This window comes from Seriola lalandi, unplaced genomic scaffold (genome assembly GCF_002814215.2).
Source record: "Seriola lalandi dorsalis isolate HSWRI2012SDOR001 ecotype SW California unplaced genomic scaffold, Sedor1 jcf7180002054560, whole genome shotgun sequence".
Lineage (NCBI taxonomy): Eukaryota > Metazoa > Chordata > Actinopteri > Carangiformes > Carangidae > Seriola > Seriola lalandi.
The window spans coordinates 1,054,556-1,121,054 of NW_019525113.1; the positions used below are offsets into that span (position 1 = coordinate 1,054,556).

The 66,499-nt window shown below is 41.3% G+C and overlaps 5 protein-coding genes across 13 annotated transcripts in view; 2 read left to right on the plus strand and 3 right to left on the minus strand.

Annotated features, from left to right (window-relative positions):
- The window catches only part of ryr1b (ryanodine receptor 1b (skeletal)), a 71,041-nt gene extending 62,209 nt beyond the window's left edge, over window positions 1–8,832 (minus strand). For all 7 annotated transcript variants that reach the window (XM_087176542.1, XM_087176541.1, XM_087176540.1 and 4 more), the window contains exon 1: window positions 8,461–8,832. In XM_087176542.1, coding sequence (XP_087032668.1) covers window positions 8,461–8,508 — 48 coding nt within the window. In that variant the 5' untranslated portion in view covers window positions 8,509–8,832. The remainder of the gene's footprint in view (window positions 1–8,460) is intronic.
- Window positions 8,833–13,207: 4,375 nt separating this feature from the next.
- On the plus strand, window positions 13,208–28,647 carry rasgrp4 (RAS guanyl releasing protein 4). 2 transcript variants are annotated; one of them, XM_087176543.1, is made up of 17 exons: window positions 13,208–13,724; window positions 19,143–19,354; window positions 20,542–20,653; window positions 20,867–20,929; window positions 21,045–21,176; window positions 21,319–21,460; window positions 22,105–22,278; window positions 22,444–22,560; window positions 23,330–23,605; window positions 23,697–23,777; window positions 24,070–24,174; window positions 24,300–24,409; window positions 24,562–24,712; window positions 24,812–24,848; window positions 25,207–25,338; window positions 25,447–25,646; window positions 27,532–28,647. In XM_087176543.1, the coding sequence occupies exons 1-17, from the start codon at window positions 13,708–13,710 to the stop codon at window positions 27,640–27,642; spliced, it is 2,172 nt and encodes a 723-aa protein (XP_087032669.1). In that variant the 5' UTR covers window positions 13,208–13,707; the 3' UTR covers window positions 27,643–28,647. The 2 variants fall into 2 exon arrangements, with proteins under 2 accessions (XP_087032669.1, XP_023271846.1); XM_023416078.2 differs by having other exon boundaries at window positions 13,210–13,724; window positions 19,143–19,315.
- Window positions 28,648–28,692: 45 nt separating this feature from the next.
- Window positions 28,693–41,456, minus strand: hnrnpul1 (heterogeneous nuclear ribonucleoprotein U-like 1). The gene is made up of 16 exons (XM_023416080.2): window positions 41,361–41,456; window positions 40,582–40,862; window positions 39,751–40,098; window positions 38,231–38,444; window positions 37,991–38,064; window positions 37,026–37,165; window positions 36,365–36,464; window positions 36,137–36,249; window positions 35,663–35,929; window positions 34,851–34,973; window positions 34,631–34,759; window positions 31,942–32,110; window positions 30,918–31,181; window positions 30,549–30,694; window positions 30,204–30,440; window positions 28,693–29,625 (listed from the first exon to the last, which is right to left on the minus strand). The coding sequence occupies exons 2-16, from the start codon at window positions 40,826–40,828 to the stop codon at window positions 29,509–29,511; spliced, it is 2,688 nt and encodes an 895-aa protein (XP_023271848.2). The 5' UTR covers window positions 40,829–40,862; window positions 41,361–41,456; the 3' UTR covers window positions 28,693–29,508.
- Window positions 41,457–41,633: 177 nt separating this feature from the next.
- opa3 (outer mitochondrial membrane lipid metabolism regulator OPA3) lies at window positions 41,634–43,590 on the minus strand. The gene is made up of 2 exons (XM_023416019.2): window positions 43,411–43,590; window positions 41,634–42,574 (listed from the first exon to the last, which is right to left on the minus strand). Exons 1-2 carry the CDS (start codon window positions 43,550–43,552, stop codon window positions 42,246–42,248), a joined length of 471 nt encoding a protein of 156 aa, XP_023271787.1. The 5' UTR covers window positions 43,553–43,590; the 3' UTR covers window positions 41,634–42,245.
- A 678-nt stretch (window positions 43,591–44,268) lies between these two features.
- On the plus strand, window positions 44,269–58,218 carry ppp1r13l (protein phosphatase 1, regulatory subunit 13 like). 2 transcript variants are annotated; one of them, XM_023416067.2, is made up of 13 exons: window positions 44,269–44,448; window positions 50,158–50,220; window positions 50,332–50,453; window positions 51,001–51,562; window positions 52,504–52,596; window positions 52,740–52,828; window positions 53,522–53,894; window positions 53,980–54,440; window positions 54,808–54,945; window positions 55,628–55,761; window positions 55,984–56,150; window positions 56,702–56,895; window positions 57,018–58,218. In XM_023416067.2, the coding sequence occupies exons 2-13, from the start codon at window positions 50,184–50,186 to the stop codon at window positions 57,051–57,053; spliced, it is 2,406 nt and encodes an 801-aa protein (XP_023271835.1). In that variant the 5' UTR covers window positions 44,269–44,448; window positions 50,158–50,183; the 3' UTR covers window positions 57,054–58,218. The 2 variants fall into 2 exon arrangements, with proteins under 2 accessions (XP_023271835.1, XP_023271836.1); XM_023416068.2 differs by lacking the exon at window positions 44,269–44,448 and adding an exon at window positions 44,605–44,882.
- Window positions 58,219–66,499: the final 8,281 nt, after the last annotated feature.

A 66,499-nucleotide genomic window follows, 5' to 3' on the forward strand; every position in this document is an offset into this window, starting at 1 on the left:
ACTCAGAAATGTCTTAAAGCTCAGTGGGTTATACTGCAGTTATAAAGCAACACTGATAACACAGTTAGGGTTCAAATCATTCATGACTACTTTGCAAAAAATCCATAAAGAAAGATGAGATCAAGTTGCTAAAATGTAGGTTAATGAGAAAAAAAACAACTAAATAGCATGAACATCGTATCTTATCTCATTGTTTTCATTCATGACTACACTCCTGGCTACTCTAGACTTTAGCAGTGATAATTCACCACAAGATTCTGAGAAACATTATAGGTGAATTTCATTGACATGCAGTGTTTTGACATCCTGCACACATTGGCTTCAATCCCTTCTGGCTCAGTTAAACTGCTACAAACTATCAGACATCAAACATTAAACAGCCTCTGCCCTTTGAAAGACGATAAGTCTGGCAGACAGCAGCAATTCAAAGGAAAACACTGTTATAAATAAATTATTTTAGCTGGCCTAAATCCAAAATTCATCCCAAAAAAAAGTCCATTTGCCTTAAGAGTAAAGTAAAGTACTTTCCTGATCAGCGGGCCTGCATAAAACCATGTGTAATCCAAAAATTGAATATAGGAGTGAGTTAAGGCACAGAGAGATTTATAGTGGAGGACAAGCACCATCCCATAGTCCCCAGATGAAACTAGCCTCAGAAAATATAATTGAAAAAAAAAAAACTGAAATGTGAAATATCGCAGCGTATATAGAGCCAAATAGAAGAGAAAACCTCAAGTCAAGACACTATTCAACTTGTGGGCAGTTAAAAGAAAGAGTTAAACATTAAATTTCAAATATCCTTCACCAACCTCCCTTCATGTTCACAAAGCACATGAAGTTAATCTTCATAGTTTTGTCTCTGATTTAGTTAATAAGACTACAGGCTCTGAAAAAAATATTGTCAGATTTCTCTAGACAGCTTTTGCAACATAATCCAAGTGCCTCAAGCCAAACGACTGCACAGTGGGTCCAAAACAGTCCCATATTTACCTCATCATCTCCAATATTTTCCTCAATGACAAAACTCAGACTGCACACACATTCTGAAAGATTTTGGCATCTTGAAACGAAGCATTGTCAGGGAGCAATGTGGAAGTAAACATAGGGGCATCTGGACTTGTTTAGTTACAAATCACTTTATGCTGTACTCGCTTCTAAAGGGCTATAAGGGACCAGATCATTTGTTTTGCATATTTTAGACGGTTTAAAACAAATCACATTGAATTTCAAGACTGTGCTGCTATGTTTCAGAAAGCTGATCTCCATTCATTTCTGTAAGAATGATGAATGATCAGAAAATGTATCCGATGTATTATTGTATTATTAGTATACTTTATCATTACTGATTACTAGAAACTTGCCTTACTGTAGTATATCACAATGACCAAACCCATATTATGTTTGCCAAAGTTACATTATGGTGAGAAGTAAAGCAATGCAGACTTTTACCAAGTACGAAGCTATGATGTGATAGTGACACAAACTAATGTGATTCTGTTGTTCAGTGTGATGGATTATGCAACATCATGAAGTATCAACGTGGACAGGACCATAGGGAACCTGCATGCAGAAAAGTTTCCTAGATCCTTTAAGCTATAAAGTGACAGAGCTAATCAACGCCTCTGCGCAAATGCACGCAATCGCACAAGCACATGCACATGCGCACACAAACACACATATAAACACACACACACACACACACACACACACACACACACAGCAGCAGCAGTTTACATAACAGTTGTGTCACTTTGCTTCTGCAGGATCCCTCTCTCTCTCTCTGTTTCTATCGTGCCTAACAGAGTAGACCAGACCACCTGTTTATTGTGTAAACTGCTGTGACCGAAGCAGGCAGACTAACAGGTGCTGTATATGTATGTATGTGTGTGTGTGTGTGTGTGTGTGTGTGTGTGTGTGTCTGTGTCTGTGTCTGTGGCTGTGTGTGTTTTGCTGTCCCGCTGTGGACGTGTTCATCTCCTGGGCTCAGCACTTCTAAAGCCCTGCTTTGCTCGCACCCTCCCCACCTCCCTCACCCTCACCCATCATCTGCTGCCATCCCAAAATCTGCTGCTACTGTAGCTCACTGATGTACACAGTCTGTGTGTGTGTGTGTGTGTGTGTGTGTGTGTGTGTGTGTAAACTATAGCAACAGAGAGAGAGGGAGGACAAAGACAATTGGGATGAAAAATGGGGAGAGACTCTGCGTCTCTGTACAAATAAGCAGCAGTGCAACAATAAAATATGTATCATAGCTTCGGGTTTCCACAGTCTATGGAGACCAGTGATAGACAAACAGCAATAAGACTACAAGGTCAAACAAAGAAAGAGTGAGGGAGCAAAGCAATGAGGAAAAGTGGGGATAATGTTTTTGCAAAGTTAGTTAGTTAGGGTTAGTGATATAAAGGGCAATGTTTGTTCAAACTGCATTTTGATCGTGTCATCCCTGTTTTTCATTCAATTGCCTTTTGATAAAGGCAGGTCAGGGTTGTGTTTAACTTTAACACCGAATTTAAGTAATGAAACTGATGAATTAACAAGGGCAAATCTGACACTTGTTTTTACAAAAATGCTCTGTTAATTGAATAAACTGATACAAGATAAAGATTTGTCGCAATAGAATTTATTATGTGTAACTTTTCCACACTAAAATGTCTAAAAATGACTAGACCTATGTTATATATGTTAGAGTTGTGTACTTAAATTATCCCAAATGTTTCCAGCAATTGTCAAACCAAAAGAAATACATAATTTTAATGGTGTTAAGGGTCTGTGTCTATGCGCATGGGTCAGCATAGTGGTTGCCTGCCAGAAGCTCAAAATTGACTTTTATCTAGTTTATGCCATATACACTTTTTACACCTTGCTTGTTTAACTATATATTTTAACCAGATGGATTTTAGTCATCAGAGAAAAAACTCAGGCAGCTCAGCTCCCAACCGCTGGAGACATCCTGTCCTGTGTCCGTCGAAGAGCTTTGGCGAATTTTTAATTCCTCGCTCAGTTTGTTATGGAGAGGAGGACACATCTGCGGATAATTTGGTTCCTGTACGTCTGGTTCATAAGTTATTAAAGAAACAAAGGTAAGCAGTCTCAGTTTCAAGCTAGTCCGGGTCCGCCAAAGAGCAAATCAGTCATTTTTAAAGTGAAACTAATTTATGGGTGTTTCTACCGGTTGTAACCCTCCTCCATTTGTTAGGAAGAAGAGGACACCTCTGTGGATAATTTCGCTGCTGGTAAATACCTCCTGAATGTCTGGTTCATAACTTATCAGAGAAAACGATGAAAACAAAGGTTAGCAGTAATCTCAGCTCCCAGCCCTTCCCTGGCACCCCGTGTCCTCCGTACAGCATCAGCGAAACACTGACTTTAAACGTGAAACTGCTTCACTCTGTGTTTTTAACAGTTATAATTAGAGGCTTATGGCAATGGTGGTGAGGACAACAACCCCCATGATCCCACGCTGTTTCATGACATCACCCAACGCGGTCTTTTGTTATTGTTTTGATTGAGAGACTCCGAGCAAGAGAAGTTACATACAGTGTGATTAGGAAATGAGTGTATTACAGCAACTTGGACCTGAATCCAAACCAGACCTGGCTTTCACAGCCCAACCCCTGAAAGCACCATCAAAGAAGTCAAATGCAGGGTGTCCAATAACTGAGTGTGATTGAGACGCATAACATATAACCACGACATCAGCTATCCAGCCAGGAACCGTTGCTGCATGTCACGTCTCTCTCTTTCTCCCTCACTGCAACTCTCGTCTGTATCTCTACAAAGGCAACAAGGCAAAACACAGTCACTGGCAGCATCAGAAATGTAAAGTCCTTCAGCTCCTGCACAGGGCACCTAAAAGCCAGTATCCACCCAGTAAGCAATGAATTGTTCATTTGCAGGTCAAAAGATGTCAAGATGTCTGCATCACCCCTGAGGTCAACTTTGTTGAAAACTAAAAGACATCTAGTTTGCAAATAACCATTGTTTCCACTGCATTTCAAAGACTTCATTTCAATGTGTGGTTGAACCTCTTTGACATTGAAATACAGTGTAGTTGTTTCACAGTTGTATTTAGCCTGGTTCTAACAGGGGCATCAGTCGCCATTTAACCTCCAAATCTCCAAATCAGTGCTTCTGCATGATTGAGATCCCTGTCAAAGGTTACTATGGAGTCCAGGCCACAAATGTCACAATTGACTGTGACAACAATGAACAAGATCTCAAGTTCACTTGACGCACACGCAAACACACTTTCACATCTACGCATACACACACACACCATGTCTCCCAAAGGATGCTGGCAAATAGGACACTGAATCCTCTGGTTTCTCCCTCCAGAGTGTGTGCACTTATAGTGGCACACTATAAAAAGAAACTGCTGTTATAGACTGGAACTCAAATACCCCTTCAAACTCACTCGCCTGTGCGATTCACACCACAAAGGTGGCATCGTGAAACAGTGACACAGCTTTTACCTTCACCAGCAGAGAAACAGGACCATTGTATGAACTCTTTGTTACCTAATGTAGACTCTGGTGTGTTTGTAGCTCAGGAGACATTTCAGCCGGCTGTGGCTGTTGTTCGAGGCTTTCTCTAAAGAAAAAAGGAGAGACTGCTGGCTATTGCAAGCTAAGCCAATCTCTTGACAGCAAATGTGGGGGCTGAATGCTTGCAGGGTGTTTTTTTTTTTTTTAGGTAGGAGGTTGAATACTAGACACCGGTAGTTCAACAGAGGGCATCCACTCTGTTTGAGTGGAGAGAGAATTTAAGCGACCTGCTACTGTACAGCAGGTGGCACGACTAAGCCCCACTAGCGAGTGTAGACTGTACAACTATTCAAGCCATACTGTGATCACTCAGCGCTATGAGTCACAGGCCTGGACCGTATTACAATAACACAATAAAACCTAGAATAGAATAGAGCAGCACTGCTGAGTAATCTGTGTGTGGCCTTTTGTGATGTGAAAATGATCACTGGAGATATGTTGAAGATGCCCAGAACGCATAACATTTTCTTGTGTTCCCATCTGTCACACTGAGCAGCTTTCAGCATTTAAAGGATTTAATCTCCTCTTATTTCCTCCTATTATTAAACAAAACCCCCATCTGAAAAAACACTATAAGCAGCACTGCATTACCTTATTCCCAAACTCACACCCCCACAGCTTTTCTTCGTATTTGGATGAGTCTCAGCAGGGGTGAAACACAAGTAAAACAACTGAGAAAATCATAAAAGTGAAGGGATGATGTTTTTTTTTTCAGCCCCTTCCTCAAATAGACAACAATAGGCTTCTCAGTTTGCAGGAGCACCTACATACTCTCAGTTACTCTCACAAGGGAGGAGGGCGGCCAGAATAACATATACAGTGTTGTGTTGTCTGTTACATGTATGCACCATCATCACACTAAAGATCCTCGTGATGGACATGAGGAGATATTGATCATTTTTAAAATTGTGGGAATCTTCAGTTAAATTAAAAACATTAGCATTATGTTTATTGTTGATTCCATACCTTGTAAGCATGACAGGTTAATCCATGTACAATCACATAGACAGCAAAATATATAGAGCAGCTGGCATGATGAATCATGGCGTACAGTACAACAAAATGTACAAGTTGATACTAAGTTAAACTAAACCTTAAAGGACACAAGATGGCGTTTCTGATGTGCCATTTGAGTCCCCAAGATATCACTAGTAAAATCCTATAAAGCAAATTTATCTCGACAGCAGTTTCCGCGTCAGCCCTGTCATGGCCGACACTCACACTTCCTCCTTCGTCTTGTATCATACAAGGGTCTTCATTAAAGTTTTGAAAAGCTTTCCTAAACCAAATTTAGGTAGCTTAGGGCTAAACCATCTGGTGTCAACTTATTGTGCACACAGGCAAGATGCCTGTCAGACCACCAGTTAAAAAGCAAGTTTTGGATGATGTTCTTCCCAGGAATTTTACAATCTTTGTGCATTCAAAGGAGCAAAACTAGTGCATTGTAGGAGAGAAATCTAGATTTACTTGGCACCAGTTATTAATGCAAGTTAGAACTAACATAAACTAAACATAAATGTTAGTCATACTCGACACTGACGTGATGAAAACTGCATATCTTTTATCTTCAAAATCTAATTTTGCTCAAATGACTCCGATGATTTCATTAAATAGTTGTGAGATAACGTGATGGGCTGCAGAAACAGAAAGCCTTCCAAGGGCTGAGCTAAACCTCCTGCTGAAAAGTGAGCCTTGGCACACAGGCTGTGAACCTGCATGACAGGTTATGTAACTGCAAAAAGATTATATCAGGTAAAAATATGACTCCTGTCTGCTGCCCCAGTCGGTCCAGGTAAGAACTCCTCTGTGCACACACTCGTATCACACCTCCCACCTCCAATATAACCCAGGGAAAAACCCCAGCTGAGAGAAACAGCTGACTCACACGATGCCTCCCATCACTAGCCACTAATTAAAAGAGAAAAGACCATTTGGTGGATGCTTTAATCCAAAGAGCCTTACAGCTCCATGAGCACTTACATTTTTAGCCCTGTATTGCGCGTGGGGATTGAACCCCTGACCCCGACAGTGTTAGTGTCAAAGACAAACCCATTGAAGTACACGAGACATTAATAATTCACATAGAGCTGCATTGTTTTTTCCTTTTGAAGTGTTGGTGTCTAATAGTTTCCTCCTAACTGAACCTCTTGAACCAAAGGACAAACCCACTGAAGGCATCCAAAGTGTTTCGCATTTGTCTTTCACAAATCATTTGCCAGTTTCTGAAGATAATTTTTAAAAAAAAAACACTGTTTATAGTTGTGTAATATAAGCAACAGCTGTGTTGCTCTGTAATGCTGGCTCATGGTTATTATGAGCTGACACCACAAGCTTGATAGGAACCCTGTCCATCATTGTACATTGCTTGAAGTCTGTCTCTATGCCGCTGTCTGGGCTCTTTTGTACTTTAACTGTTATTTCACAGTTAAATAAACACTGCAGAAATGGTAGTGGTAGAGCTCCGCTTTAACAGAAACAAATTTCACTGTCCGTTGTGTGAGGATTTGGCTTTTGGATTATGCTCTTCTCAAAGACAAAGTAAGTGTGGAGGGATGAGTCTCTTATTTGAGAACATTCCAGCATCTCACTTAATCGTGGATGGAAACAAAGCCAGGCAAAAATGATTATTATTGTTTACTGACTTTCATTGGAATTGTATCATGTTATTTCTTAACAACAGTTTTTTTGTCTACATTTATGAATTGTTATTAAAAACCAACACAATTAGTGTTTCATGAACAAAATGTTTCACGAACACTTGAATCTGCTATTCAGGAAAAGAAAAATCAAATTAATGTACTTACACTGATTTCATATTAATATCTACAAAATATTCTTTTGATATTGATTTCAACCAAATTATGTTGCTCTAGATGGAAACACTAACTGAACCTGTGATTTTCCAGTTGAATACTGGTGGCAATAAATGAGTTTCTCAAGGCTTTTCCTGATGAACTTTTTAGGTGCAGAAGTTGGTTGATTTTAGGTTCAAGCGCATGGAAACAGCATGGATTAAATAAAAAAGATAGTAATTTCAGACAAATTTGATTTAGTGTTATTCTCATATACTGCGTGCTACTCTCTCTCTCTCTCTCGCTGTCTTAGGTTAATTTCAGGGTCTTCAGGTTCCACTGTGTTTGAGACTGTGAAGTGCATATCTCTATACTGTAACTGTGTGTTAGCTTCTCCGAGGAAGACATGCAGCCTTTGGCCAGCTGTCCCCTGCAGGCTCTGGGTTGCTTGTTGCTCTGCCTCCTCACCCGACACTGACAGGCTCTACTTTCCTCAGATATAAATAGATAACGATGCTAACAGATGCACCAGCCCCTGTCTATCTATCTGTGCTCTCTCTCACACCCACGCACGCACACACACACACACACACACATACATACATACACTGATACCCACCTATTCTTAAGCCAAGAACACTCTGGAAGTAATATAAAAGAGAGGACAACGCATTCTAAAAAGATCAAAATATGATCATGTAATGTAGGTTAACGACCCGAGATTTGTGCGCTCGCAAGAGATTGAAGAAATCAATTACCAAGTTTAAAGAGAGCAACTAATAAGCAGGTCATGGCACATTCAGGACGCTGCAAAAATAGTCAACTATATACAGAAGCGGGCCTTGGCTCTGACAACTGCAACTTCAGATTTGATTTAAATATCCAATGCCAGGAAAGCAAAAGTGATCGGAGGACACTGAGGGAGCAATAAAGTTGATGCTGGAAGATCATGAGGCAGTTGTAGGTCAAGAGTAAAGAGTATTAATTAGTTGCCGCTCTAATCATCTCATTTCCTTTCTCAGTGTTTTAATAACAACTCCCCATCTCCTTCTACACCTCCCAAACACCTCCCCAGCAGCCAGTGCAGGTTAGCCCTCCTGAAAAGGAAAGTAAGCAGGACTCACCGTTCGCAGGAACTGAATCTCCTCCTCTCCCTCTCCCCCTTCTGCCATCCTTCACCGAGGGTTATTCGCAGCTCCTCGGGAGAAAAGAGAAAATCCTTCTGTTTTCTCTCCTCAGGATTTGGATTTTTTTTTTATCTCCTTGGCTATGTCCCTCCCTCTCTCCCGGTCCTTTCTTGTTTCTGTAACCCTCTCTCTCTCTCTCTCTCTCTCACACTCTCTCTCAGTGTCTCTCGTTCTCAGTGCTAGTGTGTGTGGGTGTGCTGGAGGACAGCGTGAGTCCTGTGGCTCTCACGCTGTTGTGAGAGAGAGTGACGGGAGGCGAAGCTCTCCCTGGCTCCTCTCTCCTCTCGCCTTGCATCCCCCAACCGCTGATGAGGGAGGGAGGGAGGGAGGGAGGGAGGGATGGTGGACGGGTGAGGGAGGGGCAGACACCTTGTTACACATTTACATCGCTCCCATCCCACTGTGCCACCATGTTTGTAGAAGTGGGCCACTCCTTCACACAGGCTGCCCCCCTCCAACACACACACACACACACACACACACACACACACACACACACACACACACACCTCCCTACCCTCCTTCCACATGTCTGAGGCTATAAAAGGAAAGGGGGGTGAGGACTAGCCTTTAGGGAGTGTGCAGTAGGAACAGATGCACATACACACACCTTAACTCCTCAAAGTGAATAAGTCCGCCGCACTGTACCTTAAACCTTCAGAATCAGGGCATTGACACTGTATTAGGTCCTCTGCGCTCTGCAAGAGCTATGTGGACAAATTAGATGTCTGTATCACCTGACAGTCAGCTGATGAGGATGTACCATTACACAGTATTTGAGTAAGAACAGCAACTACTAACTTTACTTAGGGCTGATTATATTGTTTTATAATTGTTAAATCAATTGATTAAACTTGATTGGCAGTAAAATTGACAGAATGGTCAATGCATGTAAGTGCTTCCAACATTGATACATCCATAACAACTATTAACCTTACTTTAATCCAGTGAGACATAACATTAATATAGGGATCTCTAACTCTGTAATGTAACAATGTGTTCACGACTGCACCACTTTTACTGAGTAGCTAATTAAGAAAATAAGTTAGCAGGGCCTTTAATTGATTAAATGCCTCATTTTGCATGTTTTCAGAGCCCTACTTTATGTCCTCAAATTACTGATGTCTGAATTACAGTTTAAAAACCAAGGGGTTTCATTTCAGTATTTAGCTTGATAGAGGGCTTAAAAGGTAAACTGAATAACTTAATTGTTGATTAATTTGCTGATGGGTATGAGCAATTTCCAATTACCTAAAACAGGCAGTTGTAAATGTTATTCAATTACATAATTCATGATCTTCCTGAATTGATCAAGTAATCCTAACTTAAAAATTGCCTGTATCCTGAAGTAATTTAAAATCTGTTTGATCAAAGCAAAGCTCAATCTACATCTTTGCAAGTTCAGTCAAGTGGATGCTACTGACGCTTTCTTACAGTCCAGCAACCAGAGTCCAATCAATAACAGGGGGAGAAGCTTTGCACAGACATTATGTCAGGCTTTAATTAGCTCTGTGCACTTTCACACTTCCCCATAATTTTGTTTAACAGATTTTATGCTTCAGTATTAGCAAAGGTTTTAGTTGCACTAAGAACAGTAATTAATTACTAGCCTTTTATTTTTTAACATCTGAGTCGCTTAATTATAATAATATTGCTGTCCACAGCCCCCAGAGATTTCTGTGTACCCTCTATGCACACATGTGAAAAATCTTTGTAGTGATTTAACAGGGACGAACTGTCACGTGTCTTAATGAATGGACATGAATCCAAAAAGGTCATTAAATTGAGACATTTCACCAAAAAGAATTGTATTTAAATCTATTTATCTATCTACTGGTAATAATGTCAGATGTGAGATTTGTCGTTCCTTTAAGGGTGGTAGTGACTAATCAACAGAAAATTGATTTTCTCTCAATAATTGATTGTGTAAATGATTCTCAAACATTTTCACGACCCTAAACTGATGCAAATTACACCACAGACCCCCATCCAATAAGATTTTTGCTTTTAGATGTAATATTACAGGAAGTGTTTGATACCCATGAACAAATTAGTCACACATTATGTCATTGTGTTACATATGGATGGAATTATAGTGAAAATAAGTAAAAAATAAATTATTCCCCTTTTTGCTGGGGACCCCTGGGAATCACCTGAAGGAACCTTGGGGGTTCCCAGAACCCACTTTGAGAAGCACTTGAGTACATCACTTATCAAAAAGACAATTGTTGGTTCAATATTCTTAAATGTATGTATGTTTACTGACTTAATCTGTTTTATATCATTGTAAATTGAATATCTTTGTCTTGTTGTGTGGACACCTTGGACATGGGTATTTCCTCTTATTTACAATTAGTAAATTTTTTAAGATAAACACAAAGCTTGTGCTACAGAAAATGGACCCAGTAAATAATAATAATCCTGCAGCCTTAGTTAATAACGTCCAATTTAATCGAACTAAATATTATTATAATATTATTATTAGGTTTCTATCCAGCTTCCCTGTCAGAGTCCTTGCAGCCAGTCCTTCCTTTAGCTCTGAAGACATATTACACCTTGACACAAAACTGCTAGTTGATAATGAATAAACAATGTACCAGAAAATTATTTTTGCAGGCCAATCAATATCGCGCCTAATGACAGACGTAAAATGCTATCTTGTAACAGTATCAACAGCTGTGTGGACAGCCTGATGCATTCGTGAAGGAAAGCTGTGGATCTGCATGAGTATCAGGGGCACACCCCTCCTGGTCATATCAGGCAGCGGGGATGCACCAGACAGAAAAGCTGGAAGTCTGAGCGGAAAAAAGGGCATCACACACAATCACACAGAAACGGTGGCCAGCCTTCAGATGGTGTGCACATACACAAATCCTTACCTCCCCAGTCTCCATCTGGCATCCTTCGGCATGCTCTCCTTCTCGCCCATTTCCCACTGCAACGGCAGCTGGCAGCTGATTAAGCTGTTTTGGGACGCCGCTCGCTGGGATACAACTCTGTCCAGTAGGGAAAAAGAGGATGGGAGGCGGAGGAGGAGGCGATACGCTACTGAAGCAGAACTACCATGAATTCTGGGAGTGCGAGTCCTGATTCAGAAGTGACCTGCTGCAGCCTGTTGTGTTTTTTGCCAACTCATGAATCCGCCTCAGTGTACGTGCAGTTGCGACGCCGCGCCTAAGGGTGGCGACATTGCACCAACAACTGAACTCAAATCTCTGACCAATGACCTCCGACTCCAAAATGACCAAGAATTAGCATTAGCTTAAATTCAGTCGCGATAAAACAAAAAAGGTAAGTCTTGACTGATGGTCTAATGCAGCATCTAATATTGGTCCATTTAAACTTAACTAAATCAAAATATATAATATGATAGCTGCAGTACTGTAACGTAACGCTAACGTTACGCCAGTTACATTACTTTGCTAACAATGACAAAAAAAAAGTTTAAAAAAAAACGTATAACATAAAATAAATCTCATTCTTAATATATACGAAGTATCCTATTTAAATGTTTTATTCTGCCATGTCGTCTTAATTTAACCGAAAAACAGCTCCGTGAGTTCATTTTACCTTTCGTCACTGTTAAAACTACGTCAATACCATCAATCTAAGAGACTTCCGTTTTTACAAGAAATAACAAAATAAAAGCCTGAAAATAAAATGCACAAACTGAACAGATTAGTCACAAGCCACACATGGTGGTCTTTAAGACTCACAGCGCCAATGCAACAGCTAATATTTAATTTCAGTGTTGAATTATAATAAAGGTCGATAGCTTTTTATTCTCTGTGTCAAATGTCTTGAGATTTACCAGCTGAGTTGATTGCAACTCTTCCTGTTTTAAAAAAAAAACTATTGCTTAAGATTACGGTAAGATTACAACATTACTTGTTTTCTCCTTTGACATTTCTATGTACCATTTTTAAGTCTTTTAGTGATCTTCTTTCTAATGCAAATCCAAATGCATTTTTAGGAGTTTTAGATTTAGCATGCAAGGACTGCAGGAACCCTGCTCTGTGCATCTTTCCCTGCTTTTGAATGCCATATCACCCACTCTCTCTGCCAGCCAGTCAGCTTCCTGCAGAAAAGAAGCCACCTCTGCAGACTTGGGGACATTAATGTCCCCTGTTTGATCGCCTCTTCCTCTTGGTGTGTTAAAACAAGGATGCCTTTGAGTCGCCCTGTCCAGCTGCACAGCCACATTCACGAGCACAAACACTACCTCCCTGTGTAATCACTTGCTACCCTGAGAAATGACAGAGTGGGTTAAAAAAAAGAAGAAGAAAAGGAAGAAATCAGGATGATAAACGTGATTTGGGGGACCCTGGAGACACTGGATGAACAAATCTAGGAGGGAGATGCGTGCCATGATTCAACAATGTTATCAGACAGCTAATTATTTCTTTTCAGGAACTGATTCTTTTGCCAAGTTCAGGCGATGCCCCAGAAGACTGTTTTAAAAGGTGACATTTAGGTGTGGCGCATTTCTTTCTAAAAACTCTAAAAAGAGCCGCAGATGTTGCTTCCTGGAGTACACTGATGGTGCTCAGATGATTGCTCATCACTATCTCTCTCTCTCTCTCTCTCTCTCTCTCTCTCTTGCTCTCTCTTTCTCGCTCTCCTCTCCCCTCCCCCTGGTGCACACGCACACACACCACATACACACACACACACACACAGAAACTAATGTGAGTTCCCCTATCTGTCAGAGCCAGTTCCTCCATTTAAGATGCTGACTTGTTTATAGTTGAAGGGACAAGTGAATGACTTTTTTTAGCACTTGCACTCTACTTTGAAGCTTGTTTAAGCCTTTTTCTTTTAACATGTCTGCTTTGTTGCAGGCACGGGGAGCGTGAAGTCTGTTTTGATGCTGATTTGTGGTTGATAGATATCTTCAGATAGCGGAGAGAGAGAGGTTGACTGACACACTGAGTGGTTTGATAAGCAGGGCGCTAAACTCAGGGAGCCGAGCCGAGTTTAGTCTAGTTGATGACTGGTAGGTGAGCAGCCCTCAGCAGCTCTCCGTCCTGTGCCCACTCCTGCTGTCCTGGGCACATAAACACATAGAGGACACAGAAGAGGAGGAGGAGGAGCAGGGTCAACCATGGAGCTGTAGGGACACGCTCAGATGTCCGTGTGGATCACCAGTGGAGGAGGAGTGCTGCCGAGGAGAAGAGCTCTACAATGAACAAGACCAAGAGGTAATTCAAAAGAAAAGAAGAGGGTGCATCAAAACTGAGAGTCTGGTGCACTCAGACCCACTTGCAGCTCAGTTTCTTAGCAAGTGTGAGTCTGAGTATGTGTCAGCAGCATGTGTTTCATGTGCAGCAGAGATGTGTGAACCTTGAGGTTATATCTGAGATGCAGTGTGGTTTGTGCAAAAGCTCTTGGCAAGTTGATGAGAAAGGAGGGCATTTACTTTTTATTTTCCATTTGATGTTTGCGTGTGCATGTTGTTTGCCATTTATTTGAATCTGACAATGAGTGGAGAGAAAGAGAGGCTTTGTGTGAAAAGAAAAGTTGCAGACACATATCACACATAACACAGTCACAGCTACTGTCTTTGACCTGAATATCAGTGAAGGCTATCAACTTCTCAAATTATTTGTGTTTACTGCACACACACCTAGCCCTGACATTCAACAGTTGTGTGAGCCTGTTGAGTGCTGTCTGCTCACCTTTCCATGGAAATGTGTTCTGCTTTTTCTGTTCTGTCCCGCCAATCCCCATTTACATGTCAGCTCAGGCATGGTTGTTGTTTGGTTTTTTTTTGTTTAGTTTTGGGTTTTTTTAGCATTCGATGTTAGATACTGCTGAGAAACAGTATGTTGTGTGAGGTACTTTTTTTACTGCTGTAGTTGTGACCGCAGCTCTTATCAGATTGCCTGGAATGAAAGGATTGTGTGTTGAATGTTAAGGTAGTCAGATGTGTGTTATGTGTAATTTAGCTACCTGAGTTTAAGGTGGACTGGGACATCCGTCAGCAGCAAGGTTATCTTGAATGAGTTGTTAGAATTAACACATTGTGCCGAGACTGGGTTTTGTGAAGTTGCGCTAAAAAGAGAAAAAAGATAAAGATGACAAACTTAATCAACATGAAATAGAATTTTGATGAACAAAAGAAGGGAAATAAGTTGAAGCAGAATTACTGATGGTGTGTGTGTGTGTGTGTGTGTGTGTGTGTGTGTGTGTGCGTGCGTGTGTGTGTGTGTGTGTGTGTGTGAGTGAGAAAGAGAGAGAGATCACAGGTGTGTGTAGTTGCACAGGTATAATTTCACAGTCTAACAGATTCGTGGATGGAGTCTCAAACACTTGATTCTTCACACAGACCAGGTGAAAAGGTTCATGGATATTTGCTGTAGATTCTCTGGTGCTAACTGCAATGTACAGTAGCTTTAAGTTGAACCTAATGATTGAATTACTCAGTGCAGTAGATGCATCTCGTTGATGTGGAGGGAAAAAGAACGCAGGTTGTGAGAGGGAAGAGCAAGAGAAAAAGAGCAGCTCACAAACAAGGCCTTCAAAGGGCCCTGGCTTCAATTAATCAATTAAGGAAAGAAAGAGAGGAATTTGCATATCCCCCCGCCAGTGTGAGAGCGAGAGAGGGGAAAAAGGGAAGGGGGGGCAGGGGGGACTGGATCTGTGGCCAGGAGTCCTGACACAGATAGGAAGGGGAGTGAGAGGGGTATTTCCAAAGAAAAAAAGGAGAAGCTGTTTCCTGAATGGCTTGAATAGAGCAAGGATGAAGGAAGAGGGAAAAAAAGTGAAGAGGAGTCGGAGAGGAAAAGGAGGTGTGGGAGGTCTTCTGAAAACAAAATCAGTAATATGATGGACCAGACCTAAGTTCATTAATGACTACTTGGGGTTTTTTCCTCCATTGTCACGCACACGAGGATTCTCTGTTTCAACGTCAAGTTTAGGCAGTCTTCGGTTTCCATGGAGGCACTGTTAAATAAAGAAGGCTAATTATTATATTTACCCAAGCTGTGTATCTCACTATTGGGAAAAGGTGAATGCAAATACCTAAACAGTAACTCCAATTGTGTTCAGATTTGCATGGGAGTTCACCACTCTATTTACCAACAGCACTTGGTCTCTTCAGCTGGCCATGTTCGTTACACAGAACAGAGATCACTCACTGCTGCGCTGTGTGTTACCTGCTCAGCACTCTGTGGGAATTTCCCTGACAAACGTCACAACATCAATAACATTTCCCCATCAGCACTTCTGTTTGTAGTAGCGACAGTGTCTCCTCATATGTGTGACACGCAGAGCTGGATTCACTCTGAGTCAAAGAGAGAGATGACGAGTCGTAAAGGGCACGGAGATAAGAAAAGCATCGATCAGAAGTCAGAAAATTAACTGGCCAAATGTGCGATAATGGATTCATCTTTTATGTTTTTGATTTTAGTATATTTACTACATTAGTTTGCACATTATATGATATCTAAAGGATATATCTGGAGATATTCATGTATATTTTACAGGACAATATAAAGAAATGAAAACAGGAAAAATCATTTGTCAAGCAAAAATGCAAAGCACACACTTGTTCCAGCTTCTCAAATGAAAGTATTTGTTGTTTTTCATCACTGTAAAACACAACACATTATGGACTATTGGTCACGTAACTGTACACATGACTCTGGGAAGATATGATAGGCAGTTTCACAATCTATTGATGTTTTCAATCAACAGAAGAATGAATATATTACTCTTTAATGGAAACAATAATTAGCTGAAGACCTACAGTGATAAAAAAATAAATTGTATAAAGGCCAATTTGAAACAGTTAAGTGTGGCCCAGAGTCCTAATGGGTAAGGCATCATGCTCCAGAGCTGGGGATTGTGGGTACCAGTCCCACCTGGGTTCTGAACGTCAAATGATGTATAGTGTGCACTCTTGAAGAACAAAAAAGTGTTAATTGAAATGAATAGGAATCTGCTCAATGTTGCAGGATTGTCATCTCACCATCTTTCTGAAATGGTTTTCAGAGCTTCATATTCTCAACTAACATGGAAGTCAGAGTGAGTCCTAAACGTGAAGTCAAAAGAAAGTGATTTATCCTAAACAAGGACTTCACAGAACATGTAATGAGATGCAAGGACTTCAGTGGAATATATTGCGTTCAGTGTAGTAGGTGACGGAGGTATAAAATGAACCCAGGCACCTTTATTGTGTCCTTGTTTGGTTTCTCCCGCTAATGTCTCCATGTGTTGTCGGGCTTACCTAAATTTAATGTAAAACAGTTCATGGTGTACATGCTGTGCTGTTCAGTGTTAGTGTTTTGAGTTCAGTAGCCAGCCGGTGTAATGAGGCGAAGAAGAGGAGGAGGAGGAGGAGTTTTGTTGCCAAGCAGGTTTCCAAACCAGCCGTCTGGAACTGGACTACCGGGATCCAGAGAGATGGGGTCGCCACTGACATCCCTCCATCAGGGTTTCTCGATCTGGGCATGAGTGAGGAGGGAAATGTGTGGTGTGATAACTGTGACGTGTGAGTGGAACAGCACGTACAGGGAGGAGAGCAGCTTGTGGTATAAATAGATCAGTGAATGTCACCCCGTACGCCTGTATGAAAATGTGCATCCATGAGTGTCCGTTTATGTGTTGTACATAAAGAAAACCAAATGCTTTTATGTGACTGGAGTGTGGACGCATGTGTATGTTGAGTAATGCATTGTATGCGTGTGTTTTGTGACTGTGAGTGGGCTGGGGAAATGAACTGCACAAACAAACAGAGGTTAACAGAAGGGGATGTAAGTCTGGTCATTCAGGGAACTTGTCGCCAGTTCTCTGAACTCACAGTGTTTCCTGGTAATGTCATCACATTAGCTGCAGTATAGAGACCAACGGTTACGCCACGCTACATGGTGCACAATTTTTGGACTGATACATGAGGATAAAATCTGAAACACCCAAGTACAAAATTTTCAAGTTTTACCACCTTTTTTAGGGAACACTCACAAAGATTAAGTTTCTTCTGAACTTTGGTTTCATTTAAAATTTGGGAGGAGGACTGTTTAGATCAAATCTCTTTTGCAGAACAGAAGCAAAGATACCAGTTTAAATGAGAAAAAGCATGAGAAGAATCAGTTATTGTGAAATTCAGTCAGACATTGCTAAACTGAGCCCCTGAGCTGAAGAGGAAGCATTAATCGCAAAATGAAACATAGGAGTCACATTTGTCTTTTCAAGGGGCATTTGAAAAGCCACGTTAACACTATAAGAAATAAGCGTTGTTCATTGGCCTTCTCTGGCGGAAAGCTCTTTAGCACTTCTGACCACACTCATCATCAGCCCAGCTTCACTGATGGGTGTGCCCAAAGGTGTGGTCTATGTGCTACAGTGTGTCTGACCAAAAGCAACTTCTGTCAGCACTTTTCAAGTCCATGTTGCCAGCAAAGGAACTACAATCAGCATCAACATTGTCCTACGTCAGTGGTTCCCAATCTGTTGGACGTAATGGCAATCCCTAAAACAAAGTGATATTTTAACCCCTTCTCACTGGTTGCATAGTGTGTGTCTATGACCTGTGAGGAGTGCTCTTCTTTCCCTCGCAGGTAGATTGTTTGTGGACACCTAAATACATTGAATTATTCAGTATTTCACAAGAAGAACAAAAATTTTGTGGTGCAGAATTTTTTATTGCATTTCTCCGAAAGAGTGACCAAAAGGGCGCCCCCCCCACCACCACCACGACCACCACACACACACACACACACATACACACCCCATCCATAATGTATGTAATATGGCAGTAAATAATACCATAAGCCAGCATGTGTGCCACAAACTGTGCTACTTTTTGTGAACTCAGATCAGGTGTTTTCTGAGGAAATACTGAAGATATACAATGACTTGCAAGTTAGTATTGCTGTACATGTGCGACGTTTTGCAGCCTACAGCTGACCTCATCTAAATGTGATGTAATATTGTACTGTTTCAGCTTGACCTTCAGATTTTTCAGGGTACGCTGTAGCTACTGTTTAAAGGCATGTATTAATACTACAAAGGCAATGGCCGAGTGATAGTAACTTACACCAGAACTTTTGTTGCTCTGAAAATGGTCACCGGCATTTATTAACACTTGAAAAACAAAGCTGCATTGCTATATTTTTGAAACTCATGCAAGGAGTTACAGCAGTCGCCTCATTAAATAAAACATGTTAGTCCTCTCTTAGCACTTGTTACCAAAGCCAAAACAAAATGTGCAATACTCCTCGATAAAAAGCTTCTGAAAGCACAGAAAAGATAAAAATACGGTGCACCTGTCTGTAACTAGACCAGTTCTTTCCATCAAAACTTGCAACTGTGACATTTACAACTAGACTAAAAGAATGTGACCTATTTGTAATTAATAATGAACATTTTCTGGACCGTTCCACCATTATCTGTCTCTGAACTGGCTTCAAATAGAGAAACACACTAAGCTGTGTAGTTGTTTGCAGCTTCTCTGCCTGTGCATGATGTTTCAGGCAGCTGCAGCGCTGTAGCACAGCTTATCAGATGTGGGGAGCTGCATTTCCTCAGATGCTGACCTGCGCTACCTCACCACACTCTGCTCTACTTATTTCTAGGCTAATATACACCCTCTCTCTGTCTCTCTCTCTCTCACTCAGGAAACCCAGTGAGAGCCCTGGTGTGCTGAAGAGCAGGAAGCTGGTCCCACGGAGGAGGAATACATGTCCCAGTCCTCAGGACATCAGCCGGGCCCTGCAGAGCCCCAGCTCTGCTCCCAGCGCCAGTGCTGCCAGCCTGGATGAGCTCATACAGCGCTGCCTAAACTGCTTTGGTCAGTCTCTGTCTCTGTGTGTTTGCATGCATTCCCAAGGTTTGTCATTTGTCTTTACTCTTTATCACAACCAGATTATATAATGAGGGGATGAGGGTGAGTGAGGGGGGAATCCAGGGTGAGAGAGACTGACAGGGAGGGAGGGAGGGAAACAAAGGGCAGTCTCATACAATCAAGCTTTGTTCTGTTGGGCTAGAGAGGCCAGTGAGCTATTCCCATGCACTGTTAAACTACACAAGTCTCTCTCCTCTCCCTCTCTTTCAGTGGTCTCGCACTCTTCATTGGTCAGTTCTCCCACATCACAAAAAAACATGCCTATACTATCTTACAGTGCCTATAGGTGCGTAGCATACAGATAGTTTGTAATTTGTTGAGAGTCCTGCCGCCACCACAGCAATGGTGAATAGAATTTGCAAAAGACCCAGCAGTAACACGTCTAAACAGAAGTGCTCTCCTGGTTTATCTGGTTTTTCCAGGGAACTTTTTTTCATCTATAATAATAGACGTCAAAAGTGGACAAAAGGAAATAAACAAATGAGCCCAAAATATCTGAATATTCAGATACCCCTAGGAGGAAGTGGAAATTTGTTTGTTTGTTGTAGAGGGTGGTGGTTTGGTTGTACTCACGCTTTTGGCACATCATTCTAAATGTATCATTGAAGTAATACCTATACATAGCTTTCATAGCAAAGCCTAACACAGAGTATAGTACTTTGATTTCAAATAGCACTAAGTATTAGTATTAGTATTAGTATTTTACAGTCAGTTGTTGTGACTGACAACTTCTGTGATCTACTACGATCCACTTGTTCAGGCAGATCACATGCATGCACATGTTTCATTAAACAGAGAGAGAGAGCTGCTGCAGGCAAATACGTGCAATAAAGCTTTATTTTCTACATGTGGGTGTAAAAAGGATCAAGAGCTCAAAATCTCTAGTGTTGCTTGTTTTATTTGGTTGATTTGTCAAAGGTGAGAAGTAGTGATGTCCACACCCACATGCCATTCAACCATATCTCTGGCCTTTGTCTCCTCTTTACCAGCAACCTTAAATAACCCTGTGAGACACAATGACTAACACTGGGTTGCACTCTTCATGTCCAATGGCTGCTACAGCATGGTTCACGACTGACCACTGAGCCACGCTGCACATAGTTTTTGTTGTTGTTGTTTTTAACCACACTAATCCCTGTTGTGTGAAACGTGCTGCTGTGTTTTGGTTGCAGATTCAGAGGGGAAGCTCTCCAGCCCCAGAGGGTCCCAGCTCGTCCACATGATGCTGATGATGCACAGCTGGGTCGTGCCATCTCAGACATTCGCCCAGAAACTTCTAACCCTATATCCTCCACTGTCGCTCAGTGCAGCACCCTGGTCCCACCGGTGCACTGCTCCCAATCACATGTCCACAGTTATTAATCAGATCAGGAAACAGACATGGCTTTGTTTTACACTCCTCGTCAGCAAAGCAGATTTGTATACAGTAGATCCGTGCTGGTGTGTAGTGGTGCAGGAGTGTAATGGTGTGTTGAGATCCTTGACTCTTTCTCTCACTTATAAGGATTGTCCCTTGGACAAGAGAGGACTGAGGCGGACACAGATCTGCCACCTTATCAGGTGAGTAAGGACACCAGGCACATGAACGTGTTGTCTGACAGTGTATGTGGCAGAACTGGTTATACTGCTCTATTTGCGGGTAGTAAACATATTTTCTACCCTGCTTCGTGGCAAGGCAGTGGATCAGCCAGTTTCCGGCAGTGTTCGAGGCAGGCCCCCTCCTCGAGCAGACCATGGGGGACCTGTGGGCGCTGGTTCGGTCGGACGGAGAGGAGACGCAATCGCAGCTCATCGACCCCTCCTGCTTGTGAGCCATGTTTTGCTATGATTCACCATTATGCCCTGCAGGAATTGCAGTTTGCTTATTTGGTCACAACTCAAACACGTTTTTCTATAAATAGAAAAAAAAAAGTCTATTTTTATCCTGTTGCTTGGGTTTCTTTTCCTAGAAACCCTCATGGGAACATATCCCAGGCACCCTCGCCCTCTGTGAAGAAGAGGAAGGTGTCTCTGATCTTCGACCACATGGAGCCAGATGAGATGGCCAAGCATCTCAGCTACCTGGAATTCAATAACTTTTGTAACGTTTCAGTGAGTTCAGTGAACAACTCGTCACTATTTGCTGTTCCTGCTTTGCTTAATGAGGCCTCATCATGTTGCCATGGCTTGCAGAGATGTCACAAGACAAACACTCACATAAGTGCATACCATGAAGATTTTATAACATGCTTAACTGACCACATGCCAATTAAAATACCAAATGTCATTTGGCTGATCCCTTTATAAAGAAAGACATGATACTGTACCAACAATTCATAGCAAAAACCTAATTTTACACAATTTTACAGAAATACTCTGACTACCAAGGGTTCGGTAGAAATAAGGAGACAGTTGTAAGGGGACTTAATGGGCCACACCACTGACATAAGTTTTTTGATTTAATCTATTTGTAAAAAGACCTTTTTGGTTGCAAGACCGACGAAATGGCTTTGGCTGGTGTATAATATCTCCAGTGGATAGTTTGACCACTTACTGTCTGGAAAAGAGTTAAAGAGCATCTGTAATATTCACTTATTAATACCTACACCACCAGACTCAAACCCACAATAAAGTATGTCTTACTAGAAAGTTTCAGATACAGCTTTCTTTCTTCGTTGTACACCTGAGTAAAAAACACTGCTGAACTCTTGGCCATGTTGTTTCCTGCCTGACCACCTGACTGTCTCATTGGCCAGTTCCTGGACTACCACAGCTACGTGGTGCGAAGTTCGGTGAGGGACAACCCTGCTCTGGAGCGGTCGGTCATGATGTGTAACGGAGTCTCCCAGTGGGTCCAGCTGATGATCCTCAGCAGACACACAGCTCAGCAGAGAGCCCAGGTCTTCACCAAGTTCATTCACGTGGCTCAGGTAAACTGGCTGAGGGATCAAACTTCACACCGCTTGGCTAAGAGGCTCAGAGGGATTTTTGTTTAGCTTCCAAAAGCTGTTCTTGTTTGAGTTATGATTTTGGGGAAAGGAGGTAACGTGCTGCTTTGTACCCTGCAGACATTCACTCTGCTCTTTCCTCTGTAGAAGCTTCGGGCTCTGCAAAACTTTAACACTCTAATGGCAGTAACTGGAGGCCTCTGTCACAGCTCGATCTCCCGCCTCAAAGACACTTCTAACCTGCTTACTCCTGACATCACTAAGGTATTTGAAATATTACACATCACCACGAGTCAGGCTCTTGATGACTGCCTCACCACAAGCCTGTGATGATGAAATTTTACTGTCTTGAATCAATCTCCTTCCTGAACTTCTCTATGTTTTGTTAGGCGTATTTTCTTGCCTCTGTCTTCTCTGGAATTATCTGAGTTTGGTTAGAAGACTGAATTTAATTTTCAGCCATTGCTATGAAACAAGGCGACGTACTGGTATCTGTATCTAAAAGCAAGAGGAATGATGTGTTCAGGTATAACAGCGACTTGGAGAATTATTCGGTATCGGTGACATTTTTACTTCCTGTTTTCCTGTGGGGGACAACATCTTCAGCTCCCCTCTTCAGGTTTCTTGTTTTATCTTTATAGTAATTCTTTCTTCTCTTTTTTTTTGTTGTTAAGGTGTTCTGTTAAATTGGTTATGATTTAATATATATTTTCATCTGTTTACAAACAGCTGTTACATTGAAGATCATTGGAGAACAGCATTTACTGTACATACAGGATGCCATACATGAATGGCATGTACAGCTATGTCCTTAAACTCATGCGCTCTGTTTAGAGATTGCCCAAAAGATTCAAATTCACCGTTTATAGGCTGAAATAAGAACAATGTTGGAATAAGACCGTGTTGTTAATCCACTTTTTTATGTGCTGACAGAATATTGTTGAGCCCAGATGTTATTATGTGATCACTTTGATTACAAACTGACTACAGAAACACATGTATCATCCATCTCTTGACGTTTCTCCTCTTTCAGGCCCTGAGTGAGATGACAGAGCTGCTCTCCTCGCGCAGCAACTACAGCAACTACCGGCGGGTTTACAACGAGTGCAGCGGCTTCAAGGTGCCCATCCTGGGCGTGCACCTGAAAGATCTGATCTCGCTGAATGAGGCCCTGCCAGACTACATCGACGAGGACAAGATCAACCTGAGCAAGCTGCAGCACCTGTACAGCAACATAAACGACCTGCTGTCCATTCACAGCTGCACACCGCCCTTCGAGACCAACAAGGACCTTCTGCACCTGCTCACGGTATGAGACAGAAGGAGGTGACTTTTAAGATATTGACATAAAAAAAGATTCCACGAGGAACATCTTAAATTATGTTCTTTTAATGCTTCAGCTCTCTCTAGATTTATACTACACCGAGGATGAGATATATGAACTTTCGTACACCAAGGAACCCAAGAATCCCAAGATCCAGGTCAGTGGAGCTGCATTCGCCTGTTTGAAGTTGAGCTTAATCTAACGCCATCAGGTTCACGCTTGTTTTAACCTCTTTTCACAAGAGGAGGGACAGTTGTGCACTTTCTGTGGGTGTGACATCTTCTTCAAAACAAAAGCACTGACTCCGTGCTGAAATACATCAAAGTCAGCCACATCAAAGTGCTATACGTTAGGGAAGCGTGTTATGTGGTGGGTGTGCTCTCTTTTTTTTTTCTTGTTTTCTTGTATGCTGTCCTTCTTGTCTCATCACTGCATCTGTCGGTCCACAGCCTGTAGCTCCAGTTAAAGCACCAGTAGTGGCAGAGTGGGGATCAGGAGTCACCCCCAGGCTCGACCCTGACACCATATCTAAACACGTCAAACAGATGGTGGATGTGAGTATGTGACTCTGCAACAACCTCCTGTCTTTCACTTCCTTATTATTTGGCAGGATTAAGCAGAACTAACCAACAGCTTTCGAATGCAACTGACTGTCTGATTGCTCTGTTGCCCCCTGCAGTCCATAATGAAAAACTACGACCAGAACCAAGATGGCTACATCTCACTGGAAGACTTTGAGAAAATAGCAGCCAACTTCCCCTTCTCCTTCTGCACTCATGAAACTGACAGGTGAGGAAGCTGCAGCACACACAAAGGCCTCTCACCATGACGTGGCTGCAGAACAGAGAGAACATGATACATCATGAGTTGTTGAATGGATTGTAAAAACCTCGACTCACTTACTCACTTTTGTGTTGCACTTTGGAAAATTTTCTGCCCAGGGAGGGACAAATCAGCCGTGAAGAAATCACCTCTTACTTCATGAGGGGAATGTCTATATGTGCCAAGTTGGGCTACAACTTCAAAGACGTGCATAACTTCCATGAAACCACATACAAACGGCCAACGTTCTGTGACACATGTGGAGGCTTTGTTAGTATCCATTGTTTTTCATGTTTGTGGTTTTATGTTTTTTTTTTTTTTTTGGCCAATCAAACTGTAATATGACATATCATGTCTGCCCTCTTGTAGCTGTGGGGAGTCATCAAGCAGGGCTACCACTGTAAAGGTAAGATCATAAAGACAGAAATTAAATTCTAATATTACAATCCATGTCACGTCATCATTCAGCGAAAAGTAATCGGCTTCATCAGGGCAAGATTTTGCCTGATACATGGTGAAATAAGTTAAAGGTTCAGGTTCAGGTTCAAAGAAACATTTTGTCACCGACCTCCAAAAAAGATTTTGGTCCAGGTTTTGATACCTTCTGTCTCTGAGATTTCTTCTGCCATGTCAAAGTAAAGTGAAAGTCATTTGGTCCGTGGCGCTAAAAGCATTCAATTCACAGACCTCCTGTAATTTAAGTGAACTGATCCTTTAAATAAAAGCGCTTCTGTTAAAGTCTGAATATTTTCTCTGTCTCTCAGACTGCGGGATAAACTGTCACAAACACTGTCGAGATCTGGTGGGGATGGAGTGCTTGAAGAAACACAAAAACACAACGGGTTCCTGCCCGTGCACGCCCGCCCCTGACTTAAGAACCAAGGGCAACAGCTGGAGTGCGTCCTTTCTCCATCATATACAGTGCACAAAACACACACATACAATTCCATCCCTATAAAATGACTTTTAAACACAATGCACTAATGCGTATTGTTCTCCGCCAGGTTCGGAGGAGGAGGCCTTCGTTTTCCCACAAAGTAACGAGACAGAACACGAAAAGGGCACTTCGGTCTGGAAAAACAACACCAGTGATTCAACGCTGTCGGACCGCTCCACTCAGACAGATCCTGGGGTGTGGACACCTGAGAAAAAAGACAAGAGGCGAAACAACCACAACTCTCTATATTCGTCCCCAGATAGAAAGGTGAGACAGGACACGAGTCCCTGCAAATTCATCCCTGCAGGATTTCCTGACCTTGTCTGACCTTTTATCCTATTTGTACGTCACAAAGCTTAACTTAACATCAGTGTGAAAGTCCAAATCCCTGGTGTGACCCCATGTGGTAGAAAAAATACACAGTATGAGCTTCCAGTACTGATTCACATCAGTGAAACACTGAGTCACTCACCAATACTGGCAGCTTGGAGAGTATAATTACTACTTTATATGACTCTCATACCTACTACTGTAATTTTCCTGTAAATGTCAAGCACATCCTAAAATCTGTAGTTTAAATCTGACTGGTGTGGATTCACTAAGTAGCAGAAAGTCATTCAAAGCCTCCATGTGTAAATTCTTTGTATGATGATGGCATCTCTCAAATGATTTTGACAGAAAACATTTTGTCTTTAGAACTAACCCGTTTCAAAGCAACAAAATTTCTGTCAAAGTCAGAACATTTTAAACTCTACACACTGAGGCTATAATTTTGTTTTAAGTCTCTTTCCCTCTTAACCTGTTACCAGACATCACCGTTTTTGTGCACAAGCTGAAAAACAATGTACCCAAAATAAAAAGGTAGCTGTTCTGCAATCCTGTCGATTGCACTGGTCTCCTCCGCAAAGTAGCTTCATATTTCACAACCAAAAGGTCAGAACACTGAGCCAAGATTACAGACACAAACAAGGTAGAAATGTAATTTAAAAAGGGACTAAAGGGACTATAAGGCCTGTACTACTAGCTTTAGTGTAGAAAACACTAACCAATTCTGTGTCAGCAGCTGTTGCATTGATATCAGGGGTATGATATAATCCTAGAATGCTTTGCACAGATAGAATCAAGAGACTCTTCAAGTAATGTATCATCTGTCGAGTGTAAGGATTTGAGTCGTGCTCCCACGGCCGAAGCATCTCGCAGGTGGGACGGTGTATTTTGTGTTTTCACTCGGTGGCTGATCCACGTTGTCCGTTCTGAAAGTAAATTTGTTTCATTTACAATAGAGAACTGAGAAATGTAGCCTTAGCCAACTCACCCCTACCAACAAACATTCCAAGCCCATAGTTTTGGTTTCCTTTACTGAGTTTTTAAGTATAAAGGAGAATTCAAAGACTTCAAGAATTACATTTGACTAATTCAAAGGTGAAAGTACATTTTATTTACGCCTAACAACACACAGTAAGAGATACAATACAAGTGCAGGGAATAAAATACTAAATAAATTACAAAAATATAATTGCATGAAAATAAATATGATAAACACTGGTGTTGGAGTTGTGAGAGAGGTGTGTTTTGAGGTGGGATTTGAAAATAGGAAGAGAATAAATATTACAGATGTCTTGTGGAGGACAGTTCCAGAGTCGAGGGGGCATCACGGCTGAAGGCTCTAAACCCCACGGTAGTTAGATGGGCGCGAGGTACGGAGAGCTTAATGGAGGAGGAAGATGTAAGGGTACGGGCAGGTGTGCAGATGTGGAGTAGATCAGAGAGATACGGAGGTGCTAAGTTGTGAAGTGACTTAAAAGTGAGAAGCAGAATCTTGAAATCAATACGGTGTTTAACAGAAAGCCAGTGCAGCTGCTGGAGGACAGGAGTAATATGTACTTACTTACTAAGTACTCAAAACCTGCAAAGTTTTATAAAGGGGGACAGGCTGGATCATGCAGCTCAGATAATTGGTCTGTCCTCTGACACAGCAGAAGGTGCAGCCCTGAGTGAGGTTTGAAAGAGAACAAAAAAGCTAAAGCAAAAACTTTGCGTGGCTCTAAACCACTAGCATGAAGTAAGATTTATTTTTTTGGGCAGATTTTTGGTGAACCTGTCTTTTATACAATTTTCTTGATGTTGAATTTTTACCTTTTCTGTTTTGCAGGTCAACACGTTGCCTTCAAGAGCCCGAGGTTGCTCGATGCCTGTTTCCTTCTTGCAGGAGAAGATGGAGGAGCTGCATCTCTACAAAGACAAGAGCAGAGAGCCGGACTGAGCACGCTACTGTCTAACATTTCCCCACATGGACAAAAACATTCAGACGCCATCACGTTTCTGACAGAGCTGTGTCTGACTGGTTGAACTGATGAGATTTACTGGCCATTCACTTTAGAGTGCCAGCGATTATAAATGGACTCCTTCATGTTTCAAGTATGCCTGTGACTTGTTTTTAATTTTATTTTTGTCAGTCTTATTAGTTTGGCTTATTGTTTAGGCTCTGAACATTGATTATACTGTAATTTATGAACACCTCATTTTGTTTTTAGAACATGTGCCTTGGTTCTCTGGTGCTAAGATTCTACACAACCTCAATCCACAAGGTTTTCCTGATCAAATATACTCATTATAAATGCAGGGTAGGAAATTAACACTAACCTCAATACAATTCTGGTTCATTTTAACTTTGGCAGCTGCAGTATGACAACTTTGCTCATCAATTTGGAAAGTAAGCGGGTAAAAACTAAGAATATCTATTTGTTTGGCTTTGCATTGGGTGATATGATGGTTGTCTAGTTGTTCATTATCTCTAGTTTAAAAGGCCAGACAATTTTCCATATCATCGAAGCCCTGTCTTTATGGCAATCTTGGCTTTATTGGAATTTTGCATTATTGATTAGCTACCTTGAGTTGGCATTCTGGTTTGTTTCTCAGTTAAATTATCCAGAAAGTTTCTACTGCTATCAAAAACAATGTAAATTTATATACAATGTGACTTAAGACTGTCCATATCACCCACTCCTAGTTTGGTCGGTAAATGGTGATGGGAGCTTGTGAAGCCATGGTAACTAGAAGAAATTGTTTATTTCCTGCCCTGACTACATTTGATTTTCAAATATCTGCAGAAGTTCATTCAAGGTTCAGCAGGACTGCACTGGAACTGTATGTATGCTCCAAAATGGTCATCTGGTCAATGGTTATTTTTAACTAAATGCTTCGTTTTGTCCTTTGTCCGTGATTTCAATTATGTTGAATATGAAAAAAATACTCCAACAATGATAAATCATGCAGTATGTATTGTGCTTGAAAAAAGGATCATATTAACCGCTACAGGCGTATACAATTGCATTTATTGTATAAAGACAAGAACACAGCTTGGGTAACTGGTCATAATCAGATTTTCATTTTCAGGTAGAAAAAAATGGGTTTGAAAGAACAGGATTTAACTACTGGACTCAATGAACAGCCATCACAATGTGATAAAAAAAAAAACTGCACATACAACTACTCAACAAGAGTGGCAAAATATTCTTTTCAAAGACTGGATTAACGCTTAAATACTACATTATCAACACCTATAAAAAAAATGTTCCATAATGTTCAAATTCTATCAGAGTAAATAAAACGTTCTCATTCGGTAACTGAAAAATAAAAAGCGAGATGAAAGAGGGTAATGAAGGTAAAAAGCATGCATTTTGTTCTTTGTTAAGCTTCTCGAAACACGCAAAATTAATCAGGCTTTGCTGTATTTTTCCCGCCCGGTCTCTTCTTCACACTATGCATCCTAGAAATATACAAATACCTCCTCAATCTGTAGGAAATGTGGAGTTTGCAGTTCAACAGACATCCACATTCAATGCATAATGATAACATTCATTAAATGTTTGATACCTATCATCTACCACCTCACAGTCACTGCTTAGAGTAAGACTTCATTCAGTAAAAAAAAAAAAAAATGAAAAGACATCAAACTGTATACAGTTTAGGTGTACATTGATTGGTGAGGAATAAAGGATACGATGTTAAACCAGACAGAGACAGTTATGGTTGATGACATAAGGTGGAACTGTACAAAAATCGATTTTCTGCAGAGGTCAGAGGTGTTTAGGACACAGGTGGATGCAGGTACAGATGTAGGGCAAAGCTACTGGGAACCAGAAGATGAGCCTTGGTTGCCCTGTCCAGGGTAGCTGCCGTACTGGCTGTAGTACTGGTTCCACTGGTTCTGGTTCTGGTAGTACTGCTGCCACTGCTGAGCATACTGGAGGGGAGAAACAGAAAGAAAAACATGTTAACATTTTTTTTTAAGCGAACTGTCACTGCATTTCTATTTTGTGCAACGCAGCAGGTCATTTTCAGCAGAAAGAATACTCCACCCTAAATCTTATGAGCATGAAACATTAAACTCCTGCAGACTTAAAACTTTAAGGTGGCTTCAAAAGGTTTGAAGAAAGCGTGCGTAGATTTCGACTCCCCATTCGTCTTGTGTCAAATGTGACAATCAGAAAATTAAACGAGAGCATACAGGATATAAATTAGAAAGGTGCAGCAGTTTTGATACATTTTTCTACAGTGAAAAATAAATAAAATAAAATAAAAAAAATATGATCTATTGTAACTGCACTGAATTCATGCTGACCACGGTCACTGCCTTGGTTTTTTTTTTTTTTTTTTAAAACAACACAAAATGGCGGGTTTGGTTCTGTGTCACTGTCCATAGTGTTGGCAAGTCAACTGAGGATCCTTTTGACCTAGCTTAGCGCAGAGCTGTACCCTCTGACGGCCCCATCACTCACTCCATCATCCCATTTGGGTTGACTGTCATTACTCTTCAACTACCTGCTGATATTGCTGGTTGTAGCTCTGCTGTTGCTGCTGCTGCTGCTGTTGCTGCTGCTGTGGCTGTGGCTGCTGCTGCTGCTGCTGCGGCTGCTGCTGGTGGTGGTTGTAGGTCTGTGCAGTGGTAGGTGTCTGGCTGTAGCTCTGGCTGTATCCTGGGTACTGACTGTAGTTGCTGTAGTAATTCTGGTTGTAGCTGCCTTGGTTGTACCCTTGATTGTAGCTCTGGCCGTAGCCCTGGTGAAGAAGCAAAACATTCATGAGGATAGATTAGTTTAAAATTAAAATTAGGTTGTTTAATTTTAACATTGCTCAAATTTTACACATAAAGGTGATGCCCAGTACCTGGCTGTATCCTCCCTTGTAAGGGGCTGGGCGATTATAGCTTCCTCCCGACTGTTGGTTGCGGTTATACCCACCGCGTGCATCAGAACCTCCATCACGGTAACTGTTGCCCCAACGATTCTGATTATAGCTGCCACGGTTGTAGCCTGCCAAATAAATAGACATTATCTTGCAACAGTAATACACATAGGTTCAGTGTATACCAACACACACGCCCCAGTTACAGCCTTACCTGTTGTTAAAGAACCTTCAACACTCATCTTACAGGACAAAGACATGTAGCCATGTGACTTGAATGTAACCAACATACTATTGCTTTAAGTGATCAAGAACAAACATGGTATGAGGTATGCCAACTGCCTCACTCACCTCCTCTGTATCCACTGCCACCATCTCCACTGCGGTTTTGGTAGCCACCACGGGACCCATCACGGTTATCATAACGCTGGAAGCTACCGCCGCCGCGGCCGCGGAACCCAGCCTGCCTGTTGTCAAAGCGTTTCTCAGGGGGCGGGCCAGCCTTGCGGCCCTCTTCATTGTATTGCTTTAACAGCTTTTCAGCCTCATCTCGCTGCAGCTCAGCGAACGTCACCGCCTCCAGGAAGTCGCAAGCCTCGGGGATAGTAAAGTTGGCTTGAAGATTGACAGAGGTGACCACAGGAGGAGGAGAAGAGAGAGACAGCCCATCCAGCAAGAGATGGATGGAGAGACGGAGAGAGAGAGGGGTAGAGGGTTGTAGTGAAGACCAGAGCAGCCACACCACCGGAAAACAAAATGAAAAATAATTACTACCATACAGAGGCAGTGGAAATCATTGAGAAACTAAGAGCAGATAGATGAAAGCAGAGGGCAGGGTAAAGGGAACAAACATAACCTCCAGAGGAACATGGAGGAAACATTTGTTTAAGCAGACACAGGGAAGGGAGGAGACTTCAGTAGAGGTGGGGAGGGGGACAAAAAGGACAACTAGAAGGTTGGTGAGAAGAGGAAACAGCACTGCAGACCAAGGTAAGTTGATGTAATGCTATTACAAATTAACTTCCAACAACTTGAGCATGTGACTGCTTGTAAGCTTGCCATTTGGAAATATCATTTTCCGGGAAGCCAATTGTGCAATAATGGCTCTACGATTACATGACCTCAACAAGGCCCAAGTCTCAGTTTGCAGTGCATTAGAAGTAAGCTGAATGGCAAGTGGCAGATAGAGGGCAAAAATAAGGAAGAATCAAATTCATGTGGACTGTTTAAAAATGTCCAAGTCTGATATCTGGCCAAAGGCTATGATAGGGGAAGGGGGTAGGGGGAATCTTCCAAGTTTGATTTTAGAGACAACACATAGAAAAAGTAAAAAGTAGATCTGGTGTTTTATTTGTTGTTTCCACAGCATTCCTACCTTTCATTTCTAAAACAGCATGATCGGGCACATCCTTCCCCTGCTCATTGGTTTGCTTTAATGTTCGTTCTTTTAAATCCTCGTCCGTGGGACAAATTACAATAGCCTTGCGTTGAAAACCTTCAAAAGGACGCATTTTTCGTCTCCTTGCTGATCCATATACATTTGTCTAGCAATGGTGACAAGAAAGAAGTAGAAGCTTGTTTGTTATTGTTTACTTGTAATGGCTTTCCACTGGAAGGAAGCTGGAACCCTGCAATAATGAAGTGAGAGAGGTTTGGCTTGGATGTCAGTCTACGTTTTTACTCAAGTGCTAGAGGCCTCTCGTCACTCCACAGACTTACCTCTGTCTGTGCATCCAGGTACCAAGTGACTGCTGATAAATGGCAATTATGGACATAGAGGGACCCCAAGAACATCTAAACTGACTATACATATTAGACAAGTGAGTTTTGACCAGTCAATCATAAAAACTGATATTTACCTAGTAGCTTATTCAATTATCTCTGCAAGCTGGGACAATTTGCTGCATTGTGAACATGTTTGAAAAAATGTTGTAGTTATTACTTGATACTGATACTGTGAGCAATTGCCAACGTATGAGGTGTGCCTTTTGTCCAAATGCTACATCACAAACTATGACCCAAGCTATTCTGCCCCTGCAGAACAAAACAAACAATGTAAATGCAAAGTTAGATACAACATGCAATGTTTTCCAAAGATGTCCTGCAGTACCTACACATTACGGTTACTCTTTATACGCTGACTATTTGGGTAAGGAAAATATAAATGTATATTTTATATATATGGTGAAAACAAAAAACACTACACACAAACTTAAATGCCATTTCTCATAAATGAAAAGGTTTTTCATGATTATTGTTGGTTACATGTTGAAATAAAGAAAATAGATTCTGTTTACCTTGCCATGCCATACTTGATTTAGTCTACTTTTACTATTAGCCATTTTGTAGCATTATGAAAACTGGGAACATTTAAAGTGCTGCATTCTTATACTATGCTCCATGATATGCTTCATCGTGTTAGACAAACTTCCTCCATAAAATTACATGAAGTGGAATTTATGCATAAACTCCAACATCTTGTTCTATCACTGCTGCTATTTGCAAAGCTTAACCACACTTCAAAGTACCAACTAATCCAGCATATCGTGAACTGTACATGTTCACTGACACATCCAAACTTCACTTTAAGAAATTGATATATGGACTCAAAACACTTAACACATCAGTGAGTGTTTTTAAATCTGCAACTGCTTCCACTTCAGAACTTGATCTTAATGATAAACCCTTTCTTATGCTAATTTAGAGGTTAAGTTCAGATTTCAAACTGCTGCAGATCTACACACATGCAGATAAGAATAAAGTGAGCATCATGCTGCGTCATGTTATTCAAACAGAGGATGTGCTGCAGTTATATACACTTTACCACACAACAGCAAAGCTTCTGAATGGAAAAACAACAAAAGTACCACCTACAATGAAACGATAGCTGTTCACTCAACAGTAACCAGCGGTTTCTACACTGACCAACGAGACACTAGAACACTATTCATTCTTAGTGTAGTGTTATGCTAATGTCACACCAATATTTATTTGACAACATCGGAATAATAAGGATATTAAATGATTTCTCCAAATATCATGGAAATGGTTTTACAAAATTTTACAAATTCAGTCACTAACAGCATCTGACAATTTAACAGTGAGACTCGTTTACCTTGTTTAACACCTTAAAGGGTATAACAACACTACAAAGAACTTCAAAAAATATTGCATACATTTAATTTGATTCCCAATGTTGCACCCTACCACCAAACTCTACAGCCATCTTTGGTACAACATTATCATTAACAACATCTACAAATAAAACCAAACCAAGCAATTCTTCAATTCAACAGAATATTCTCCCTCTCTGAACTGCCATTATGCCACAATCAATCTGATACACTACAAAAGCATGCCACATCAAAAACAACTTCCTATTCTGACGGGTCCCTCCAAACTTACCTCGACTTACCTCATCTTCATACGGATTCTAGTCCCACTCAAGACAACAACAGACAGATATAACCTACCTGCACATACTCACAGTATCCACTGAAAAGCCACAGTCCACTGCCAGACCCACCTACCTTTTCTCACTTTTGCTGAGCACAAGGATCTGAAAATCTAAATCCTGTTAGTCATTACTTACCTTCAGGGTCAATTTATTAAAAAACACACTCAAAAGTTCCATGTATCTCACTTAAAAATAGCTTTTAAAAAAGCTATCAACTCTGTCTTATTAAATTAGCAACAGAAGGTGTTTTTCTTACTCACCAGTCAGAGCTTACTTGTTTCTCAACATCTTTACATAGTCATGGTTTACTTGTACATTGTTGAATTCACAAGACAAACAATACTGTATTATGACAAGAAATAGCAAGTGCAAATATACTGAGGAATGAAAACATGAAATATTCTGTCACTTATGAGAGCCATTAATCATTTTCTTTAACAATGCATGACAAGCAAGTGACAAGAGGGTGAACAATGCTTCTTCTACTCTATAATACACAGAGCCACCCTGAAAGATAAATAAATAGTCCATTAGAGAGAGTGATCATCAGGGCACATTGACTGACTGTGGCGATAATCAAGGCAGAGTGTGGGTGGGAGGGCAGTACCTGGTCGAGGATGTAGTTGCGTCTCTTGCGGGCAGCAATCTCAATCAGCCTATTCAGACACTGGGTGGCCTGCTGTATCAGAAGATCCCAGCGCCCAGCGTAGTTCCTCTGGCGACGCAGACCCATCACCTGCAGAACGAACAGTCACAAGACAAAAATTATGGACTGTAAACCCTTTTGTGTATGTTTGTTTTGTTTGGGAGTGGTGGTCAAAACCAACCTTCATCTTGTCCATGATGGCATTTGTGCCCAGGATGTTGTATTTCTTCTCAGGGTTAGTCTCTGCGTGCTTTATGGCCCAAGTAGTCTTTCCACAGGCAGGCAGGCCAACCATCATCAAGATCTTCAACACATTAACATAGATAATTAACTCTGCATCAATTTTTGCTACATAAGTCCAGTTCCCATTACAATCAATCACAAATGTGTGTGATCTAACATTTATTTAATCTCTTTAAATCTAAATCTGCAAATCTAAATGTTGTGATTGATGGCGCTATTAACAGGTGTTTACTTTCCAGTCTTGCCAAGAGCTTCAGTGTGCATCAGATTTACAGTGTAAGAGGTAATAATACGCCGTGCAGCACTACTTCTTCAGGGCAGACTGGAAGCTACATTGACCTGGTATTGGAAAGTCACAAGACAGTCCTGTCGGACCAGCTGGTTAGCGTCTAGCTTTAGTAGATTGGTGTCGCTTTCCACCGCTGGAGACAGCTCTTGGCGAGAAAAGGAGAACTTGCAGTTCATCTAGATTGGTAAGTTAATGGCTGTTAATGCTAATGTTGGCTATGTAGCAACAGTAAACCTTACAAATGGCTCTTTTAAGATCAGTTTACTGAGATGTATTCCAACTAACATTATGGTATTTTTCTGTGCCAAAACAAAATTCTGATTATATTTTCTATGATTAATATTATAAAAACCAAACTAAAAAAAGGGGAATATAAGTTTTATAGAATATGTGCCAATTATCTGTATCAATTTTTTGTGGGCAAAAAAGGCCATAAACATTTAATTTCAATGCTGCTCTACCTCGCATTCAGATTTGCTGGCAGGTCCTTTCGTGCCTCTGATCTTGTCCTCCATCCCTAGATTGTGGATGTATGTGTATCCCTCTGGTGGGGGGAAGTAAGGCTCCCGCTTCTGTCCAAAGTTGAACTCAACAGCACAATTCTTCACCAGCACATGAGGGAACAGGGCACGGCCTGCCAAAGCCTCCTTGGTTGTCCGGAAAGCCACTCCCAACGGCACACCATTCTTAGAGTAGGCTATCTCCACCTCATCACCACTGTCAAAGTCCTGAAATAACAGTCATGAGGCACAAAGTAGCATCTTAAGTTTAACTTGTTAATAGTATACTGTCAACTACATGGACAAAAACAAGCATACATATTTGTTAAAACCACAAAATCAATTATGAATTAATCAAATTGATTCCATATTATCCATATATGATGCTATATTAAAAGAAGATGAAGTAATTGAATCACTGTTGCCAAAACTTACAATGTAACAGCCGATGACGTCGTTTTCACCAAACTTCTCCCCGAAGTCTGCAAACTTACAGTCCGCTGATTTCTTTCCTGTTCCTCCGTATCCAAAGGAGAAGGCCTCCTCGCCTACAACATGACAACATGAAATGCATTTGTTTCTATCTAAGACCACAGTTCTCTGTTTCAACAAAAATTCATCCACGCAAAACATCTTGATTTTTCAGACAGTTGCTCCTCTCACCAAGCTGAGTGCCGCAATAGTTGAGGGACCATCCAATTCTGACCACATGGGGATCTGGCTCACTACTGGGCAGGTGCTTTACTGGAATTTCCTCGTTGATCTGAAGAATGGAAGACAAGTCAGTTCAAAATCAGGCCTTGAGAAGACTTTCATCTAATATTTAGTGCTAAAAAGGAACAAGTCATAACACTAGTAGGTAGCTAACAAGCTTTAATGCAGTTGAGTTTTTTTAAAAAGTAAAATTTCCATAATTGTGTAAAATAACAGGGTGTTAAAACTGAGTTCATTGTTAGACAGTGTGGGATATTATCTCCTTTCTTGGTTCATCTGTATAAGGATGATGGCCTATATTGTTTGAAAGTCTTCCCAACCTTGCTAGTCTCCAATAGTTCCCATATGGTGTTTGCATAGACATCAGTTTTAAGGCCTAAAGAGTAATGTGATACTTAAATGTAAAGATACTGTATGTTAATAGTAGAAACAAACAAACTGCTCATACACTGTTTCAAAAATAACAACATAGAGCCTGTCTCATGTATCAGGATCCACTATGTAATGTGTAGACATAGTATACAGAAAAGGATTCTTTAAAGTTGCTCGGTGTTTCACCAGAGGAAACTCTCCATTAGAACAAAATTGTATGACATGCTGTGTATATTACCTTCATCTCATAACACACGCGACCCTGGGTGACACCATGTGTAGCTCGTGCACCAGCCCACAGGTAAGCAAAGCCTTCAATGGTCAATGGATAACCACTGTAGCGATCACGGGACACTTTGAAGTGCAGATCACAGTTGTCTGAAAAGAAGCCAAAACAGATAGTAAATGTATGTTTGTAAAAACTGGCACCACATATGCATAATTTTAAATGCAAAACGTGACATAAATATGCATTGCTACAATCTTAACTATGTGACTGTATGAGGCAAGTAGTTACTTGAACAAGCTTTGACACTAAAATGCTTCTTTACAATATGCTTCTTTCTTTCTAAAGTCAGTGCTTGCAGTGCCCAAACTGCAGCCTTACACATCTGTGTGATACTTTCCATGTACTGATGTGATTGTAAAATGTGCAAACATGTTCAAAAGAGATATCTCTAAAGCAGATGTCTGGCAATACACTAGTAGAAGGGGCACTGGAGGTTTTGGAGCATGTTAGGGTAAAAGCATCTGTCTACAGCTGTTGTTAAGGAGTTGTGAGATGCAAGACCATTCCTGATTTCCCTTCTCTTCCTCTGATAAATGGTGTAAACAGAATGTTTACTATCATTACAGGTTGCACACAACCCATGGCTTGTCTAAATACAAAACACTGTGGTCAGCTGATTCGCCAACTAAACAGAGGTCATGATTGATTGATTTTAGGTCGTCATAGAAAATTTTTGATAGTCATGGACCTGACCTTTGGAGAAATGTTATTATTGTATGATGATATTAATAAGTGGATTGGAATCTAAAGAACTAAACTGAAATTAAATTGTGAAGGCAAATGCTTGAGGAATAGAAGGCAGTCAGGACACAGCTAGAGGGCTCCAGCTGGGACGGCAATTCTTAACAGCTGTGACTACATTTTTCGCAAGTCATCTGTACTTGGGCAGAGATCTATTTTATCCTCTTACTTACATGTATCAATTGTGACAAGAGTGTCATCTATGTTCTCTTCTTCATCTTCAGCAGGGGGTTGCGGTGTGCGGGATCTGTACAATATAAAGGAGGTAAGAGGTTAACAGCATTTACGGTGACTTACATTGACAATGACATGCATTTCACTTATTGTACAGTTAGTGTGTTGTCATGTTGTGCTTATTTGGAACACCAGATGGAAGCCTAAATGCAAAATATCACAATTTATGATGAGCATACCTCTTGTCCTCACGGTGTTCATAATAGCCGTAGCCTCTATTCTCCTCATATGGTCTCTTACGGCTGTAGTGCCCAGCCCTGTCAGCTTCCACTTTGACTTGCTCAACCTGACCTGCGCCATCTTGCTCACTCTGCTGTTCTGTCTTGTGAATATCCAGCTGTCTGTCTTCAGCAGCCTCAGCGTCATCTTCCATTTTGACCTCCACTTTTATTTCTAAATGATAAAAGTACAAAAACAGTGAGCTACATGTTCAGTGTTACAACTGTCAAGCAGTAATAAGTAGGTCATCAAAAAGAGCATATCTGCAATAAGTCATTGTGATAACAGTGTAGTGGAGAGATGTTTCTGTGCCTTGGGCTAGACACGACATAAAACCACCACTAACTACAGTTGAATGGAGACTTCTTTGACAGCATCACAAAAATTTGAAAATGTGCTTAACCTTTGGCCATGTCGTGTTCCTGGTTTATTTCCCTTTTTACATTACGTCCCTGTAACCTCTGCTCATTTCCATGATGAATCATAGCAGTATTGCTTAAGTTGTGAGATAATATGAGCATCTATGACTCTGCAGACAGACACTCACAAGGGGCCCTATGGAGTTTTCTTATAAACAGACAAAAGCTATGTTTCATTTAAATATAGTTATGTTTGTTTACATCCATGTTCACTAGCTCGCAGTTTTCTCCCCTGCCTTTGCTGGTGCACTGCAGCATGTCTTGGCGTGTTAGCACCAACTGCTGATCATGGAATGGTGTGCCATGATTAATGGGGCTGTGTGTTGTGTCACCTGTGCCACATATGCATCCTGGTGCACATGCACGAGAAACAAAACAGGGACCCACTCATAGGGAAAACAACTACGTAGTACTGCTAGAGGTCTAAAACTCTGCACTGAAAGACAGTTATGATGAAGTTATGTCGAGCAATGCTATGAATGACGTGACATCACCTAACTATATGTACTCATAAGAATGATGAAGGTGTAAGTTATTCCATATCAAGGGATGTTACAAACTAAAACTAATTAAAAATAAATCTAATCGGGAGAAATGAGTGAAAACACATGGATGAGAAGACTATGTGTAGGTTCTTTGATTTAACAGACCTTAAGTCTGATTTAACAGACCTTAAGTTTGTTAAATTCCCTTGCAGAACTACACGTGAAAGCAGTTTAATTTGGAAAGTCTTAGCTGTTTTAACTGTACTGTTATTCTTGGTTTAGTTTAGATTTCTAAGAAGCTGTCTGTTAAGTCTGAGATTGTTAATATACATCTTAATGACTCAGGAGAAGAAGGTAGCAGCAAAGCAAACTGCACACCAACTCCAACTTGCTCTATGAGGTTACAGTAATGAAGTAAAGATCAAATCAAACCATCTTATTTTGTAAAATCATTGAAAGTCATAAGTTTTTGGAATTTACAAATCCATAAAATGCACCTATAGACGAAACACTTTGACTACAGGACATGATAGGGTTTCATATTGCACTTTTAGCTGATAAAATACTGAAAATCACCTTGTCTGCTCTCAACTTTCTCCTCTGGCTCCAGCACAGGCTTAGTCTGTTCCTCGGGCATCGTATCAGATTTGGGTATATCAACATCTGCTGTGAAGTCAGGCATGCTGTGACCCGAGTCTGAAGTGGGTTGACTTTCGTAAGGCTCGCCCTCTGGCTCCTCCTCCTCATAGTAACCGCCTGAATCTCTGCCCTCGTCTTCTTCTTCAGGGAGATCACCTTCACCTTCACCTTCACCATCCTCTTCACCATCACCATCACCGTCACCATCACCATCACCGTCACCATCACCATCACCATCACCATCACCATCCCCATTCCCATCATCATCGCCATAATCATCAGCTTCTGAAAATGAAAAGGGGAGATTCGAAACTTTTAGTTTTCCCTTACATGCATAAAAACAGAAACGTATAAACTCAATGCACTCTTGTGGAACTTATCATTATAACCTTATCATTAACTGCAAGTGCATTTTGACCTATTCAAATTAATTAAATACTTTACAATCCTGGAAAACACCTGTGAAGTGAATTATTTAATGTGAGTTCTATGAATGGTTACAAAATGTGGTTCTTAATTTAACTATGTCACAAGTCAGTAAAAAGAATTTAAATCTAAAATATTGGTCCGATGCAGCTTAGTGTGTGTATAAAAAGTGCACATATAAAATTACACATAAAATGCAAGGTCTGCCAATTATTGTATAATGTTTAATTTATAATTTAAATAAGGGTAAAGACAACGGACTGCTTAGTTTTACAATCACACATATAATCAAAGTTAATGTCTGATGGGAGAGAAAAATATCTAAAGAAACTGAATCAACACCTTGTCTCACTTGGGCATCCTCTCCATCTCCATCATCCTCATCTTCTTCATTGTCTTTTTGGTCCTGGCTGTACTCCTCCTCCTGCTCCTGCTCCCCCGGCTCTGTAGCATCCGCCTCAGCTTCTGCCTCCAGAGCGGCTTTCAATCTCTCCACCAAGTCTGCCTTTAGGCCCCTGGTGTCCAGGCCGCGGCGCTGGAGCTCCTCTTTTAATTCGTTCACTTTCAGTTTCTTCACGTCAACACTCATTTTGTTTCAGATGCTTTTCGTCTAAATTTGTTTACTGAGAAAACAGAGAAGTAGAAAATTGTCAAGTACGGCTAACAACACTGCCTCTTGCTAAGTTTCAAATCGATATCTGTTGCGCGGCAGTCTCAGCCAAACAGCCTACATTAGCTGGTTAGCAAGGCTAGCAGCGGTGGATTTACAGTGCAGCATTATACATTGTTCCACTACAGATCTATAAACCATGCAAGCCCAGGTTTATGACTAACCCTCGTCTGTTTAACTATTTGCAAGACCAAACTATCACTAGAATATTTGTTATGAATGTTATTAGCTTCTGGTTCTCGCTATGTGGCTAACGCTGGTAACCTTCTTAGCGTAACGGTAGCTAACGTCCCGCCAAATGATGCAGGACAAGTAACTTTAACTCCCAGAATATTCTAGCTGCAATCGTTACTCAATTTCTGCATGGAAGTTATGTAGTCCATGCATTGTTTGTTCAGTTTGTAAGATAGTTATGATGCAAAATAAGTTTAAAAATAAGATTGAGGCCTACCTCTTCTCACGCTAGTTGCGCGGGTCAGCAGTGGTAAAGATTGAAAGGGTTGCTTCCGCCCTCTAGCGTCCGAAACTCTAACCGGACGTTTGGAACAGTTCAAAGTAGGAAGTAGTGTAGTGTTTACGTTGAAGGCATGCTGGGTAATGTAGTGTCATAAACATAGCTACTGCCATCAGCTGAAACGGGATTTGGTTTGTTGTTAGCTCACATGAAGTGATGAGAGTGGGGTGATCTTAATTTGTGTGCAATGTGACACAAACTCCATCAACAGACAGCATACAATTTTATTTTACACCTTCCTTTTACAATTGCCATCACATCCAATATACAAGTACCAGCAAAGGGATACACAGTGTAAATACAATGTGACATGTCTGTGAAACTGCATGGGCAGATATTGTCAAAAACAATCCACTGTTGTGACCTGATGTTTTTGAGTTGCATTATATAATCTAGACTTACTCATAACTGAAGCCGATCAAGCATGAAAATATGCATTTCCTAAGTGATTATGGTCCATGAGGATCGCTGAAATAAAAAGTAATATGCTGTAGCTGTTATCAAATATATTAACTTTAGGGTCTAACCCTGTGTTCATATATAGTCAAGTCTTGTAATGGACATGCGAGATGAAACACAGAAATTCACTATGAATATCATAGCAATCCCCCTTTACAACTAGTTGCTCAAAACATGAGCTCATGATACCACCCAAATGTACAGCGCTTTGATATGCTCAAGTCCACCTCTTCCACCCTACTTTATGGGTTTAGGGTGCGTGAAGCAGGGTGGTCATATGGCAGCACTATGTTGGTGCACTCTTATTCCATCACACACTGATCAACAAACAATACCATGCCATATAGCAAAGAACTTATTTAATCACTTATTGGTGGGAGCAGGAAAGGACAGTACTAGCCTGTTGACCTCTTTCAACCGAGCTTCTAGAGTCTCTGTGGTTAGTGTTAGTTCTGCTAGTTCAGTCTGTAGGCTTGTGATGGTCTCATTCAGCTCCTCCTCTTTGCGGCGGGAGTTAGAGGCCTGCCTGCTGTACTCCAGCACCATACATCCACCACCTATGAGGAAGATGATTGCCTCTCCCAGCAACTCTGCGCCCAGCTCTGCAGCTGCGTCCTCATTCAGTGGCTTAATGGTGGAACCCCGAAAGCCCATGACCCGCATCTTTGCTCTCATCTCAATCCAGTGGTAAACTGTGAACACAATGAGCACATAGTACACAAGCACATGAAAATTAGGCTTTCAATATAAGATTTGGATCTTGCTCACAATGTGCCAGATGATACACATGAGAATGCATTTGTGATCAGAGATAGTTGTGTTCACATAGGTTGCAGTACGTATTGTGAATGTAAATGCAGCACTAACTGCCCTGTAGGATTCACAAGACAAATTTGTAGTGAGTTTATAGCACAACAAATTTCTCAAGCACGTTTGTTTGCAAGACTCAGGTTTTCATTCACACTTTCACTTTCTTTTTAATGTCTTATTCTTTGTTTACATTGCTGTGTATCATTTTGTGTGACTGGTGTAAATGTTATGAAATTAAATAGTTAATACTTCGAGCTAGGTAGGTTTTTCTTGTGAAGTCCTAGTAGAAAAGTTTTCTGGTACAGTACAGCACATATAGTATATTTAACATTACTTTACCTGCCATTTCATCAGTGTTTTGAACCACTTATAAATGTCTAAATAACAGAGCACGGTGCCTGATCTAAGACATTTCCATCTGATATTATAACCTGAACGGGACCTGGGGAAAAAAAAACATTCAGATAATTGTCCTGTCCTGTCCTAATAAAAGCAAAGGCTTCACTCTGTAACCTGTTCAATGACAAACAAGACCCTCCCTCTTTGAGTGTCCCTGGCTGCTATTGGTCGACCAGATAAACCGGTGAAAGTGATTGGGTAAGCGGTCTTGACTGATGCAATCCCATTGGATGTTGTAGCGATCCCCGCCCTATCCACCGTCCGGGTGTCTGACACTGAAATCTAGCGGTCATTAGTAGCCGTTAGCTCGGTTACTTACGCTGTGCCGGCGGTAGACATATGTAAGTTTTGAAGAACTCGCTTCTCCGGGCTCCCGCTTTTATCCGATTCGCTACAGGCTTGCTCATCTGCCTCACTCCGAGGTACAGGAGCTTGGCGATAGGGAAGGCACCAACAACCATCTTGGCGGAAACGCTTCACCAGTGTGGGGTGGAGCACGTATAGCTTACGCGATGACGTTGGGGTTTTTTTACGTTAAATGATTGACGTTAAGGTTAAGGGTTAAATGATTAACAAACCCGCCCATTTGTGGTTCACTTGGATCTGGTCGACCTAGGTAAATGTCGCAATCCGAAAAGAAAAAAGATAAATAAATAATAATCCGTGACGTAGCAAAAACATAACCTTATAGTACATATAATGGATATCTATGGCCTCTGATTGTATTTTATGCTCGTAGTCTGACTTGGACAACACCAGCATGAATCAGAATGACAGAACATACTGATACTTTTTCTAAAGGGCCCTATCTGGCACAGAAATTGACATGAGATCCCCCTTGAATCAGCTCTAACAACAACAGAATACAACTTAAAAAACTTTGCCCCCACATTTAAAGGCTGAATGCGTTATAAAATCTGTACTGAAGATGCTGTAAGTATGTAAAAAAAAATATTACTCCTATAGATGTTGCATTTTTCACATTAGTCAACATAAATGTATAAAAGAATAATTGTATTCGAATCATATTCTTTGTATTCAATGCTTTCATGTGGGCTACTTCAAAGAAAACGTCAATTGAAAATGTCAGGTCAAACCTGGTGGCATATTTTACCTGGGCCAGCTGTGGTAGAAACACCTGGCTCGGGTTACAGTGGCGGAGAGATCCAGAGGGGCTGGACTCTGAGCCAAAATAACTCCACTCGGTACGCAGCTATGACTAAATGTCTGGAGCCACTGACACAAGAGGCAAACACAGACTAAGGAACCCGACTTCAGGAAGACAAGAAACTTTGACTAGGGCTCAGCTTTTGTTTTTAGTCTGAGACAAAAGAACTAAAGGACTCTCATTCTTGAGGTAATGATTTTTTCAATCCGCTTCGTAACGTAGGCTACGCACTTCTGCGTGAGATTAACTGTATGAGTTTGAAGACTCGTGATGAATTACGCTTTATAATACCATGTTTGTGGCGTACGATTGGTGCGTCGTTAGTGTCTGTTCGTAGCACCAGTTGTTGGGAAAACGGATTTTCCTCTTTAGTTCTTTCCACGGTTTTCTCGTTCATTGTGAGGGGTCTTGTTGCGAGGAGGAGCTTCTTCTTAAACTAATGAAAATCAGATGTTAGGCTACCATCTCTGCCTGGCATGCCTCAGAGTCTACGGCCACAGAGTGAAGCTGAAGTGCCACAGCAAAGCTGCTGGACATTGATAGACCTGTGTGCAGCCAGTATTATAGTCATTATACAGCTATTTACAACCTATGAGGAGTTACTATCTACAAGGACCCACGAGGTATTATGCTTTTATTAATAGTGATCCTATCTGGTTAAATAGTGTTTTTATGATATTTTATGTAATATTATTATTGAATGTTCAGGATATTCTGACCTGTCATAATTGAATGAATTAGTGGTGATTTGTGATTGTTGCTGTCCTTACACGCCCATTCTTATTCAGTTCAGTTCAATGCAAAACACTTGATTTGTTCCTGAGGGGCAATTTACAGAGACAGGTAGAGTAGCAGCACAATACAGTAAATTTGAAAAAAAAAAAAGCTGTACACATTGTGGTACTAATATAATAGTATAATACAAAATGCAAAAATGAGCTGTTCACGTTATGATAATAATGATATGATAATATTAGTGAATGATGATATTAGTGCAATGAAAGTATAGTGCCATATAGATAGTATGTAATGATATGGGAATTTTGTTGCAAGTTAGGAACTGAAATGTGTTGGCAGGACTGATTTTGACACAACTGTAATTTGTGTGCAAACCAAACCTTCCTGTCAGAGCAGGATTTAGATGGCATTCATCCAACTTGTGTGTTCTGTACCGGTTCTCAATCCAAACCAGCTGGGTTGCATTGTGTCATGCATTTGCAGATACCTGTTTCCTAACAAATTGTTCATACTATCACCAGAACACCTTGTAATTTTACTCTCCTCATAGTGATTCAGTTCATACATGTACACACATGCAAACAGACAGCCATAGTATTTGTCCTCTCTTGGTAATGGCCCTGCTTTGTACACCTTTTTTTTCACTCCTCAGCATGAGCATGACACATTGCAGGCATTAGACTGAGCATGTAACTTGCCAGAAATGTCTGTTATGTTGTGTAGCACTGAGAGATTCCTAAGTCACATGCTGCGGAGAACACTGTGAAGAGGGTAACTAGCATAGTGCCAGAGGCCACTTTGCCAAAGGAGAGCCTGCAGCATCATGAGTGTGCTGCACACTTGTGTGTATTTACACAGGTAGACAGGCTAAGCATTTCAATGAATTAGTAGGTTGGGCGTAAGCATTATAAAAAGTACTTTGGGTGGAGTTTATGTATGTGAGAAGCTTATGCTTGATGAAAGCTGGGAGTAGAAGACATGAGTGATCTATGAGCTATTTATGGATGGTCATAGGTCAACTCATCATTCAACAGTCAAATTTAACTCAACGGCTTATGTACAGTAGCTGGGAAAAAAGTCGATACAGCTCGAGACCTGAGGTGAGGTGTCGTAGATACACTTTTCTTGGAAACACTTCCTGTGGTGGCAGGTACTGAAGGGGAAAACCATAAATGCACCAGATGATCTCCTTCCTAGAGCTCTATGACACAAATTCCTGGTGTCTTATGCAAGAATTACGATGTAACTCCCACCTGCATTTGCACATTTTGCACCATGACCTTAATCTCCAGTTAGAATCCAGAAATACCAGCTGCTCATTTTAATTGACTCCCCATTATTCGAGATTGTGGTGAGCCAGTGTAAACATGACACCTTTGTTATCTTTGACCTTGGACTTCTGCCATGAAAACACTTCCAGGTGAACTCACACCAATGATATTCTGGATATTTTGAATCAGGCTCTATGCAAGAGCAGTTAAGAAAGCTTGTGAAAATAAGATTTTAAAAGCAATGTGTCTGTTTTCCCTGGAGCTTAAGAGAGTGTATCACCGCAGCCATGTGAAATCACAACTGTGGGGATTGGCAGCAGGTTTATCCACCAGTGGTAGTTTTGTGGTAATTTAGTTTATGTTGTGTGCATGATGACTAACAGCCAGACTGAGATTTTAGAAGTCCTTGACAAAGAAAGATGAAAAGCAAATCATAAAGGGAAGCATCAAGTTGTAATACAGGAATTTTCTTATCATTCGGTCTCAGCCAGGTTCCCTGCCATGAGGGAACATAGACAAAGCCAGACAGGTCTGGAGGAAGGATATGAATGAGGCAGCCACAATTGTGAAACAGGAGAGGAAGGAAAGGAATGGACGCCTAGATGAAAATGAGGAGTTCAGCAGAAACTAGAGAATCAGTTAGATGCGTAATCATGGATTGTTGGTGAAGTACTTAGAAGGAATGGGAGAGAAGGAGGGACTGCGTGTAGTCTCGGTCAGACACACCCTGGCATTCTGCAAAACTAATGATTATTGTCTTTAATCCTTAAACCTCCTTTCTGCTTCCCACAGGATCTTTCTGCTTTTCTGAGTGTCCATTAGCAAAGTTTCTGAGTTGCCAAGTTAAGGAGTTAAGCACTCCCTCATGTTTTTATCTTGTGGTTTTCATCTTGACTTTACCACTCGAGAGAGCTAATTGAGGTATGTTAAAATGGTCGAACCAGCTGCCATTGTAATCTAAGCACTGGAAAGAAAATGTTTATGACATTTTAAAGAAACTTCTCGTGAGAAAGTGACTGAAGTGCAGCAGCAGGTCAGCAAGCCTGGTCCAGAGAACAGCATCGCCGCAGCCACCACAATCTGTCAGTCCACGTTAAATTTTGAGATGATTAATGTTTCTGTTCCTGAATGCTGAAAGGGAAAGTCTAGCCTAGAAAACAAGTTCACCTTACTGTATTTGCACAATAGTAAAATATGCTAATAAGAGTGAAGAGAAGATGCAAATTACCACTGATGTTTTTAATTACAGTTTTCATCTTATTAAGTACTCAATGTTCACTTACAGCACTTTCACATGTAGTTTGGTGGTGATGTGATAACGTGCCAGTGACAACACAGCACACAGAAGCGTTTCACAGGGAGGGGAGAGGCGGGGTGAATGAATTACAGGGCAGGAAGAGGGAGAGTTGAGCGAGCGAGCGATCGACCTGACCTTTGTGAGTCAGAGAGAGTTTAATCTGTTTTTGTGTGAGCTGCCGTTGACAGAGATAAGCGTCCCAGACATTGTGAGGTGGATGCCTCACTGGGAGGAGTGGTAAGGAATGTGACCCTGTCGCCAGAACGACAAGTCCCTGCTACAGCACAGCACAGCACACATTGTGAAGAACATTTATTATCTGACAGTGCTGTGCACTTCAATTTGATGACCTTATGTGACATGTTTCCTTCTTGTCCAGGCTAATGTTCAACTGTTGTTGGGGGCTTATCCAGTGAATGAGAAGGGTGTGTCAGATGTTGTAATAGGGGGCACAAAAAGGGAAAGAGAAGTGAGAAAATCCTTTCAACACCTCCAAATCTGTTTTATGTGTATCATATCTTGTTTTCTGTTTCTGTATGACTAAACAAAATACAACTAGAGAAGACAGCTTTGGAGATGTTGTAAGGCTTATTTTTCCACAGTTGAAGAAATACATTCAATAAATGAAGGTTACCATTGAAAAAATAGGGTATTTCTAACTGAAGAACATGCAGACGGGGCATTCAGGGCCAGCAGTAGGCACAAAGAAACCAATACACCTGTTATACACTGCACATGATGATATAATACAGTTTAAGAGTAGCCCTTAGTTGGTTTTTGAAGTGGGAAACGTACCAAAACAGCTCACAGTAATGGTAAGTGGTCACACAGCAGGCCTAGCTGCTGAATCATCAGGGACAGAGGATTCCTTGTTTTCCACAGCCAGAAACACTGACTTCACTTTCCATCTGCCTGTGTTACTAAACATGAATGGCATTATTAGTTAAAGCAGGATTGTAAATGGGAGACAAGTGTGTGAGGATGGTACAGTACACTTTGATAAATGTATGATTTAAATAAAATGTATGGATATTTTATTATTTCAGCCTCAAAATGCACATATTTACTATCCAATGGAAATAATACAGTATATTGGGTTTAGATTAACATGACATATATGTTATCTAGGTGTACATGAATATCAGGACTTTCTGGTCTAGATTTAAGAATGCCATGAATGAAAGGTTCTTTACAATATCAAAGGTCCCGTATTTTTACTCTTTTCCTGTGTTTTATTTGAAGTGTTGATCCATAAGAAAAAGTATTTTCTTCTCTCGGGCTCTAGTGAGAGGCTCTGAGCCTGTCTTCTGATTGGCTGACTGTTTTCTGAGTGATCAAATAAAGATATAGCAGATTTTAGGTAAACATTTAGAGAAACCAAATCCTGCAAGGTTGGGAAGTGGGTCCAGGTGGGTGGGGCATGACTGAAAGTGGTGACTGTTTTGTTGTGACATCACAAAGTTACCTAGTTAGTCCTTATGACTGGTTTTGAGGCTCAGTTTCTGAATACAGGCTGTGTGCATTTCTCTGTGGACGAGGCTTTGATACTTTCACAGTATTAATATAAAACCTAGACCTGCTTCATAATCAAAAAAGACATAGAAATCAAATTTTATACTATATGGGACCTTTAAGTCTTTACAGTGCTTAAACAAGAGTGTTTGTATTTTAATTTTGTGAGGAAGGTGCCATGGACTAATTTGCTTTTCTTTTTTTTAATCCCCTATTAATGAAAATTCATCAAAGCAGTGAACTCTCTATTTTTTCTTTTAATTTAATTAAAACTTGTGATACTGTTGCCCAAAAATACAAATTGACAACTTCTTGGCCAAAGTCTTCCAAAGTCTTAGTTTTCTCAATTTTTGACAGCTGTTGTTGTCACATGTAGAGTATATGGATGAGCAGAAATCAGAAATTATTCAATGACACATTGGATGTCTTTTCACACCCAGACTTGACTAACTGACCTGTCGGCATACGCAACTGTCTGGAGTAGTAGTATAATCTGTCATCCACTTGCACTGTACTGTATGTCTGTCTGTGTGAAACTGGCTTTCAAACAGACTAATCATAGGTGATGTTAGCTGAAATACCTGGCGTCACAGATAATTTGGTTGAGTCAGCGAGTACTGCTGCCAGCTCACCTAACACAAAGGGTTAAGGCTGAGATTTATCTATTTATTTATTTAGTGCATTCACATAAATCTTTTGCTTACAAGTGCTTTTTTGTTGCAGTTGCTAAAGTATAAGCAGATTTTGGGTTGTTTGGACATGAAGAGCATTCAGGTTAACTGTTCACAGACCTGTGGAGTGCCTGAGGGGATGAGAGAGCAGGGAGCTATGTTGCATGTTCAGTTTGAAGACACAGCAAGACTAGACCTGGACTAGAGTCAGAGGCTTAGTCAAATAGAATGGCAGAAACCAGCTTGTTCGTATGAATCTTTGAGCTGTAGTGTTTTACCATCGGCAGGAGCCGAGCCGAGTCCTGTAAAGTGTCCATGCTGAATGCACATAAAAGATTGTAAAAACATTGTTAGTTGAAGGTGGTGTGGAGACTTTTCTCCTAAAAGCTGTGGTGGTTTTGTTTTACAGGAGCAGAACACTGCTACCTCGCAGCCATGAGTTCTCAGACAGGCGTTGGCAGCGGCATGCTGTGTGAGTTTCCACAAACCCTTGATTTGTCCTTTTGGCTCAGTGTCTTATTTGTTCACATGGGTGTAATATCCTTTGCTAATTGTCTGTGGTACTTCTGTGGTTTATATTCAGTCCAGACCATAAATGATGACCTAAATGCATCGCTGGCTACAGCGGACGAGTTATCCAGAGAGTTTAACTCCCTGCTGAAGGAGGCCTCCTCCAACAACAACAATACAGTGTCCGAGCTTCAGGTACAAATACATACAAACACACTCAACAAACACAGACCTTGAGTACTGGTTTCTTCTTTTAGCTGTTAGTTTGCAGCAGTTTGTAACAGTCATATTCTTTGTAGTATTTGAAGTATGTGTCCTGCTTTAGTGAGCTGAAGTCCTGCACCCTCTCCTAGCTAGCCTCTGTCGTGCCACTAGCATCTGGTTTTTTCCATTTGAGGGTTTGTTTCATTATTATTTCTTTTAATCTAAAATGTGTTCCTGGGGTTTACCTGGCCACATATTTAGCTAAATGATCCACTACTCCACTGACCAGTAAAATTTAAACACCTTGTCATATTAACCAAAATAATTATTTTGTCAGTATTCATCATAAATGTGTCCTGTGAGTCGTAGCCGTGTGCCCGCTGTAAAAGACTCATGCACAGTCATTTTTGCAAAAAAAAAAACAATTTAATATTTGATCTTTGTTGAAATAACACAGTGCTCTAATTTTACTATTCAGTAGTATAGTATAGTATAGCCTTTACGTTAAAATTTTAAGTTTATAATGTTTTCCTTGCAGACCAGCCATACAATCACCCCAGAGAAGCCTCAGTCCACAGAGCTGCCCAACATCTGCGTCTCTACAAGGCAGTCAGGTAGCAGCAGCAGCAATGGCAGCTCCGCCTCTATGCCTTTCTCCCCGAGCTCAACATCTTTCCGTTCTGTGGACTCCATCATCTCCAGCAATAAAAAGGCACCATCCCCCCCTGTCTTCACCACCAGCCCACGCTCATCCCCCAAGAGCCACAGGAGGGCAAACTCTCCACTTCCTCGAACTGGATCCGACAGCTACTTGCACGGCCAGTCACCTCAGAGCCGAAGACGCAATTCCCCCTCTCATTACGACAGGAGCCCACGAGGTTCAACGAGTTACAAAGATAGAAGCCCTTCCCCGAGCCCCAAAGGTTTTGACCAGCCACCTCACTCTCCTTCACTCCACTCCTCCTTCAAACTGCTGAGCCCTTATGACAACAGCCCGCAGGGCCGCAGGTCGCCTCGGCCGGACAGAAGCCCCTCTCCTTTGTCTTTCAATCATCCAATGTCCAACACTCTCCCGAAAAATTTTGGTATCAGGCATTCTGGTGAGTGGCTGTAGTTATGCAGCATTAATACAGTAAGCTGATAGTTGTGGGCCAACAAAAATATTTAATCATGGGATTAAGTTCACTTTATTTGCATTGTAGTCATTTTGAGTCAACATCAGATGCAAGGTGGGAAACTCCCTGAGAGATTGTGAGACTGTACATAAACGAAACATGACCTCAGCATGCAGTTGAGGGATTTGCGCTGTAATATTTACAATATGACAAACAGTTTCAGTTTCAAGTGGATGTTTCCGTTACAGATGTCATTAAGTGCTGCACAATCATGAAGCTGGTGGTACTAAATCTGAACTGTCCCTCAGTGTATTGCTGGACAGCTGTTGATATTCAGTATTTACCCTATCTAATGGTGTGTTGAAGTGATGAACAGGGTATTGTATTGCTGAACATGGTGTTTAGATATTGTATGTTAGTCACAGTAAAAGCTCATGAATAATCCTACTGTTATGTTACTGAACCCCAAACAGTCTGTTCATATTAGGGTGGGTGGAAAGCACTGGAAGCTGACTTTTGGTGTAACTGAACTTTGGCAAAAACAAACATAATGCTACCAGTGGGCTTCATAGAAATACAGTATGGTAGTCCTACCTGTTTGACACAAAAATAGAAAAATACTGCAACACATTTAAACAAAAAACAACTATGAAAATACACTGCAACCTATCAGTGAAAAAGTGGAAAAGTGATTTGTGTCACCATGCCAGCCCACCCAAAAGAATTACATTACGCTTTAAAATTGAATGTGAGTTTAACGTCACAGTGCTCTTAAGAGATCCTTCAACTCTATAGATAAAGTACCTTTCTTTTAAAACATACTTTTGTAATTTCTCCTTCTTTCTAGCACTTCTACTCTGCTTTTGTGTTTCTTTTACTTACTTATTTTCATTCTCTATCTGATTCATTCTCTCTTTCTCTCTCAGATGAGGGTGTGCAGCGGCAAAAGAGTCCTGGCAAGTGGAATGAGACGGATCTGGATGTGTCCTATGAGAGAAAACCTCACCACACCTATGACAGTTGGTTGATTTCTGATCCATATCTGTTATGTTTTTTTTTTTCAAATTTCTTTTTGGGTGTGAAGTCATGGAATGAATTGGTCCTAAGAGCCCTGGTTCTCTGCCTGGGCTCTGTTTCTTGACTTAACACTTTCTTGTTGCAGAGACAGATTGGCTGCGGCGATCTGTGCCAAGTAGCAGCTGGAGAGAATCCAATCTTGATGGACCTCCTCCAGCACCGAGCCCCAAAAAGGTGCGTGCTGCTAAAAGAGACATGCAAATTAGGTTCAAAATTAGTTCCACGTAATCTGCTTTTTCATTGCATGTTAATTGTTACACCACTCCCTCAAGCGCTTGAGAAACCACAAATATTCACCTAAAGGAAGATACAGCAATTACCTGATATTGTCGTTCAGTTTCGTCAACAAACTGTAGGTGTTGATAAGATTCATCATTTCTAGAGAACACACACCTCATTGGATTCTCGTACTCAAACCTCTGTCATAGTGTTTCTTTTTTATTAGTTCAAATCATCAGAACTGCCAAAAGCTCAGCCAAACACAGCTAGCAAGTTCAGTTGTGTCAGGAAATACCTGCATACTTCCACATCCGGCAGACACATGGCAACATTATTGTCCCGTTGAAACCTTGTTTCTTTCCACCTGACCTCTGACTCTCTACTGACCAGGTCTATCAGAGCATTTTGCTGCTAGCAGTTGACAAGTGGTTGCCTAATTGTTGATACGTTGATGAAACTGAAGCACACAATAAATTAGCCAGCAGTAATATTAAAAAAAAAAACTAAAAGAGGCTTAAGAGCTCCATAGAGCTGCAGAATTAACGATAATCCTCTGTGATTTGGCTCTATGAGAGACCACTCACATTGTATCTGATACTGTGGTTTGGGATGAGGAAGAATTTATCCCTCTTTATTTTCCCTTTCCAGGATCCTCGCTCTCCATCTCTCCCGTTTTCCCATGGTTCTCTTCCCCGTAACACACGCATATCAGTACCTCCAGATGTCACATCCCCAGCCCACTCCCCTTACTACCCTCAGCCCATCATCTCCCGTATTTCTATTCCACCAACTTCTACTCAGTCCCGTCAGCGCAAACCCATCCCTCTCTCTGTCATCATGCGTCTCCAAAACCCTCATTGGGGAGCTATGGCAACCCGCCACCCCAGAGTCCTAGGAGGAGAAGGGGACATGCCCCCTTACCAACCTGCCATACCCATGCCCAGGGAATTCTTCCACCAACCTGTACTCCAGCCTCTGCAACACCCACCTGAGCTGAGACAGCCAGCCATATACAGCGATGGTAAAACACATTTAATATCTGCACATTGTCTGTGTTCACAGGATCTGTGTTCAACTAACATGTGGTGTGCTATCCATCTTTGCAGTGCTGAACCCAGGGGATATAGATGCAGAGTTAGAGCGGATGGACTTTGTTCATCACATCCCTGTGATTTGTGAGAATCCCAGCATACCAGGGGGTGGTATTGAGCAGGGCATGCCGCTTGCTCCCCGGCCCCTGAGCCCCACCAGGCTGCAGCCAGTCGTGGCCCCTGAGGCCCAGTCCCAGGAGATCCCTGACCTGGAGGAGCTGCTCCGTATCCGGGCAGAAATCCCCCGGGCGCTGAAGAGACGGGGCTCCGTGGACCAGTCACAGCCCCTGAAGAGGGCCTCGCACTATCAGCCAAACCAGTACAAAAATCTCATTAACAAGCTTTTTCGCAGGAAGGATCGCCGGCAGAAGGGGGAGCAGGGTAGCGAGACCAGCAGCTCCTCAGAAGGAGAGGACAGCGCTATGCCTCCTGCCCCTCTACCTCAGACATCCTCACTGATTCCCCATGACTTCAGAGTAAGAAAAGGCTCGTAGGAACATAATCATGAGCAGAAAGATGTCAAACTGTAAAAGGAAAAAAAAGATTTGGCTGAAAATTTGATGAAGCCAGTTCATTTAAAGGGAACATATGAAAAAAGAAAAGAAACATATAGTAAATCACCAGAGGATTAGATAATAGAGTCAAATAATAATGGGATTAGAGAATGGGAATGTGTTATTATGCTTTCAGTGCATTGTAAAGGGCATGTTTATCTTTCTACTGTACATTATCTGGCAACAGTTTTCATTGTTAAACGGCTAATGTAAGGTTAGTTTGTGGAAGAGATTCTCTGCTGTCAAGTGTTTTACTTTATGCAACTGACCATCCTTTCTGTCCCTTCAGAGCTACCATTCTATTCTGCGGCGGTCCAATCGGGAGCGCAGAGGTACCGGGAATCGAGCTCGGCTCAGTCCACTGGTCCTGCTGCTGGACGGAGCGTTGGTCGGAGAACTGGAGACAGTGCAGAGAGCAGTGCAGGAGGTGTGTGTACAGCTACTACTACTACTATGCTGCTACTACTACTTTGACTGATAGTATACCCAAAATACTACACCCATAACATCAATGGTTATATAGATAAAAAATATATTTTAATACATTAAGCTATGATTTAGTATTCAAAGCAAAATCATAGGGGTCAGATTGATTCATAGAGACTGAATAATGGTTCACACATTAAAATGCAGGCAATAAAGCACTTTGCATTTGTCATTTTGGTTATATTGTTTGCCATATTTATCATCAGTACTAACTCCACATCTTCCAAAAACACTTGAAATTCTTTTTAGCTTGTATCAGCATCCTCCATAATTACATTTTATAGGGTGGAAAGTCAAACCAGTCTAAAATGAGACAGTAAAGCATAGTGGCAAACTTGGTGCACCAGTTCTGAATTTGGACATTAAGAAGCAGTGAAAAATATGTTATATTTAACTTACATTGTCTCAGGGAAGGAATGCTGAGCACGCAGGCCCTTGTTTGTTCAGTACAGCTCTGCTTCTCAGTACAACAGCTTCTATTTCCAGCCACGAGCTGGAGGTTAAATGCTGTGAAAATGGAAGAAGCCGGCTACGACAGAAACATTTCTTTGTTTAGCATCACACTTCTTGTAATGCATTTAATTGCAGTTTAACTGATGAATTGTGTTAAATGTTTTCCATAGATGAACGACCCCAGCCAACCCAATGACGAAGGCATCACCGCCCTTCACAATGCGATCTGCGGAGGCCATTACAATGTGGTGGATTTCCTTGTTCGCATCGGAGCCAATGTCAGCTCACCAGACAGCCACGGCTGGTAAATATTTACTTATTGTTTTACACATTTATCTTCTCTCTCATTGACTGTGGCCTCCTCGGAAGGCTCTGTGGCGGTAAAGGTAGCAGGATAGGTTTTAAGTTTGCCAAGGTGAAGGCTTCGCTCATGACACTGTGAAGGTCATAATAAATCTTGGATATTTTTAGCACTTAACATTGTACCCTTGATGTATTTAATTAGTGCTGTTTTTTTGGCCCACAGGACTCCACTGCACTGTGCAGCCTCCTGTAACGATCGTCCTCTGTGTGAGTTTTTGGTGAGGAATGGAGCCGCTGTCATGGCCATGACAGAGAGCGACGGCGCTATTGCCTCCCAGAAGTGTGATCCTTATGCTGTTGCATTCGAGGAGTGTGAGAGTTTCCTAAAGGGTGAGGCGACTCGCCCACACATGCACCATTACACACAAACACACACACACCCTATGACACTGCAGTATTAACTGCTAAAAGTCTTTCATGATAGAATGAATCATAGGATGACACCAGTTGACATTTGTTGCATCTGACGCCCTTTTAACCTCTGGTTAAATGTCCCGTTTTTAAGGGTCTCCTATCAGTCATTCACACACATGCACATAATACAGCTGATGAAACAATAAGTTTACATATATCGCTCTTAGTTAAGATTCTCATCCAAAGTAACATAAAGGGAACAGAGAAGGTTCTGATGTTTTATTCAAAGACACCTCAACAGGACAAATTGTCATAGCAAGTATAAAAATATAGGATTTTTGTGTTATTTTATACTAAATCTGCATTTTTGCCAACGATGTGAAATGTTGTTTAGAACTTATTACACTCAAACTTTGCATGTATTCACTGGTAGATGAAGGTCTGGGAAACATGAGGATTTTTATGTGGGAAAAAAAAGCAGCAACACAGACTGATTTATATATCTTCTATATTCTTCGTGATATCAGGTGTGGAGGAGGCCATGGGGGTGGAGAACAGTGGGGTGCTGTATGCTCTATGGAGCTACCCGGCTCAGGCGGCCGATGAGCTGAGCTTCAGAGAGGGAGACATGGTCACTATCCTGCAGAAACCTGAGGGGTCGGGGTGGTGGTGGGCCTCACTCTGTGGAAGGGAGGGATTTGTTCCAAACAACTACTTTGGGGTAAGATGTCACCTCCTAATGAACAATTTAATCTTCATTTCCTGATTTTCTCACCACAATATGTTTCACAATGAAGAAAAATAACATGATTGTCAATGTTTTCTTTTTTGTTTTGTTTTCAGCTTTTCCCGAAGATTCGACCAAAATCTCTCTGCTAAGTGGTCTCTTGATGATCAACCTTGGTCAAACTGGTGCAGAGGACTGTCTCAAAAAGAAATCTCTGTGTGTTACAGCTTCACACTGTTGTTTGAAAGGACCGTGTCTGTGCGATTATGAAAGGGCTGTCTCGCTGCAGGGCATGAGAAATGTTTTTGATCTGTCATTCAAGGAGAGTTGAAGGAGAAGTCTCAGTATTCACTTTAGCTGTACTGACGAGGATAAATCTTTATAGGTGACATCATTCGTACTGGCTCCTCTGTAGGATATCTTTTCTAGTAAAGCTGCACAATGCTGCACCGTGTCGGGCTGAGCTATGTGTGTCCGTCCAAGGGTTACAAAAGGGCCATGTTCCCTGCTGTTCCAGTAAGTCATTGGCTGGTTACTAATCAGAACGCAAACAGTGGCTGTTGGTGTTCGGCCCATTCATCGGCGAGGTCATTGTAACTGTATGCTGTCAACAAACATGAACCACGATTGCTCAATTTAGAAAAGGACGGCTTCATTCGGAGCTAAACCAACCCACTCATTACGGGCACGGGAGTTGTCTACTGCTACATCAAAGAAGCGTTGTGCACTTTTTGTGAAAGAGAGTCGACATGGAGCTTTTATTCTTTTATAATATTTTCTCTATGTACTACATCTACACTGTTTTTGCTGATAGATTCATAGATGTTAGTGTTAGTCTCCACGGTCACTGGAACTATTGTGTGAGGCAAGGTTTATTGATCCTAATACACATTCCTGACTTTACCAGCCGCATATAATGTTTGATATTTGACGTTTTCCTACCAATGTGCCTGTAGACTTTATAGAATATTTTTTTAAATCAGCCGCAGCACGACTTCGACAGCATTTGGCTCGTTTCCACTTGGCTTTAGTCTTTACACACACTGTTGGTCCTCTGCTATATTTTTTATGCTGCCTATATAAATTAATCCTGTTTGAAAGAGAACGTGTGTTTTCTATGACAATGAAACTGGTCACGTGTGTGATGTGTTTGTATTCACTGAGGTAGAATGAGTATTCGATGATGCGTTTGTTTTTTATGTTGTTCATTGTAACAATTTAGTGGGACAGCTGTGCACTAAACCTGTAACCCGTCACACACAGGGGCACACAGCGACCAAATGTTTAGGTATTCATGAAATAAATGAGTTACATGTTTTTTGGGTTCCACTGAAAACGTTTGTTATGGTCATGTGTTTGAGGCTTAAAATGAGACTGTGAAATGTCCTTGACTGACCAGCAGATGACACTGTATAATCAAGTATAAATTCACCACCAGCATAGGAATTTACATTTTACAACACTAGCATCTAATGTAAACTAATATACAGGGAAACACCGTTTATCAAGGATGTTTGTGCAGTATCATTCCTCCGTGTCGTGCATTGTATTAAATCTTAATAGCACTTTGTTCATACCTCCTTGAAGTTATATTTATTCTTATATTCTCTCTCCCTCTCCTATTCTGTTACACCACAGAGCACCCAGGCGACTGCTGTGATTCTTAATGAATCAATTAGCTTCACTATTATGCATAAGTGTAATTACTAAAAAAAAAGACTACACACATGATTAATATTTTTTTAATTAAGTCTGACTCAAGCCTTTTGATCTGCTGACTATCTATACCCCACTGGTATTAAGCAAACACCAACACTTGTGTGCTTCATCACAATCCCTGAGGAATATTAGTGTCAATGTTGTTTGAAGCAGACTGCTGTTCCCCTTTAATGTTTTTCTTCTTTTTTTTTTCAATTTTATGTAGATTACAAAAACAAATGATGATGACATAAACGGAGACACAGACACATATTAAAGATTTACTCACACACAGTGTGGTGAGTAGCTGTGGCGAGCTAATGTAGTGTTTTAGATTTTCTGGTGAATAATTCAGCAGATTTAAGTGGACTGAGCTGTCCACTGGCCTGTGGCAGCATACATAATGTTCTGCTGAAATAGATCTCCTCCCGGCCTCGACTGGAGCGCCCTGGTGAAGAAAAGGAGCAAACACTGCAAAAAATGCCCATGTTAAGTCTCATCTTTATTCATAAAGCATTATATTTCTTGATCCAAGTCAACAACTCAACCAAGGAGGTAAGATAAAGTGACTTATATCACTGTAGCTTCTTTCAGCAGGTTTCTGGGACGAACTGCCATCTCGCAGAGAGGTTGAATAATCAGAGTCATTTCAGCAGATTGAAGATTATTTTTAACTCTTGTTATATGATAAAAAAAGATGAGTTGCAGTCATTTGAATCAATGGTTTCCAACAGGGCTGTCAGAGATAAATCTGGAGTGGCCATCAGATGATAAAAAAAAGTTTATTTTGGCTTTACAGATTATGTTCATTTTTATATTATATTTTTTATATAATATTCATTTTTATTTTGAAGTGCTGGTGCATTTAGCTTCCTCAGACCTCTAACAACTATTCAGATGAAACAGTGTGAAAACGAAACATCACACTTTGGTGCAAGTGCATAGATCTATGAAACCTGTGACACTGGGTCTTGAGAAAACATTGCTACTGTTTAAAAAGGACACAAGCCGAAACTGTAGGTACCATATGTTTAATGACTGCTATCAAAAGTATTTGAATACTTGCAGTAACTACTACATTTGTGAAGTGTATTGTGGGGAATGAAAATTAAACAATTCCTCGCTCTGCTGCATAAGAATTCGTAACACTGTGTGCAGGAGTCTCTGTTTTTTCTGATCACTGATTCTCAGACTTGCTCCCATCTGCAACTGCAAATGCACATTTTCGTTGGGCCCACATGGCCACAAACACTCTGTCATGCTCAAGGCACTTTTTCTCTCGCTGTTGCTCTTTGACACTGCTGCACTGGAGAAAGAATTGTATCTGCAGCAGTGAAGAGTTTTGCGCTGAACAGTGATTCTGTTCGAGCAGAACTCATTTGATGCCTCATTGAAACCCCATTATAACCACGATGGAGCAAAAATGAACCGTTATTGACGTGGTCTGCAGCCAGCTGGTTCAGGATGACGGGGGAGTGCGGTTGCTCGCCCAGTCTGCGGCATGGTTGCACATTTTTATTTTTGTCTCATTCTCATTCTCCTCACTGCATTCAATTCTGTCTCCCTGCCCCCACCGCCCCCACCTGCACACATACACGCTGTGATTTCAGACATGCTGGTCATTATCGGAGGCAGCCTCTTTGGCCCATCAGGGTTTGAACCCCACTTGACACGATAGGCCGACCCTCGACTGCTGCTTTCAAATAAACACGTAAGAGCACTAAGAGCAGATGGGCTTTAGTGCCATGAAGTAAAGAACAGAGCTGTGGAGGCTGTACAGAGAAATGGGAAGGCTTAGATGGTGACATAGTGGGATGGCAAAATTGAATGAAGAGAAATAAAGAGTGTGATAGAGGGAATGGAATACCTTTCTGAGTGCACCACACAATTTTCTTTTTGATGGGATACCTGCCAGAAGAATGCAATGATAATCTATAAACTTCTCAACCATGTCAAATGTGCTCCATTATACCTGCCCTGACTGACAGCAAGTAGATTCAGCTATTACAATCTGATGTTTGGTCGTGACCAAAAGATGAAGAAGCATATATTAAAGAGGAATTTATTTCATATTTTTGTTTGTGGATATGGAGTTGAAATCAAAAAAAAGAAAAAAAAAAAAGATGGAAACCATCTTGTATCCTTTCACACAGACGTTGTTGCACACATGACTGGGGTATATGATGCCTCTGTAAGATGACAACCAGAAGACCCACAGGTCATCAAAGTTGTATGTTTTTGCTTTTTAAGTATTGAACAGATGCCCCTCTCAGTTCTACTTCTGAGGAGATTGGTTCTGTCAGACCAGCAGCAGGAAAGTATCTCATAATGTGATCTCAGCAAGAGCTATGCTTCATTATTCAGGGACAACAAACGTGTGTATGTGTCTGTCTTTGTGGCTCTACATGGCTGCGACAACAGTTGGGTGACGGATGCAGTCATAGTCCATGCCATGTCTGTTCTCCAACAGTGCAGACCAGAGCTGGACTGATGTCTCCCTATATTTGTGAGTATTGTACATGACAGCCAGCAAACTGCCTTGGAGGGAGACCCTGTGTGTCTGTGCGTGCGTGGGTGTGTGTGTGTGTGTGTGTGCGTGTGTGTGTGTGTGTGTGTGTGTGTGTGTGTAGTCTTATTTGCGTGTGTGCACGTGGGTCTGCATTTCTGCATGCATGCTCCACACTCACTCAGACACTGAGGTGAGCAGACAGATCCACGGCCCTGCAGAAACACAGAGCTTCACTGAGCTCAGCCCGTCCTGCATGAAGGACACACATTAACAACAGGAAACAAACAAAATATAAACGGGAAAAAAAACGGGGAGAACGCAGCCTGCAAAAATGTCCATTCCACTTCTGTGTCTTCCTTTCTTTCTGTCTGTCTTTCTTTCCCTACCTCGGCTTTTCTAGCCACGCTCCCACTCTGTGGAGTAATGAATAATAGAGGAGTGCTTGTCCTCCCTCGTTCCCCTAGTTAATCAGAACTTGCCTGGCTGCCCTCTTCTCTGCCACTCCTCGCTTTAATAAATCATTCAGGCCTTCAGGACGACAAGTCCGTCAGTGCAGCTAAGCAAGGGCCATCCTGGTAAAAACCCTGCCATCTTTTCTCACTACAACCTCTTCGACAACTCCAGAACCAGGACCAGCCCTTTCTCACTATCATCTCTCTTTCCTCTCTGTCTTTCACTTTTTTTTTTAGTTGCCCCATTCCTTACATCCACCTCTCACTCTTTTTCTTCTTAGAAGACAACCCAGACTGCCAAGGAGTCCCAGTCCATTTCCCTCCCACCTCTCTGCCTCTCTCCCACGGGGAACCATTTCACTTAAGCTCTCACTCTGCCAGGGGTCGACCCAACACGTAATGTTCTCATTCTTCATCTCTTTCCTCCTTCTCCTCCTTTACGCCTCCACTGTCTCTCTGCCCAGAAATTCCTGTTGGGGATGACGTCACATGCATGTTTTCCCAATGGATGCTGCTGCATAGAGGGTCTTAAAAGGGTTGGATACAAAACATTGCATTGTCCTGAGAGAGACTAATTCCCTTGCAATTTTTACAACTAGTCAGAACTGCATATTGAACCTATTTTCATTTGCAGGCACTTTTAGAGAAAAGACAAATGTAGGAAGTTGCAAGTTTGACTCATTGGCTGTCAGGAGGAACATGTAGGTGACTGACTAACATTTAATAACATAGGACAGTTTAATCACCGGGACTCAAAATGTTGGTGGCAGAAGTGTGTTCTGGTCTATTGAGGCTATTGTCAGTGAGGGAAGATTGCTGAGCATCAGTGCAAAATTGTGAAACCAGAGCCAAGCTTTTAATTCAACAACCCAATACTTGATGTTTACTGTTGACATTTTTCACCAACAGCCTGCAAAATGTAGAAATATGGAAAAACAGCTACATCCAAGAGTCAGCTGGGATTGGTGACGTTATGAAGGTGTGCAAAGGAGAGGACTTCTGAGATGTTGTGTGCTTTCAAGATTTGGCATATAGTAATTGTACCTAAAACTTCAGTGTTACAGTCTTTGTGCTAAGCTAGCATGTCTATAAGCGAGAAACTGCAAACATGCGCGTTTCCCCCAAATGTTAGCCTCTTCTTTTAACAAGGAGCTATACTCAGATTCCAGATCAGGTTTTTATTAAGAGGACATGGGGGATTTGAATGCTTTTAGAAAAGCATTTGTTTGCTCCCTATACTTGAAAATGTCACTTTATGTTGTTCTCCATTCTCCCCTTCTCCATCCATCTACTTCGTCCCCCACCCCCCCTTCAGTACAGTATCCTCTCTGGGTATCATCGCTTTGTGCAAATGCCTCTGCATCTAACTCTGTCTCCTCTCCTCTCTGTTCTGGGTGTTATCCGCCTCTTTGAGTCTTTTACAGACAGATTCCCGAGCAGCAATTATTTTTAATCTGGCTCCATTAACCAAGCAACCCCCCACCCCCCACCACCTCCTTGGCGGGAGGGTATTAATCACTTTAATTGCCAAAAAGCCCGAGACCCTCATCCCATCCTCCATCTCTCATCCTCTCTCTTTGGATGTTTCTCTCTCCCTCTCTCACTACGTTAGTACACGAATGACTCAACTTGAGCTTTTTATTCATCAAGGCTCCCCTCTCACTTTGCACATCTAATCCCCTTAAATGACCACTTAAGCATTTATTTCATTATTTACCACAATTTTATTACAGTCATCAAAATCCCGCAGAAATTCTCAAAAGTAGTGTATGTTCATGAGTGTGTGTGTGTGTGTGTGTGTGTGTGTGTGTGTGTGTGTGTGTGTGCGTGTGTGGTCCAGGTATTACTCATGTTGTGGGGACCTAAATCTGTTTTTACAGTCACATTATGGGGACTTGTCTTCCTTATGGGGACTAAAAGGAAGTAACCATTATGAAAATCATTCAATTTTAAGGTGAACACACATATTAAGGTTAGAGGGTAAAGGTTAAGGTCAGATAAGTATAGTAGCTATGGTTAAGGGTTAGAGTAAGTCTCTAGGAAATTAATGCAAGTCAATGTAATGTCCTTTTAAGTCATGGAAACACGACTGTGTTTGTGTGTGTGCGTACGTGCATGTGCGCGCACGTGTGTGTGTGTGTGTGTGTGTGTGTGTGTGTGAGAATATGCCCTGGCATGTGTGAATGCTCTGGTATTTTCTTGCTGTCTGATCTGATTAGTGGCTGTTCCACCATCCCTTTCAAATGTTCATAACGAGGTGCCGTTTCGGTGCACTGTGAGGTTAATGAATAAAAGAAGGAGGATGAGGGAAAATGTGCTGCATCTGGGAAAAAAATATTACATAGCAAATTAGGGAGAGAGCGAGGACAATGGACTGTCAAGTGCAGAGGAGAGTTGTGTAATATCATCATTTTGTGTGGTGACCTCAGTTAAACAGTGCAGTCTGTTGCTGTGAAGCACCCTGCATCAGGCAGCTCTGTCCATGGCTGTCCACTGTGCTAGAATTTAAATATATTTGTACCAAACTGTACCTGCTGCAGAAAACTATTTCAGCTCAGATGGTTTGTGGAAAAGATCATATTTATAGAAACAAGGCTAAGAGTCCACAGCCAAGCTACCAGCTCTGGGAGGCTGCACGTTAACAGTTAGCAGTAACATCAGCATGCTTATAGTGACATTGCTAACATGCTGATGTTAAGCAGTGCTGATGTTAAGCATATGTTAGCATGCTAACATATGATAATTAGCACTAAACACAAAGAATAGCAGAGGCTGATGGAAATGTCATTATTTTGCAGGACATAAACCAATTTTGACCTGATGATGGCACTTGATGAAAAGTCTGACGATCATCAAAGTTATTATAAACCATCCTCAGTGGGACATGAATGTTTGTACCAAATTTGATGACAATCCATCCAACAACTATTGAGGTATTTGAAGGGATTCATCCTCTGAGGAACTTGAATTTCTGTGTAATATTTCGTGGTAATCCAGCCAATCATTTGTGAGATATTTCAGTCTGGACCAAAGTGGAGGACCAACTCACAGACCAACAGACCAACAGACCAATATTGAAATCCCTGGAGCCACACAACTAGTGTGACTAAACAAATAATAAGTTATTTGCTCCAAAGCATGCGGTCTCAAATATTGTGTATTATAAATGTTTTGCTTTGGCAAAGGCTTTTGCATCTGGACCTTTAGCTTTAGATCCATCTCAGTTTTAACACCTGTTGGTAGACCTGTTTGCAAACTGTATATTGCTTATATTATTGAAGAAATGTTTTACCACACAGCCATTGTAAGAGAACTTTTCTTGTAACACAATCCGAGATGAACATGTCTAAGTATGGAGGGGATTTTTGAAGAAATGAAATGCAACAAAAAATTCTAATGGAGACTTAGAAATACTCGACATAATTGGGCTGTTTGAAAACAGCATTTTCTTTACCCTATGAAAAAGAACTTCTATAACACTGTTCAGTCGACCTGTTCAGTTGTTTGTGACAACAATAAGCACTTTGACACATTTGCATTCACATTAAACATGGGTCATTAGCTTTCAGAAACAAACATAAAGTTGAGCATGTCATGTAAAGGTGAAGTCATTTGTAATGTTGTGTTTGTTTGTAAGGAAGAAAATAGAAAACTCCATTATAGATTTGTTAAATCTACATGTTTACCTTATCCCCATAAGCCTAATTTTTTTTTAAAACCTTGCATCTTACACCCACCATCTGGTCGAGGCTTGTTCCAGGTTGGTGTGTTGTCTGCCCTCACATACCTCATGAGGATGGATGCTAGAGAGGAATGAAACTGACTGTGACTATGCCAAAGAGATGGAGGACAGATGAATAATCCTCTGGAAGCTCAGTCCTATTTCAACAGGATTGAGCTGCTGAACCAATCACAGTTAGGCGAACCAGGGGCGGCATCCCATCAATAAAGTGGACAGGACAGTTACTCTTTGGGTGGTCACTTTCCTGAACGCTCTTCATATCTCTTCCTCTGTCTCATTTCCTATCACTCTCTCAGTCTTTCTGTTGCCCGACTATTAAAGTGATATTCGACCCAAAATCTATCTTTTGGGTATCAAACACTCCTTGAAATGTGGTGATAAAAAGTTTGTAGTTTTGTCCTTAGCAAAGAGTTGCAGCTATGGTCGGCTTGAATTATGTCAGTTACAATAAATATGAAGTTTTCCAAAGTCCATCTCCCCAGACCACTCCAGCACACTTACAACAGTCGTTTCACCAAAATATGGCTTTAATACGTTGCTTCTGTGTTGTGCTAACACAGAGTGAATACAATACACCAAAGCAGTGTCTCTCTCCCTGAGCCTAGTTCTGATAGCTTTTATAGGCTCTAGGAAAGTTTGACAAATATTAAACCTTTATAGTTATAATTGATCTTGTTTGCAGCTCAAGCTGTCCTATTTATAGTTTTTACACGTGTCTTTTGTATAATGGTGGTCCCTGTCAGAAAAGCTTTTTTGAGACACAGGGGGGATGTTTTTTCCATTGCAGACGTGCAGGTGGCCTCTGGGACAACTTGGCAGAAAGACTTCTGTGCTGTATCCAGCTTTCTTAACACAGATTATCCTGAGGAGTATATTTACACAAAGCTTTTACATCAGTTCAGCTTTGGTGAACCTTGACATGTGAGTAACTAAGTGTGCCGTCCTCTGAGGACGACAAATATGTTGCTTTTGAAACCATCCTGTCACTTTTGTGGATGCTGTTTCAAGGTCAAGGTCAAGGTAGCTATCATGGTCTCCAGCAAGAAGAAACAAATGGTCCTGGATTAGAGAAATGATTCAAAATTTTGGAAGATATAGTTTCAATTAGTTGCCCTAAAAATGAAGCTGGAGCCTGCAGCCTGTTAGCTTAGCACAAACACTGGAAACAGGCTATGTTCCTCTAAGGCTTAGTACATA

Coding starts and splice junctions, on each gene's coding strand:
- rasgrp4 (XM_087176543.1), top strand. Junction 21,461..22,104: donor ATAACTTTTGTAACGTTTCA/GTGAGTTCAGTG, acceptor CTCATTGGCCAG/TTCCTGGACTACCACAGCTA. Junction 25,647..27,531: donor ATTCGTCCCCAGATAGAAAG/GTGAGACAGGAC, acceptor TCTGTTTTGCAG/GTCAACACGTTGCCTTCAAG.
- hnrnpul1 (XM_023416080.2), bottom strand. CDS start 40,828: ATGAGTGTTGACGTGAAGAAACTGAAAGTGAACGAATTAAAAGAGGAG. Junction 38,065..38,230: donor GAACACCGTGAGGACAAGAG/GTATGCTCATCA, acceptor TATATTGTACAG/ATCCCGCACACCGCAACCCC. Junction 30,441..30,548: donor ACAAGGGAGGATACAGCCAG/GTACTGGGCATC, acceptor CTTCTTCACCAG/GGCTACGGCCAGAGCTACAA.
- opa3 (XM_023416019.2), bottom strand. CDS start 43,552: ATGGTTGTTGGTGCCTTCCCTATCGCCAAGCTCCTGTACCTCGGAGTG. Junction 42,575..43,410: donor ATGTCTACCGCCGGCACAGC/GTAAGTAACCGA, acceptor TTGTGTTCACAG/TTTACCACTGGATTGAGATG.
- ppp1r13l (XM_023416067.2), top strand. CDS start 50,184: ATGAGTTCTCAGACAGGCGTTGGCAGCGGCATGCTGT. Junction 54,946..55,627: donor TGCAGAGAGCAGTGCAGGAG/GTGTGTGTACAG, acceptor TGTTTTCCATAG/ATGAACGACCCCAGCCAACC. Junction 55,762..55,983: donor TCACCAGACAGCCACGGCTG/GTAAATATTTAC, acceptor TTTGGCCCACAG/GACTCCACTGCACTGTGCAG.